The 72,089-nt window shown below is 32.4% G+C and overlaps 4 protein-coding genes across 4 annotated transcripts in view; 2 read left to right on the plus strand and 2 right to left on the minus strand.

The window, feature by feature from the left end:
• Positions 1-822: 822 nt before the first annotated feature.
• LOC132760180 (interferon-induced very large GTPase 1-like) lies at positions 823-8,480 on the plus strand (the record flags this gene model as incomplete). The annotated part of the gene is made up of 3 exons (XM_060752093.1): positions 823-1,050; positions 1,588-1,731; positions 3,508-8,480. Coding segments are annotated over 3 exons (5,345 nt in total), but the record flags the coding sequence as incomplete, so codon positions are not given.
• A 17,739-nt stretch (positions 8,481-26,219) lies between these two features.
• On the plus strand, positions 26,220-42,581 carry LOC132760181 (nidogen-1-like). Its single transcript, XM_060752095.1, has 7 exons — positions 26,220-26,366; positions 27,416-27,643; positions 33,897-34,163; positions 35,583-35,672; positions 36,166-36,319; positions 37,845-37,895; positions 42,440-42,581. Exons 2-7 carry the CDS (start codon positions 27,455-27,457, stop codon positions 42,481-42,483), a joined length of 795 nt encoding a protein of 264 aa, XP_060608078.1. The 5' UTR covers positions 26,220-26,366; positions 27,416-27,454; the 3' UTR covers positions 42,484-42,581.
• A 409-nt stretch (positions 42,582-42,990) lies between these two features.
• Positions 42,991-58,926, minus strand: LOC132760192 (solute carrier organic anion transporter family member 4A1-like). Its single transcript, XM_060752109.1, has 20 exons — positions 58,897-58,926; positions 57,835-57,903; positions 57,198-57,262; positions 55,443-55,567; positions 54,593-54,790; positions 53,531-53,627; positions 52,833-52,954; positions 52,093-52,205; positions 51,309-51,447; positions 50,643-50,795; positions 49,796-49,993; positions 48,734-48,830; positions 48,036-48,157; positions 47,296-47,408; positions 46,511-46,649; positions 45,935-46,133; positions 45,373-45,538; positions 44,402-44,589; positions 43,955-44,019; positions 42,991-43,034 (listed from the first exon to the last, which is right to left on the minus strand). Exons 1-20 carry the CDS (start codon positions 58,924-58,926, stop codon positions 42,991-42,993), a joined length of 2,442 nt encoding a protein of 813 aa, XP_060608092.1.
• Positions 58,927-60,637: 1,711 nt separating this feature from the next.
• LOC132760193 (uncharacterized) overlaps positions 60,638-72,089 on the minus strand; it is a 17,752-nt gene continuing 6,300 nt past the window's right edge. Inside the window, exons 3-13 of the mRNA XM_060752110.1 lie at positions 71,113-71,323; positions 69,670-69,885; positions 69,050-69,172; positions 68,460-68,666; positions 67,153-67,310; positions 65,550-65,680; positions 64,898-65,060; positions 63,780-63,984; positions 62,573-62,741; positions 61,900-62,092; positions 60,638-60,769 (exon numbers count right to left, since the gene is read on the minus strand). Of these exons, the coding sequence (XP_060608093.1) occupies positions 60,638-60,769; positions 61,900-62,092; positions 62,573-62,741; positions 63,780-63,984; positions 64,898-65,060; positions 65,550-65,680; positions 67,153-67,310; positions 68,460-68,666; positions 69,050-69,172; positions 69,670-69,885; positions 71,113-71,323 (1,908 nt within the window). The remainder of the gene's footprint in view (positions 60,770-61,899; positions 62,093-62,572; positions 62,742-63,779; positions 63,985-64,897; positions 65,061-65,549; positions 65,681-67,152; positions 67,311-68,459; positions 68,667-69,049; positions 69,173-69,669; positions 69,886-71,112; positions 71,324-72,089) is intronic.

Raw genomic sequence — 72,089 nt, forward strand, 5'->3', positions numbered from 1 at the left:
CTATTAAGATGAGAATGTATAGCGAGCAAACGGAATTTATTTAATTAAATATTTCTTCCTACCTTTCACTTTCAAATATATTTGAATGATTTCAAAGACAGGAAGCGAGAAACAAGCATAATTCAATGGAAAAAAATGACGAAATAGGACAGGCAATAAAATCGTTCGGCCATTGTACTCATTCAATTCAGTTCGACCATTGTACTAGTTTTTTAAAAGATGTAAAGCTTCGTTATGCAACTTAACAAAGGATGGAAATTGTTTATGACGGACAAACTTGCAATTGTGCAAAAGATGTCATTGCTAATTTTGCTCAAAATGCGTTTATTTTACTGAAAACATCGCATTTTAGTACCTTTTCGGCAATTGTACTCATCACCCGATACAACTTTTTCGACTTTCAGGCCTAAACAGAGAGAGCAACAAAGTAACCAATAACAGAACAATACGTGGTTTTTATACAGGGGTTCCGTGCGGCCTAGTTTTACATAAAAATCAACGTTAACTGTATGCTTACCTCAATTTCACTGCTTTTACCGAGCGTTTAAGCCGCCATTTTAGGAGCCCATTGTACGATTTGGGTCACGTGATCATCCGCAGTGTCTTTCTTATAATGTTTAAGATACACAATTATTAATGACTCAATTATATGTCGGGGATTCTGTGTTGGTGAATTTTGTTGGGACTGCGTTCTTTGGATGTCACTCTTCCTTCCGCAGCATTGCTTTTATAATTTTGCATTTTGTACCCATCTTTAGGTAGAGAGGTCTTAGTCCGTATTATTTTTCAGACTTTTATATCTTAAATATATTTCTATCTCAGCTGTTGAAAGGGTACTGAAGAAGAGGCCGATTAACATAAAGAAGAAAATCGTCGATATAGAGCCGTACCATACCCCGTATACTGTCGAGCTAAAAGGATCACCTCTGACTTGGACTTCGATAGACGAACCATCTAAATGTTTGGAAAAATCATATGGTGAAGTCTTATGCATTACATTCTCATCACAAGAAAGTGGTACCATGTTTGTTACATTCAAAGATGAGAAAGGTTTGATTTTTTTGTCCATACTACAAGTGACATTTCCCCATTTCCAGATTTTAATAAGTTGTTTATAAATGCATATCATATAATGTGATATATTGTAAAGACAATATTCAAATCTTACAAATATTGTCATACTTGTCCTGATAATTCTATAATTTGGGTAATAAATAGAGGATATTGAATGAGTGTAAGTTCAATACTGAATTTATTGCACGAGTTGAATAAAATTATATTATGTGAGCCTCTGGCGAGCATAATATTATTTTATTCAACGAGTGCAATAAATTCAGTAATGAACTTACACGAATTTAATATTCTATTTATCACATACCCAAAATAAAGACCATTTAAAGTGAAATAAGAGTCATTTTTCATTGACGCGCCTATAGTATAACGCTAACATTTAGCGCGTCTTTACACTATGTTTGTATAACGCTAATGACGTCACGTCAAAATATATGCACGGCCGTGCAATACCATATTTACGGAGTCGCAAAATCTGCACGGGTGTGTGATAAACACTTATTATTCATTTTTCAGTTGCAAATGAGGTCGTTCTTAAAGGTGAATTGATTGTAGATGAGGTTACATTTACAGCAGTTTTCCACAGTCCAGAAAGGAAAACTCAAGATGACGACAAATTCACGGATGTAGATTGTATAGATTCAGATGTAGACAATAAGGGTGAGCTTTTGAATTTTGCTTTTATAATGATAATCAAAACATATATAATAGCTAAACAAGAATATAATTACTAAATTAAAATTTCATCCAGTTGTATAACAAAGCGTTTATATGTTAAATGGGGTCAATTTGTTTTCTCATTCCTATTGTACGATATGTCGTTCTGGAAGCAATCAGAGCATGCTTAAGACAGTATCACAAAAGAACCTTCACAGACGGATATATTTAGAAAAGGAAATATGTTTGTCTGCAATGAAAACTCAATCAAACCAAGCCTGTAATATATTCAGTTGCGTCGTGTTTGGCTTAACTTAATGATTCTGTTTTTCTCCATTTGTTTTTTTCAATCAACGTTAAAATACTCTTTTGAAATGCATAGCTTATTCAGCTCTTCTTTACAATAATATCTTGGAAAGGCGCAAAGAAGCCTTTCAGCACGACATTATTGTTGTGCTTGTGGTATTTTTAGTTTCAACATTTCGGCATTTTCTAGTTGGGTGGTTCCAATATTCCTACTTGAATAATGTTGAATCACCCTTAGGATATGTTGCCTCCTTTTTAAATTTGTCTTTTGACGTCTTATCTGTGATACGGAGGCTTCATAACCTCTGATCCCCTTTCAAAATTCCATTTTATTTAGTTCCGTCCATTGTTTTCTCGTTTAGGGCACACGCTTTTTATTACTTGGGGACCATACGCCGCTTTTCATGGAATGGCACGGAAGTGTCACATTGAAGGTTCCATGATAACCGCCGTATGAACACACCTGCGGATGTTTCTAAATTCAAAATTTTACTATTTCATGTTTAAATGTTGAATTCTGCTTAAGCCGGTGCTAGGGGGCGTGGACGGTAACTTGCACTTTCCAGTACCGTCCATGAACAGGCTCAATCAAACCGAGCCTGCAACATTTTCAATTTTGCCGTGTTGGGCTTTCTTTAGGGTTTCCGTATTTATCTATTTTATGATCACATCCGTGTCATTTGTGCCGTGTGGCGGCTGTAAAAAGTCTCCCCGTACATTTAATCAATGATGTTATATTTTCGATCCTTGAAGATCGTTCAGCACGACATTATTGTTGTGCTTGTGGTATTTTTAGTTTCAACATTTCGGCATTTTCTAGTTGGGCGGTTCCAATATTCCTACTTGAATAATGTTGAATCACCCTTAGGATATGTTGCCTGCTTTTTAAATTTGTCTTTTGACGTCTTATCTGTGATACGCAGGCTTCATAACCTCTGATCCCCTTTCAAAATTCCATTTTATTTAGTTCCGTCCATTGTTTTCTCGTTTAGGGCACACGCTTTTTATTACTTGGGGACCATACGCCGCTTTTCATGGAATGGCACGGAAGTGTCACATTGCAGGTTCCATGATAACCGCCGTATGAACACACCTGCGGATGTTTCTAAATTCAAAATTTTACTATTTCATGTTTAAATGTTGAATTCTGCTTAAGCCGGTGCTAGGGGGCGTGGACGGTAACTTGCACTTTCCAGTACCGTCCATGAACAGGCTCAATCAAACCGAGCCTGCAACATTTTCAATTTTGCCGTGTTGGGCTTTCTTTAGGGTTTCTGTATTTATCTATTTTTTGCTAATATTTGGCTGATGCAGCGCACGTGTAATATTTACTAATCATTACCGATCATTAAGTTTATAATATATATCAACCAGAAGTGTTTTACATAAACACGCTCAGAATGAAGCGTTCCATATCCCCCCCCCCCTGTTTGTCTTTTAACATTTACAGTGTTTGTCTTTTAACATTTACAGATGATGTTCTGTTAATTGTGTACCAGACCATAATAATTGAATTAAATTTGCATTCACATTTAGATATGGACACCGGGCACGATGAAGATAGACTTTTTCCATACGCACAGTTCATTGAAACCTTAGGACTCATGGATTACTACCCTAACAAGATCGGCATTTCCTGTGTTATGACAATCGATATTGAAAATGGATCAATGTTTGATCAAGACCAGACAAAAATAGAAATGACCGAACTTCCATGGATACTTTTAAGAAGTCTTCTTGGGGTTGACTGTAAAGCAAGGGATCGGGTAGCATCATTAATTAAAGAAAGATCAGGAAGTCAAGAGCAATTAGAGCAATTAAAAAGCGATTGGTTATTTACAGAAAGTTATAAAGATACTGAGATAAACCCACTTGATCTTTTCATTACGGTTTACAAATGTTGTGATCCAATGTTAAAGCAACTTTTGTTTCAAAAGTGTTATTCTTGTAAACTCGCAGTCCCTTTTATACATGTACTTCATGACTTCTCATCACTGATTAGTAGATCGGTTGTCTCAATTTGGCCTTTAAGATGTCTTTTTATCCAAAATAGGTATGTAAATAATGAAGCAAAAAGAAATTTAAGCGTTGAAGAGGGCGTTTACGAGCACCAAACAAATCTTATAACATTTGCGCGTATCGGAAAATCAGATAATTCTAAATCAGAAATGCTAAACTGGCTATTATCAGAAAATAATTGCAAGACATTCTTTGATAAAAATTGCGCACCACAAATGACCATCCATAAATATAGTGAAGGGCTCGTTGAAATATTTTGGCTTCCAGTAGAAGGTAACTCAATGGATAGGTTTAACAATCCTGTCACATTTTTAAACTGTAGAGGCAGCTTACACCTGTTTCAGAAAGAAGCATTAGATTTTGTGTCTAAATTGACTGACATCTTAGTTGTACTGTTAGATATTGAATCTTTACATGAAACATCTAAGTGGCGTACAGATGACTATGTGTCAAAATTTTCATCGATGATAATTATCATTGATAATCCTATGATAAGAAGAAACGAACCGATTATTAACACATTCCGATCAAAAATACAATCGCAGGGAAATATCTGTGAATTCATTTCTACTTACAAAGGTGAAAGAAAACTAAATCCTTTTGAAATGACAGGCATCTTACAGCGGAAATTGCAAAATCTTCTCATGAAAATTGACACAGTGTCATTGAATACCCGCATTACATCTTGTCCTCAAAATATTGATTTGGATGAAAACAGCGGTTCGTGCAAAGTCGGGAAAAAACGTGCAGAGAGTATCATTGAAGAAATGAAAGATACAGGCAAGCCATGGAAGACAACTATTACCCCAGTTCAAACAACTATATCAAATCGTATAGCACCTTTGATAAAGCAGCAACAACGTTTACAATATGAAACTGAAATTAAGGATATTGATGAACAACTACTTTCATGGAGGCAAAGCTGCTTGGATAATGTGACATCTACAGTAAGGAAATTTGCATTTCATCTTTGCGAGACTCATACACGTGATCTTTCCCTCCAGTTTTTTCTTGGGTGGTTAAATATCATGCTGGCAAATATAAAGATGTCAACAGTCCACGAAATACAATCACAATGCAACTTAGACATCGACAGATTACAATCAAGAGCTTTATCGGCCATTATTGTTAAACAAAAAGTCGACCTCTTACAGAAGGCAGCAGAAGATGAAATAGAAAAATCTTCCTTTAGTACTGAGCATCTTTTCCGCGAAATAAATCATATTTATGATGTGCTTTTGATCTTAAAAAAAGATTCTTGCCTCCCCCCCGTTGAAAAAATGAAAGCTATTGCAGCTGAATTGTTATATATTGGATACACATTTGAACTTGTAGATGGTGACAATTTCTTTTTGCCTACTCATTGGGTAGCAGAAATATTGGAGTCCCTTTCACTTAAAATTGATCATAAAAGTGTTCTGACACTTTCGGTTCTAGGACTTCAGAGTTCTGGAAAATCGACATTGTTGAATACGATGTTTGGGTCGCATTTTGCTGCTTCATCTGGGCGATGTACAAAGGGCCTGAATTTGCAATTAATTCCTATATCCCAAAGAAATACCAAACGATGTAACATTAGATACGTTTTAGTTGTCGATACAGAAGGATTGAGAGCTACAGAACTTTATGATTATAACTTAATTCATGACAATGAATTGGCAACATTTGTTACTGGACTTGGTGATGTAACTATTATTAATGTCATGGGGGAAAACGTTTGTGAAATAAACGATATTCTTAATGTCACTGTTCATGCATTTATACGATTGCAAAAAGCTAATAAGTCCCTGGATATTCGGAAGTCGTGTTATTTTGTACACCAGAATGTAAGTGGAATATTAACTGCACATAAAACTAAGCCTGGGTTACGAAAATTAGTGCAAAAACTAAATGATGCAACTAAAGACGCTGCTCAATTGGAAAATGTGTCTAACATCAGTGAATTTAATGAAATTATAGAATTTGATATGGATTCACAAGTATTTTATATGCCATCACTTTGGCAGGGTATTAGTCCTATGACTTTTGTTAACAGTGAATATAGTCAGCATGTTAATCATGTAAAGAACATGATGTTTAAGGGGGCTTTTGCTAAAGAAAATAAGTCGTACAAAACGTTGAAAGATTTGGTAATCCATATGAAAGATTTATGGACAGGTGTTCTTACCGAAGATTTTGTCTTCTCATTTCGAAACAATATAGAAATCAAAGCTTACATACATTTAAACGAATATTTCAAAAAGAAACACTTCATAATCGAAAGCCAAATATATGAAAAATGTTGTATATCTGCTAAACAAACGTTTTCCAAATCTATTGATATCAAGCAATTAGACTATGACTTTGACCAAGCTAAATCTAATACCGACAAAGCGATAGACAATGAAGAAGAGGAATGGAAGCTAGACATGGATGCATTTTTGAGAAAAAGTAGTTATTCTGAACAACAAGTCCATTGGAAAGGTATGACAATGACCCGCATTTTCGCTACTTGCTTAGACCTAAAAAGCAATATAAAACTTGAAATTTCTACGTTTCATGATGATAGAGCTGTAGAGATTTTGACAACAATGGACAAAACAAATGAAGATGATCTTATCAAAAGATCATGGAATCTGGCCAAGGAGTTAAAAGGAAACTTTTCAGACGAAATAATAAACTCAAAATTTGAAAAAATCTGGACAGATATTGCTCCTCAATCACTTATTCGTAGCTTTATTGAATCTACATCAATTGATATCAAAAAGGTAATACACATTTACTTAAACAATCATTTTGACAAAGATAAGCCATCGTTGAAAAAAAGCCTAGATTCTCGCGATGAGAATACTGTAACAGATAAGTTACAGGGTTCTTTTGAACAATTATGCATAACAAAAAAATATTTACACAGAAAGGAAACAGAACATGCAGTATGGGATCATTTTAGAATGCGTCGTAACAAGAAAAACAAATTAGAATTCATTAAAAATAACATCGAGGATCTTTTCGAAATGGTTGATATCATCATTTTGCGGCAACTAAAAAGCAATGTAAAAATAACTGGTTCTGGTGTAAAATATTTCTTTGAGGAAGTAGAAAAGTATTATAAAGGTTTCGAAAAGTGCGTCACTAAGGAATTCTCATATGACATAGAACTTGAAATAAAAATATTCATACAGATTGCTGAATGTGCCCGAAATTTGTTCGAAAAGCATAATGTAAATTATGATAAACATAATGGTCCAGAAGCACGTCGCCAGCAGTACAAACAAAAAATGAAAAATATTTTTATGTCCTTCCTTCATGAACGTAAAGTTGACGAAACTGCTGCATCTGAGTTCAGTAACTCAGTCAAATCTTCAGTTCAAAAGACTGTTATACAATTACTTACGATGAATATCAAAACTGCATTATGTTCGCATATCGGTTCAATGAAATTTCATTTGATTTCAAACTTATTATCTGATTTACTAACAATGAATGATTATACATTATTCTCCAAATATAATCATAACCCAAAATTATTTGCTGCACAGTGGATCACAACACGGTGTAACAAGTTTCTGTTTTGTAAGCCTTCACAAAAGTATTACTATACGGCTCACAGCTACATTGTGGAATATTTTGAAGACGTGAAGGAGTCAGTCATTACAACTGCTGAAATATTTTCTAAAAGATCTCTATCTGATTGTGAAAGTGTGGAGATTAGTTCTGCATCGGATGACTGGATTGACACATTATCGTCCAAATTAAAAAAATGCACAATATCTGCTTCTCAGTTTAATCTTTTAAAGAACCTTCTACGACAGAAAGTTGACTTCGAGAATCTCAAAGAGCTTATAATTAGAAAGCTAGAAGAATCTGAAAAGGAACTTAAAAAACATTTTCAGAAGATTGATAGTACAACAGTAACTTGGAATATATCAGAAAAACTAGATCCCATAACAGAAGTAATAAAGGATACTTGGGGGTGTCCAGAAGAGTGTCCATTTTGCGGTGAACCATGTGCTAGAGATATTCACGATGCCGACAAAATACCTCACGTTTGTATACAGCATAAACCAAAAGGATGTAAAGGGGTTCATTTGTCAAGTTCAAAACAACTTAGTATTAGTACATGCAACTTTGCAGTTTCTTCAACAGATTTAACTCATGCATGTTGTGTGTTTGACTACGCTTGTAAATTGGGCACTGAGAAAAAGAATTGTCCACTTGAAAACCACAAATACCGTGATTATAAGCAGTTCATCAAAAATTGGGACATAGAACCAAATACAGATATGGATGCCGTTTGTAAGTTTTGGATGCTTTATTTAAGTAGGTTTGCAAAGGACATTACAAAGGACACTGACATAGAAATTTCCGATATCCCTGCGTCTTGGCAGAATATTTCAGATAAAGATGCGATTGAAAGTCTGAGAAAACTTGAAAATCGTCAAATATAGAAGTAACCAGCGAATGTAGAACAGTTGAATAAAAGTATAGTAGCCTATTATAATAGTAAATTGTAATATTTATGTTATGATTATTATTCTGATTGCCCACTTTTCAACGCATGTTCCTTCTTTATAAAGTTAATATTATCGGGTGGAATGACTTTAAAAAAGTAATATACAATTTGAAGGGAAAGTAAATATTTATCTTCATTTTATCTCATTATAATAACCTAAAAGTAGTTTATAATAGGTTTTTCTGTTTTGTTTCGTCTTATGACAATATATATTGGAAATTCGATCATGAACAGATTGCATGCACAAAAAAGATTTTTACGCGTTTATAAACATTCTTATACTCCTGAATATCAAATGGGTGAATATATAACGAAAGTCTTGAAAATGAACATAAATTATGCTCTTTGATTTGATTAATTAATATTATGAATATTTGAATATGTCACCTTATTATAGTAACATTATAGGAAAACCAAAACACGATATAAACCAAGAATTTTAGTATACTTCTTGGAATTTATTCACTAAACTGGAAGAAAACAACCTTTAATAATTTTATTGTGATAGTTCTCATCATGCTGCAAGTAGACCGCCTTAAAAATTGTATCAAAACATTGTTTGGGTGACCGCCATTAATAAGACTGAGCAGTTGCATTTTTCTGTCTAAAAAAGAATTACCATTATTTAGTAATTAGTTTGCACGTGTGGAAATCAAAGTGCCCTGGCTGATGAACAGATCATGAGATGTATATAAATTGAAAGATTTACCAAACCCATTACATGTGTCACTCAAATGGTCAAGAAATTGGGATAATTTGGAGTTTTTGAATAAGGCATACCACATATAAGTTAAGAATAAATTGTGTCCTAAAAGGGTGATCACTTTATAAGATATATTAAGTGTATATATTAGACAAGTATTATGATTTGTGACATTTAGGGGAAGATTGAACTTGTATTTAATTAAATATAGTAATAAAATGTTACTTATATACATGTTTGTCCTTATAGTTGTATGGATATAAATTGTATTTCATATTGTTTCTGTGTTATATCTATTGATACAATCCAGATAGTAATTGTAACTTGTTAAAATATTAGATATTACTGCAGTACATTAACTTTGCATTTTAACTAATTTCGGTATTGTAGTGTTTATTTGTTTGTTAAAATTATGTTGGTTTTATTTTAAAATGTAGGTTTCATGTAAGCTCTACATATGTAATCTCATACAACATCATAACAAATATGTGCTATAACAAACATTCTTGCACTTCGCACCCGAGTATTATAAACGCAGACGACAATATGCACCTGTAACATCCCGCATGACTGTTCTTGCACATTTACCATACGTGATTCAGTGCGCCGCACAGTGTCAGCTTTAGTCATTCCATTATGAAATGACACAACACTCGCGCATTAAAAGATATGCAAACCGGTCTCTTTGTGACGAAATGTGAAATTACCAGATCAAATGTTTACATGTATGCAAGAAACCTTTAATGGACCACATTTGCAGAAGAACTCGAACTTTATCAAATGTTTTATCCTATTGGCTGGAGCTTTACATACTTATCCGTGCATTTTCAGAGGTAAATGAATTAACACACATCTGCATTTTTTCAATCAATCATTTAAAATGTTGAAAATGCATGTCATACGTTGCAGATCATTCTAGTATAATGTATTAGTTTCTTTTTATTTATTTTGTTGATTTAATTATGCCTTACAACAGCCAGACTTTCTTTTCTTATAGCATTCTTAATTATAAATATTAGATTCTCTAACCATTTTCTGTTTTTGACCTAATGGAAAATAATTAATTTATAATATGTTCCAATGCAAATGACAGGGGAAAACCTGATGCAAGATATTGATATAATATGCCATAAGCAACATAAATTGTTGCTAGATATCTTTACAATTTCATTATTTTTCACTTCTTTTTACTATTTTGTTTTATAAATTTTTTATATATTTAATTTCTTATTTCGGAAATTAAACGTTTCAATTTCAGATTTTATATCTGAAAGTCATCTTTTTACAAACTGATGTTATTTCCTTTTTTTATTCATTTGTTGTGACATAATGCTTGACATTTAGAAACTTCTTGTATACCCCTCACGTTAGGGGATATACTGGTCTTAGGCTGACTGCCTGGCCTCTGTGTGCGTTCCTTTTGTTAAACCGTTCAATCGATTGTAATAACACTTGACAGGAAACAATGACATTGTCTACTTTTACATTCCGTTAGAATTTGATATTGAAATTCATGGGTAATATCTTAAATCTTGCTGACATTGGCTACTCTGTGGCAGAAATTTTAAAATGGATGTATTGTATTTATTCTTGGGCATAACAACCTTTAAAACATTACCTTGATGTAGGTTAAAATAAACTCGACATTGGCTTGCTATTGTATGACGTTGCATTTTTTTTAATAAAAATATTGAATTTTACTAATGTTTTTTATTATAAAATATTGAATTTTACTTATTTTTGCCATATATTTGTTTTTGTAGATGAAACTGACAAACAACACTAAACATTAAACACCATGTTGAGCAACTCAAGTTTGACCTTTATCCTAAAGGTCATACATTTGAATTTTGCTTAAATTGGCCATAATTTTGTAACTTTTTAATGTATTGTTTTCATTATTTAGGCAAAACAACCTTTTATATAAGTTTAACTGAATACGACTTTTACCATAAGCTTATTTAACCTAATCTAAAATGGTAAAACTATCGAATTTTTCTAGAACTGGCCATAACTTTCTCAATAAATGGACAGATTTGGCTAATTCTTGGACAAACTTACACTTATGTTGCGCAATTCTAGTATGATATTGACCTTAAAATGACATTGAATGTTAATTCAAAATCATTGCATTTTTGCTAAAATAACCATAATATTAATATAAATTGACTAATTAAATTTATGTTTAGTGTAACCACCACCAAGGATAAAATCGTCAGGTGGAGCAATTCATTTATGACCTTGACCTTTAAATGATATATCTATGAATGAAATAATTTGACTCATTTTCAATTTGTACACAACAACACTTTAAACAAAACATTTATGTGATGTAATTCAAATATGACCTTGACCTTCAATTGAAAATTGATATATATTCTGTAAAACTTAGTAATTTGTGCATATTTGACATAATGACATGATACACAAGGTCATATTACTGCCTGGATTGGATATGATTTAACTTTTAAAGATCTTGAAGGTCCCTTTTTTATCTTAATTACCTTTGCTACCACTTTGATTTTAATTGATGTGGGGGTGTACTTTGACAACTCAACAATCAGCACTCAACTTTATTTAAATTTTAAATTTACTATTTTTTACATGTATCAGACCATCACTATTAAATGTCCTTTCAATAATCTTCCTTAAGATTAGTTGTGTGGCCCGTTTGTGGTGGTTCTTGTTTAAGGCATAAAAGATATTGGAGAGGGGGATTTTGATTTTAGTAATAGTTCTAGTTTGATTGTGTATGGTTTTTGTTTTGTTTTCTTTTCTTTTTTGTTTGATTAATTTGTTTTCTTTCTTTCGTTTTTCTTTTGTATTTATATTGTTTATAATTTTTGTTAATATTGTTTTGATTTGTTTAATCTGTAAGCAAGTTACATGTATTTGTAATTTAAGTAGTACTTCTTTTACTTAATTGGTGTTATTTTATTTGTAACTTACAATAACATTTTTATGTTTTGATTAAGTAACTTTTATGACAGACTAAAGTACCTTTGTTAATCATTTTTAAATTAATCTGATTAAAGTTAGACCCATATTTTAAACTATTTTTCTGATGAAAAACGCATTTTGTCATGGTATTGAATTGTCAGTGTTTTAACAGACCTGTAGGTATTATTTACAGATTAGCAAGGGTATTTTAGCTTTTAACTATTGATATTTAGATTTATATAACAAAGTGGTGTGTTCAAATAAATTTCATATACATGTAGTTATATTTGGATTTATTCAGATGGTCATTGCACTGCTTTTTATGTATACATGTGTATTTATATTTGTCAATGTCGGGTAAACTTTGATAACATTGCTTTTTTCTGAACATTTCAACATCTTTTTCTCTAGAAGGCAGACAAGCACTGAATGGATTACACCGGCTTTGTGCAATCATTTAATAGATGAATTACAATTGTATGTTTATTTGCTTATGTTGCTAAACAAATAGCTCGTAAAAGACAACGAAAGTTCAAAGATGAACAAATTGGAAATGTAATTCCTTTGAAAAGTAAAACATTCTCACCTTTTGGCTATTCTGAGATTAATTCTGTAATTCTAGTTATAAAGACACAAAAGAAAAAAGTTCGGAAAAAATTCTTACATATCACATATATTGTTTTTTTTTTAATCTAACTAATTGTTTTTCATATTCCAGTAGGAATGGACAGCGTTTGTTTATAAGACTGATTTTTTCATTTTGCTTTGTAGTTTTTATTTAAAAATATTTATATTTATATTTATTTTTTAAAAAGCAATTTTACATATTACATAAGCTGAAAATACAAGCAAAATACAAATTTGAGCTTATTTCTGTCACATTGTTGTTAATGAGCTCGAGAATTTACATTTTGCTTCAACATTAATAACTTTCATTATATATCTATAATCGGACGATAAATGTCGTAAATATATACGTTATTTTTTTTAATTTTCAAACATTTGCTGATAAATGTTTAAAATGTGTTGACTGACACTGTAATTAGGTAAATGATTTTTGTTTAGATCTTAAATTTATCTATATATTTATATTCAGAAACATACATAATTTGACATATTTTTTAAATATTTTTAAGTTTCTGATAAGAGTAATTGTTGAATGGATAATGTCCCTTGAATATAGTATTAACATAATATTATGCTGATTCCATGTTACAGTAACGGTTTGTATTTAGAAATCAAAATGTGTAGCCTGTAATATAAAAGATTGGTTTATTTGTATGTAAACATAGATAAATTTAATAAGTTTTCAGAATTTGATTATATTGTTAATAAATTTCTTGCTAATTTGATGCTTATATCTTGTGATTTTCTTCTTTTAAACGTATTAGAATTCGTGTTTTAATCATAAATATGTTTCATATGCAGATTTGTACCAAAGTACGTGTAGTTTTGATTGTTTCCAATAAAGGTGTGATTTACATTTAGTGACTTTGAGTTTCTTTCGTAACGTTGCGTTTTGTAGATTTAAAAAATCAAGTTCGTTTTGAATCGTTCATTTACATTTGCGCCTAGCCTAACAAAAGCAAAATACCATCTTTGTAGAGCTGTTCTTTAAAGAAATAAACAAAAGAACAAACCCTCCGACATGTCCAGATTGTACAGATAAGACACACAATATTTTTTCTTAAACATTGTATATTATCATCACCGTCACCAAAGTCATCATCATAATCAGTACATCTTCATGTTTAACATAAGCAGCAGTATGCATATACATCATTTTCATCACCAGTAAGTGATGATAGATGTAGCTTTGAGGATGATCGACAATTTGATGATGACAGTCATTTTGGTGATGGATGAGATATTAATTATAATAACCTTATTAATTCAATGGTGAAAGTGCTGATGATGATAAAGTTGATTGAGGCTATAATCATTATCTCGGTGATGATGTATATGTAATGATCTGATGATGATAATGATAATAATGATGATGGTACAGGTGATGATACAGATAACCTTTATAATGATGATGCATTGAAAGATTATTTTCCATAATACTGATGCTGAATGCATTGAAAATTAGATTTTGATGCTTATGATGGAGGTGATGATAATTTTGACGATAAAGGATGTGATGATGACTTAGTGATGAAGATTCTGGAGTTGATTATAATCATCATTTAGAAGATGATCATAATTGTATTGATGATGATTATGATGAGACTAATAATGATTTTGATAATGATTAAGTGATCATTGTTTTAATAATGATGACGTCTAGGGTTGTATTGATTTTGATGATTATGGACGTGAGACTGATTTCAATAATGATGCCGATGCTGATGTAGGCGATAATCATTTTAATGTTGATGATTATTGTTTTTTGTCTCAAAATTATAATTTATATGATAATGATGATGGAGGACTTGAAAATTCTGATTTTGATGATGATGGGGATTAAGGTAATAATAATGCCAGTTAACATTGTTTTGGTGACAACGTTCATTACGGGGAGCTTTTTTCGTCAAGCGAGGCATCATGAATCGAGAAATCGATGTATGTTCTTGACGCCTATTCGTTTGTACTTAACGAATGCTCTTTGAGAGTTATATACATGCTTTTCAAAGCAACGAACGGAGAATTATATATGTCGAAAGCTAAATGCTTCGTAACAATGATTCCACTGTAGAAAAAAATTACAACGAAATGTTGTCTACATTTAAATTGACTATGCAAAAGTGTAACGTAAATAGTACAGTACATCTGCCTGTTTACCAAAATATCTTTTCAAAGGTGCCCAAAACATCCGCCCATCAATTGTTGATGTCCATAAGCATAATACCAATTTAAAATATAGCCTTTGTGCAGCACAATGTAAAATTGCGAAGTACGAAATGCTCTTCATATGCAAATCAAATGTGTAGAACAATACATTTTGAAGTTTAGCAAAATCAGTTATCTGTCATTTAGACCGGTGGTGACATTTTAACTTCTTGAATTCTCGCGTTTATGTTCACGAATTCACCATTCACGATTCAAACTTCACTAATTCACTGTTTCAACTTCACGAATTCAACTTTATGTATTCACGTTTTTAATTAAACGATTTCAACATCATGAATTCACGATTTCAACTTCTTTAATTCACGATATCAACTTCGTGAAGTTCAAAACATGAATTCACGAAGATGAAGTCATGCAGTTGAAATCGTGAATCCGTGAAGTTGAAATCGTGAATTCATGAACTTGAAGTCGTGAATTCCGCATGTTAAAATTGTGAATTTACGATGTTATAATTGTGAATTCACGGGGATGAAATCGGGAATTCATGAAGTTGAAATGCCCCAACCAGTATTTCGTACACCGGGTCCTCTTGTTAAACTTCCCGAATTGATGTAATGTTTTATATTAGGTTATTGAAGATTTCCTTTCGTTGTCCTGACAGGGGAGTATTAGCTCACCTGTGCACAAAGAGCAAAGAATGATATATTTCTGTTGCTTATCCGTTGTTAACAATCCTCGGCCTTTCTTGAAACTTTTGAAATGTATTTTCAAATGTGCATTGATAAAGGTATGTGCACCTAAGTCCAAAAGAAGTCGAAAATTAATGTTATGTCTTTAACGATTCAAGTTTTTTTATTGAAACAAATGCACGGGGTGGAACCCCATATGTATTACAAAAATGAGCATCGTGGGTTCTGGTGTGTCCAAAACATGCAATGTGAATGAAGGAAATGTCACTAAACGGATTCAAAAACCAAAGATTTTACGAAATCTCACTGCAGACCGATGCTTAACATTCAGACAAATCCTGATTTAAACATTTATTGAGATTTGACTACAAACGAAGGGAATCGCTGCTCAAAATTGCATTTGAGCTTCATATGTGCTGAAGAGATCCATAAGTGATGTTGAAAACCATCTGCAAAACTACGGACCACTTCCATATAATCATTAAATAGCCAATGTATAGAAACAATTTAGGTTTCGTAGCTTTGGCTGAAAGTTCAATTGTAACATAAGTGTGTTTGATCACCCCAATGACAGGGCTCACTAGCTTATGCTAGCATTAGAAATTCTAAAAGGCTCGAGTACATGAAAATGTTGACGAAGAGCGGATAGTACTCGTATGTCAAACAATTCACTAATAAAGGATATGCAACTTGGACAAACCAAACTGAAAGTATTGAACTTTGTGAAGCTATCGTGTCATATAAATAAATATGTTTCTATAATAATTTTTACATTCATAAAATATCTATCACTTTAATATTCCACAAGTTATAGTTATAGCGACAGAATGTTATGTGGAAATATCATGGCCTAGTGCGACATCGAAGGTTTTTCTTTACAGAATAAGGGCCGAGAACATTGTCTGTAAGGAAAACCCGAGATGCCGCCCCAGGTCATGATATTTTTTCATAATAGTCGAGTTGGATATATTATAACTGTTTATCGCATGATAAACAGAAATGAGAATTTTAGTAAACATGAAATTTCAATTTATAACTGGCTTCTCTTCATAAATTTAATTCCTCATTCGGAACGTCGGTATTTTTATGTAACATGTCGATGACCGATATTGTAAATCCCACATCATATGAGCCAATCAGAAGTATGTTGGGTGTTCCGATTGGTTGGATAACCAAAGACACAGAAAAAACATTGCTGTAAATTATTTGGACGCGCCAGTATTACTCTAACCGCCGTTTCATCAGCATTTTTAATGGCATGCCAAAAGATGGTGTTTTAAATTAATATCAGTTACAGAGCAGGCATAAAATAAGTCAAATAGGCATTGACCCATAATTGCGACTACAGGCATGAATTGAACCATGTAAATAGTATGCAAGGACGTTCCTTGTCGGGAAAATGAATATGCAAAGTTTCTTTGATCTTTTTCAAAAAGTTTATCACTAACTTTCGTACAGCGTCATAACAAATTCAAACACGCGTCACATTATCCCCCTATTAAGCAGACAGTGCAGTCGAGTGAATAATTAGTTAATAAATTAATGCATGACGGTATAAAAGGGAATGGAAGGCAACGGTGTTTATTAATTCACTAAAATTTGATAGCTTGTTTGTTTCAATATTTGATGTTTCTCTTTGCAAAGCTATAACACATTGCTCTAACATTTACAAAGCCAGCTGTCGATCTTGCCATTAAATCTTCAATGATTTACTATCACCATGCATCATCATCATCAGCAGCAGCAGCAGTAGCAACAGCATCAGCATCATAAATCGGCGGATAATATAATGTACGGATTAAAATTTAATTCACAGAGGGTAGGTTATTTTACACGGCTATCAGCACGTCTCAGACAGAAATGCACGTTGAGACATTATTAAACGTTATTTGATATGATAAGCAATATAAATACTGATTATAAGTCAGAGCAATTTACACAACTCTTAAACTGATAGTAAAAATGTAACATACTAGCCATATGTAATATTAACAAGACCTATTTACTTTTTAATAAAAGGGAAACTAACTTCGCTTAAAAACCAACATGAACTTCAGTATTATCTTTTTTGATTATAAGATACTATTCATACTCAAATATTCACTGTTATATAAACTGATCATGTTCGCATATAAACTGATCATGTTCGCAGGTTGGCTTTAAAAACCAAAGTCACAATCCGAAATTGATCACAGGGATGAAGGAAAAGTTGTTTGAAGACACGAATTTAAACCGCTCGGTCATAGGTGCTTTCTTTTACGTATTAAAACATATTCTCACATAATCATTTCGTAAAATAACAGACCTTTGTAAGAAAACATAGTGGTATGTGCTAAGTATCACTTTTTTGTGCACAGTAAAATATCGGGACATTTTTGACGGTATATGTATGTTTCAAATGCAAAATATTTGCAATACAAAGCGTTTGATCTGACGTTTGAAGAGCATATCACAAAATTTAACATTGTCTTGATCGGTCACATTGTCTTTCACGAATGTAAGAGTTTTAGGGATTCAATGATTTAATAATATTATGCTCAAATTTGAAATTTGTCAAAAACTGATAAGTACTTTACAGTGTCTTTTGAAATGTAAAATGAACATTTTAGATACACATAGAGAAAACATGTTACGTTTGAAATCCTACACACTCAAGTAATAACAGTATGTTAACATACTGCAGTATTGTCATAATAACTGGCAGAATAGACCACAATAATTTTACAAGTAATTTGGATTGCAGCTTCCAAAACATAGTTTATATAATTATCCACTTATTCAAATTAGACATATCCAGGAAGTTTACTAGATTTCAGTAAATTTCTGCAAAATGATGAGCATGGTATACATGCATCTTAAAATAGCATATATCTATGGTGGCTGTTTTGGAACACTTTTGTGCGTCGTGTTGTTGTATGTCGCTCGGCTCAAATCGAAGGATATATATAAGCGAAGCGACAGGGTGACATCGCGACAACGCGCTGCACGACAATGCGCCGATTGGCGTTCTTTGCTAGGACAAGACGATAACGATATAGGTTGTGTTGTCGCTACCGACAACGCAACGCGCAAAGTGTACCAAATCAGTCACCATATATATTTAATAATTTAATAAAGTTTTAGTTATGACATGCACTTACAGTTATCATTACCACTGTTGTGGATAGATGTTACAGTAATAAAGTTAACATGCGAATAAGTGTTACTTTCATATAGGAAATAAAATCTATTCTAGCACTGTACATAGCTATCAAATAGCTATTAGTAACACTCACTTTTTGAATAAATGTCACTCGGAAAATTAAACACCTACGCCTACGCCATAAAAACAACAATGCACTCATTGCATCGCATTTAATGTCGTTGAAATATGAAAGGGAATTTTCATTTTAAATGCACTCTCTGTGTCAAAAAAAATCAAATGTGTATTATATTTGAAATCTTTACAATGTGAACAAAATGGACAAAGACAAAATGACAGCGTATCCTTTCAGAATACAATTACAGTGTAACCTCTGTATAGCGACCCTCTGTAGAGCAGTTACCTTTTTACAACAACAGTATCAATGATGTCAAGGATGTTGTGCAGAGGTAACCCTTTCAATCGCGGTCTGTATAGGATAATTCCCCGATGTACGTCACATCCGGTAAGGGAAGTAACTCTTCCCCGACGCTTATCGTTTATACTCAACAAGTGTATCCCTGGTCTCCTTTTAGATGATAAATACTGGTAAAAATGAATTTGTAAGAACATGTTGGATAAGTTCTTTTGGAACAGCAACAATATCTTAAAAATAACGTTCTCTCGTCATTTAATAGAAAAATTTTGCTAAAAATAAATTCATGTATATTTCCTTTTTTATAAAAGTTTCAACAACAATTATGAACTTTAAGATTATTATAATCTAAGGAAGAAGAGACTTCTTGAATAATGAGTTTGATTATTAAAAACATTTTTTATATTAAAGCAGGTTTCGCTAAAAATTATTCAAACCATATTCTAAGCATGTATGGACCTGCTACTAAATTTTAAGTTAGTTGTACAACAGGGTACGGTTCACCAGACTATAAAGATTATGGAAGATCTAGGTTTAAAATTATATGGTCGTTAACAAGCATTTACATATTCGTGTTTTCCCCCTTCTACGGCCCCACCAGGTAATCAAGCGTACATGGCATAGACTTGCAACTACAAATTTACGGCGTACACTGCATAACAAAAATATAAAATATGGAATACGAACTCTTAAATATTTTGAAATGTATCATTTGTGACAAAACTTCAATGCACAGATAAAAATGAAAAGAAGTCATTATTTACGATGAAACATACTAATGGAAAGTATCTAATTTTTAATGAAACAGATTTTTGAACATATGTACTTCTAAATAACGCTGTTGAACAAAATGTTTGTATTTATAAGAAGCAAGAAGTCCAATAATAATAATAAAACAAAGACATAAAATAAGGACATATCTGCATTATTTCCTAACAAAACCTTAGAATGTCACATATGTATATTATTATAAATTGTAAATAAATCCATGCGATATGTTTTATTTTGTAGATAAAATTAATGATATATCCTGACATTGCTTACAACACAGTCTCCTTTGATTATTCATGTTATTTTTTAAATTAGATGACATCATAAAACGATATTTTGAAAATAATATGACATCATAAAATTATTTTCTCAAGTGCAATTAAATACTTGTATTTTTCATCTCTGGTGAAGAACAATAACAATAAAGCGAGACTTTGTTGTACAAAATTTGTACCTGTAAATGTACAAAAAAGAGTGTCGCTTCAAATGAGCTGTACACCTAAATTAATGCGACAGATAAAAAGTTAAAACGACAATGAACAATGCTACGACCACAAAAACCTGAACAAAAAACGTAATGTAATTTACTAGCTTTACTCAATTCACATATTAAGCTTTGGGAAGCCGGTGAGTTATTTCTTCTTACTTAGTCTTGAAATTGAGATTTTAATTTTTAAAAGCTTATGGTAAATTTAATACATAAATTGCTTGGATATACACAATGGTGTTTAAGGTTTGTTACTTTTAAATCAGTCGGATTTCGTAATAGTAAAATGAGCCGTGTCACGACAAAACCAACATAATGGGTTTGCGACCAGCATGGATCCAGACCAGTCTGCGCATCCGCGCAGTCTGATCAGGATCCATGCTGTTCGCTATCAGTTTCTCTACTTGTAATAGGGTTTGTAAGCGAACAGCATGGATCCTGATCAGACTTGCTGGTCGCAAACCCATTATGTTGGTTTTGTCGTGACACGGCTCAAATGGTTTCTAGCCAGACAAGCCTATGGGTCTACATAGTCCGATTATTAGTTTAACTCAAGAGAATTTTATACATTTTTGGCAAAACAATTTCTTCCGAAAGATACTTAATTCTGTATCATCTTTTAAAATGCTAATTTCAGAAACCAAGATGGCGCTCGTACTTAAGAGCTGTTTTCTTATTCACGTCTTATATATTCATGCACATTTAACATCCGGCGGAAAACCGATGATAGAATCAGCATTGTTTACCTGCGGATATGCTTTGTTTAATCATGATGAAATTGCGATGTTGTTCCCGCCTTCCGACATCAGCCTTGCCAATACGAATCTGACACTTGCCAATATACCTTACGTCACTTCCGCCGAGCGTCTTCACCGGAACGGGTTGAAATCATTCTGTGCACAGGTAGAAACTTACAGTGCGTGTGTGAGGAACAATTTATTCCACTTTCCTGTTGATGAGCTTGTTAAACGCTACATGGATTTGAATAACTTGGACATGTATTTTAAATTCTTTTGTAGAAACAGGAAACTTATTGCTGATCAATTTCTGTGTACTACGTTATCAGTTTTGGGACGACGTTGTCCGTTTGGTGGTGTTTACGGAATTATTGCGCAAGTGTCCAAAATGATCCGATTCCCAACAAGTAGGAAGGAGTTTTGTGCCATTATCCAACAAAACATGAATTGCAGAGTAAATCTGCAGCTTGCACCATGTCATAGACAATATGCAGATGTAATGGAATTTTTATACAGAGGACTTGTCAGCAACTACTGCCATTAACTAATTTGTCAACATCTATTGTCATTAACTTATCGGCATTTACTGCAATGAACATGTCAGCAGCTACTGTCATTAACTTGTTAGGAACTACTGCCATTAACTAATTTGTCAGCATCTATTGTCATTAACTTGTCAACAACTTCTGCCATTACCTTGTCAGCAGCTACTGATATTTACTTGTCAGGAACTATTGCCATTGATAGGTCAGCAATTAATGCGCTATTGACTTGTCAGCGGCGTCTGTTATTAACTAGTTAGGAACTACTTCCATTAATTTGTCAGCAACTTCTGCCATTGATAGGTCAACAATGGATGCACTTAACTTGTCAGCAACTTCTGTTATTAACTTGTTAGGAACTACAACTTGTCAGCAGCTATTTCCATTAATAGTCAGCCAATTACTGCCATCAACTTGTCAGCAACTACTGTTATTAACTTGCTAGGAACTACATCCTTAAAGTTGTCAGCCGCTACTGTTATAAACTTGTTCGGAACTACTTCCGTTAAATTGTCAGCAGCTACTGTTATAAACTTGTTCGGAACTACTTCCGTTAAATTGTCAGCAGCTACTGTTATAAACTTGTTCGGAACTACTTCCGTTAAATTGTCAGCAGCTACTGTTATAAACTTGTTCGGAACTACTTCCGTTTAATTGTCAGCAGCTACTTTTATTACCTTGTTAGGAACTACTTCTATTATCTTTTATTGTAAGCAACTATTGTTATTTACTTATGGGCGGCAACTATTACCATTAAAGACATGAAAAATACGCATGTAAAACATGCCAATTTTATAATATCGAGTGATTTTGTCATAATAAATATGATTCTATTCATCTTTTTAAAAGATTCCTGAGAATTATTTTTGAAATTATTTTTGTCACTTGGGAAGGCGCCTCCTCTGTGACCGTGCGTTATGTATTAAGATTTTTAGAAGCACGTCATCTGCCATCCATCGATATCGATAGGGGATGTGTATATCATATAAATAATATTTATTTTTACATTGATTTACAATAAACAACGCTTTCAACCATAGGCATAGTAGCATCAGTCTCTTTGTTATAACTAGTGCTATTTTTTAATATATTTTGCAGTTGTATTAACTTTATGTGTTCGTGTCACATACAAGGAGGTAATTCATGAACATTTGTGCGCTAATATTTCACTGACATGTCATATAACATGCTTGTTTTCCATGTAATATAACCAGTATGTATTTTTTTGTTACACACGTGTATTAATATAACATCGTCGAGCATTAGCAGCGCGTAGTCAAACGTCAAAACATGAATCTCGTGCGTTTGGTGGTGTGATAAAAAAAGAAATAATATCATAGTCAATGTCATATCATAATAAATATTTTATGAATTTTAGTAAAAGCTTGCAACAGGTCCGCTTAAATACAGTTTCCTAATCTTGTTTGATAAAATATTATATTATATTGATAAATCTAAGATCTACAATTAGATTATGTATGTTAGACATATGTAATAATGTGTAATAATATTGTTTTTAATTAAATTTTGAAGAAGAAAAAAAAACAACAATCCGTTCTTTATAAGGTTATCATTTCTAGTTTTATTTTTAAGATGATATATTTAATGCAGGCGGCAAAAATGTTGTAATGTTCTTTTGACATATTTTTCGTATTTTTACTTCCGACTAATTCGTTTTCTGTAGATCAAAATTAAAACGTTCAACATTTTCTCTGTGCTAAGGCTGTAATTATTGTTCACAATTTCATTTTAATGGTATTTTAACGTTAAATTTATTGAAATGTAAAATAAACATTAAAAACTAACCTACTTGACGTTTTTGTACTTAATAATCATTATATCTATGACACAAAATCTAAAATGCGAAATATTTCTAAAGGGTGTTCATTTCCAGTTTAACAGTATGACAATATTCAAAATTAAATATGTTTTCACTTGTCGTTGTGGGTTCGAATTGCACCAGGGACTATGAATTGGTTTATTATGTATTTTTAACTCCGCCAGTAAAGATGTAAAATCGTTATATGGCATTAAAAAGTGCCGAGAAGACATGAAACCTAACCAATTATGGGAGATCTGTGGTTTTACTCTGACACCCACTTGTAGTTGTAATAAGGCAGGTTAGAGAGGACTCCAACTCTTCCTAGCCTGGCATAAAAAAACAAGACGACATGTTCATCAAATTTACATCGCTGACTTGCTGCAAAACCTGAGTATCGCTCAAACCGGTGCTGGGGGGGGGGGGGGCTTGCTGGATGTTGCGCTTTTTCATTATCCCTCATGTACAGAATCAATCAAACCGAGTCTGAAATTTTCATGTAATTTTGTTGTGGTTATGCTTCTAAGGGATCACAACATATTCTCAAGATTTTTAGTATATACGTTTTTTTCAATGACATTGCCTGTTACACCAATCGCCATATTTAATATACAAAATGTTTTTAACATTGCTAGGATAAGATGATGTAAGTTTATTTAATTTGATGTAAGTTAAACACGTCCAAATTCTCCCGCAAAATCATCGATTACACACGATTCCTCACCCCACCCCCCCCCCCCCCCCCCCCCCCCTTGATATCGAGATGTCATTGTCTGGGATGGATGACGTTTGCGAGACAGAAATTTTAGTGTGAACAAGTCGCCTTATCTTACATACACAATCATCATATTATATTGATCACTAATTAAAATTAATGTTCGTGAAGTTGGCAGCCTAGCAGCCTAGCAGCCTAGCAGCCTGAAGTTGGCAGCCTAGCAGCCTAGCAGCCTGGCAGCCTGAAGTTGGCAGCCTAGCAGCCTAGCAGCCTAGCAGCCTGGCAGCCTAGCAGCCTAGCAGCCTAGCAGCCTAAATAAAACTAAGAATAGTACAAACATGAAAACCGTCGGAAATACATTAGCAGCACTTCTTTAGATCATTCCACGCCTTTTTCAATATCGTGATCTTTATTTTTTAAGATGTTGAACTTTATCGTAACATATTTTTTTCATTCTGACGCTTCGAAATTTGAAGTTAGCAGCCTAACCGCCTGGCAGCCTAGCAACCTAGCAGCCTGGCAGCCTAACAGCCTAAAGAAAAGTACGGATAATTCAAACATGAAAACCGACGGAAATGAGTCGGTAGCACATAGAATGAAAAAAATATGTTACGATAAAGTTCAACATCTTAAAAAATAAAGATCACGATATTGAAAAGGCGTGGAATGATCTAAAGAAGTGCTGCTAATGTATTTCCGACGGTTTTCATGTGTGTACTATTCTTAGTTTTATTTAGGCTGCCAGGCTGCTAGGCTGCTCAAATTTCGAAGAGTAAAATAAAAAAAAAAGGAAAGTTCAATATTTAAAAAAATTAAGTTGGCGATACTGAAAAAAGACGTGGAATAGTCTAAGTATGTGCTACCGACTCATTTCCGTCGGTTTTCATGTTTGTATTATCCGTAGTTTTCTTTAGGCTGCCAGGCTGCCAGGCTGCTAGGCTGCTAGGCTGCCAGGCTGCTAGGCTGCCAGGCTGCTAGGCTGCCAGGCTGCTAGGCTGATAGCTTCACAAATTTCGAAGAGTAAAGAAAAAAAGCAAAGTTCAATATTTTAAAAAAGATAGTTGGCGATACTGAAAAAAAAGACGTGGAATAGTCTAAGTATGTGCTACCGACTCATTTCCGTCGGTTTCATGTTTGAATTATCCGTACTTTTCTTTAGGCTGTTAGGCTGCCAGGCTGCTAGGCTGCTAGGCTGCTAGGCTGCCAGGCTGCTAGGCTGCTAGGCTGCCAACTTCAGGCTGCTAGGCTGCTAGGCTGCTAGGCTGCCAACTTCACGAACATTTAAAATTAATGTTTAATTTTTAACAAAAAATAGCCTACTTAACGTTCAAGCTATAATAAACAATTCAAATATCTAGTATTTATAAAGTCCACGAAGAAACGGTGGCTATCAAAATTGATTAAAGTGTTTGTTATAATTTATGGTGTCCGTAAATCATATATTTAAAATCTACAAAATCCTATGTTACCATCACAAAATGGGTCCATATTTTACAATAGCTGTCCGCCGAACAATACCTCTTTTATTCAAAACTACCTAACGTGGAAATAGAGATTGTCACATCTCATTTCTTCTTTACTTTCATCTTTTTTATCCATTTAATATTTTCGTCACGAGTCATTCATATTAATTTACGATTTGTTTAGATTGAAAACCTGATAATACCCTAATCATACATTCAAAACGAGGCTCGAATTCATGCGTTTCAAAATTCAATTTCTTTGTAATTTTTTTCTTATTGACAAGACTTACTGACGTTGATGTGTTTATTACAAGTATTGGGGGATTTTTTATATTTTTTTTTTAATTTAGAAAATCACCGAGGTATAATATACGATTAATGCATTTCGCCGCCGAACGGTTTTTCTTTTAACTTTATATATATTATAAATATCCATATTAAAGATAAATTTTACAGTTGAATTTCGGTAGTCATGCGAAGGAATTAGTAATATTTTTTTTTGAATTAGTTTAATGTTCTTGATGGCTCCTACTTTTTAGGACTTATTACCAATTCTAGAAAAGACGATTAATAACTTTGGATTTCCAAAGAAGTTTATTGTGCATGTAAGTTTGTTTCTCGCTCTTATATATTTCTTTAAAAAAACATGAAACATCAATAAAAGATCTGTTCTCCTGATTTAAACTCATAACAATATATATATATATAATAAATTAATAAATGTTATTATTATTTTCTTTTGTAAATGTTATTATTATTTTCTTTTGTGTGTATTTATATATTATATATATAAATACACAAAAAAATTAATAATAACATTTTTTTATCAAAACTGTGTACTCTTAAAAAAACTCTTTATATGTTTATCAAAAGAGAGAGAGTGTTTTGATTGGATTGGAAACTTGAAAACATTTGATAAAACTGAGAGAAATGTTTCATGTTTTTATACAAAAATTTGCGTTGCTTTATTGCATGTATTGTAATAGAACATTTATAAAAAGTTTGTATTTCACTTAAGTGTTTTTGACTTATCAGTTGTGAAGATATTAATACTTACTCTCTTTTTTTGTAAAAAATATAATTTTCTTTTATATTCATTTAATAATTTTATATTTATTGTTTTGTTGATTTATTTATTTATTTATTTATTTTTTATTTATTTATTTATTTATTTTTGTATTTATTTATCTATTTATTTATTTTTATTTATTTATTTATTTTTGTATTTATTTATTTATCTTTTTTCTATTTTAAGAACTATATATATATAGTGCTGAATCATTTGTTTCAAAAGTGTTCAAAAATGATTTGATTTTATTTCTTTGAATTTATTTCAAAAGATTCTTTACCCGTTTCTGATTGTATTTTTACATAAAACTAAATAAATAAGTGAACTAATCATTCAAATTTCGAACGCGGAAAGGTGCGTGGTAATAAGGAAAATTTGTTCTTGAATGGGAAACAAATACATTCATTTTCAGACGGGAAATGGGTCCCAATATAACAAAAAATAATGATATATAAAAAAATATAAAAAATAAATAAAATTCAAAAAAAGGAATACAAAAATAATAATAATAAAACATGAATCTGGAAGCATAAATATATTATTTTATTTGTTCTCATTTCAATAATTGCAAATTAACTGACATAGGATACGGTGTGGCTATATATAGACGAGGATTTGTTTACAATGACGCCTAATTTATCCGAGGCACTAGTTATCCTGGTGTTATTTTATGCTGTCACCGGAATAGACGCTGCAACGTTCTTCACCCATGACGGCGGCGCCACCTCTGTGACCATTGGCGACGATATATCGGAAAGGGTAACATTGAGCCCAGCGATAACTATCAAAGGGACGCAGTTTACAGAAATATTTGTAAGTCAAATGTATCTTTATTCCTAATGTTTTTGGCGGATAATTTTTGTTTGTGTTTGACCTTAGGATTCTAAAGACTTCCCTGTAGTTTTGTGTATGCCTGAATTTAGAAGAAAGTATTCAAGCATGTCACAAGAGAAAATGCGGAAAATGAAAATATGCATTTTATTTCATCGGTATATCTCAATATTTCATTTATAAGTATATAATAAATAGAGGATATATTGAATGAGTGTAGTTAATTTTTGTATGAATTTCAATTAAAATATCAAACAAACCCTACGATACACAGCATTTTAAATATCTTTAAAAGTTAAAATAAAAATAAATATAACTGATTCTAACTTGCATTTTGACTGAATAAATTAAATAAAACCAGGTGAAAAAATATGAATTTTTGAAAGTTTTTTTTTCTAACCTTTTTTATTAACTAATAGTCCTGAATGATAATGATACAAGCACGAAGAAAAATAAAACATTAGAATTAAACCTAATTTTGTAAACTGTTTCTTATTCAATGAAATTTTATGTTCCATCAGTGAAACATCAGGCTTTGATAGTCAGAAAATATATTTAAGAAAGTGTATTCATTGATTTTTCTCTGTTTTCATTTGCAAATTGGTTTATGTAAAAACACTAAATTTTATGCAGTATTTGTACTGATGAAAGTTAATGATATTTTGACGGTTATACGCATACATGTATATGATAGAGAGAGTTTAACTTAATACTTAAAGCTGTAAGTCTCCAGATGAGGCAAGAAAACTTGAAAATAATATATTAAGGGATAAGCTAAAATTATTTTTGATGGTTAATTATAAATTTATATGCTTTTCTATAGAATGGTATAAATGCTATCTTAGACACATGTACATGTATTTCAAAATTAAAAGTATGGTTTAGTCACCCTTTCAGCTGCTGGGCATTTAATCCTTACCCCAATTAATATTATAAAATTATGGACTTCAATTTAGGCAAAATCATTCAAAATCTTTTAGATTTCAAAATGTTTTAAAGGATAATTACTCTGGCTCTGATCTTTACTGGTTGCATGATAGAATGTGTGACACTATTAGCATGTTTAGAGTTTAAGCTGTAACATTTGAAAAATATTTGTTTGGAAATATGACAGTGACACCATAACAACTGTGAATACAAGGTCCTCATAATGTGTCTCGACTTAAAGCTACCGTCTCACTTTTCAGACATCCCGGCAGAGCCCCGGTAGACGTTCGGTGTGATCCGGGGCTCTACTGGGAACAATTGGGGTACATCTGTAACTCTGTTGGCAATGTTTGGTATGATCCAGGAACATCCGGGATTGACCCTGTGTGGAATAAAATATTTAATATCACCAGGGTGGTCTGGGATGATCCGGGAAGTATAGCTTTGCAGGCTTCATCCTAAGCTCTGCTAGGAACGACCAGGGTTACACTGGTGAAGCACCGTAGCTCTGCTGGCACAAAACAGGGATGATCCTGGGTATGGTATAGCCAGTAGAGCTACGGTAGAGCCCCGGTGATTGCTGGCAGAGCCCCGGTAAATGCTGGCAGAGCCCCGGTAAATGCCGGCAGAGCCCCGTAGGATGACGATGGAGCTACAGTTGATCCAAGTAGAGCCCTGGCAAAGCCTTGTTCATTTCAAAAGAATCACGACAATTTGCGATGATTGCACTTGTTTGTATTAAAACCCTTCCCATTTCTCTTCTATCCAGTATTGCATAAGAATTTTTCAGAAAATCATCATGAATTACTGTTCTGGAACAATAGATATTTTATTAAATAAAAATTATGTATCAATCAGTTATCATTTTCGCGCATGTTCAATCTACCAGGGGTCTGCCTGGATTGACCGGGAAAGTACCTGCATTAACTGAAGCTTCACGTGGGCTCTGCCTGGATGGTCCGGAACTCATCCTGGTTGGTTAGTTGGGAATTACTGTAGTGCTGCCAGGTTTAGCGTGACCGCAACAATAATTTCACCACTGATTGTCCCGGATCATCCATGTAACTTACCGGGTTGGTACTAGGCTCTGCCAGGAGTAAGTGAGACCACAGCTTAAAATTGATGGGTGCTGATAAATCAATTTCTACTTGTTATACCTTTCAATTTCAGTTATAATATCAATTACATGTACTTTGTCCTTCTAGGAAGTTCATAAAATCTTAGAATACCTTTAAATTACCTCAGCCCACTAACCAGTTCACATTAAATTTGCAGATTTTGGTTGGTAATATTGTCCAACAATATTGTCCTTGATCTTCATTAACTTTCATAAAGGTCATTGAATAAACACTTGTATCAAACAAATATATTGATATATTTGTTATCTTCACATGTCAGTAAGGTGAGGTATATTTGTATAGATGCCGAGCTACTGATCTGAAGGTCTCTGGTTTGATTCCTAACAAACACTGCGTTATGAAGTCACACTTCTTGTTTTTTGTTGTTTTTTTTACATAATTATTGCAAGAATTGAATTAATTTGAAATTCTTTTAATATATCTACTTTTATGATAACTTTTGAGTAGTGTGGTGTTCCTTTTGTTTAATCAAGATGTTTTTGTAAGTACTCAGACATACGGACGTTGGACAATCGCACGTTTTTCTCTAGAACGCGAATTTTTCAATGGTTTCATTATGGTGACATTATGCAAACATATATTGTTTAGCGCATACACACTACAGATGTAGTTAATATAAAAGTACACAGATAGTATACACAATAAAAATGATTTGCACGAATTATTAGAGATGGGCAATTTTAAAATTAAAAGAAACAAAAAGGGCTGAACCAGGATTCGAACCTACGAGTTTATAATGTCTATAATTATTGTCATAAGGCAATGTCTTAATTAATGGTTGCGCTATGAGGGATTCTTAATTAAGACCATTTAACAACTGGTTATATTATTAGTTATAAAAATTGTTGACAGGTTATATGGCCCTATATAAACCGCTATTTGTAAATTTAACCAGTGAGACGCTAGGCGAAGGTTATATTGCAAACAGCCATTTATATACTGCCATATTACCTGTCAACAATCTTTATAATGAATTTATAATACAGCAAGCATTATTTTTTAGAGAAAAAAGAACAGCAGCCATGTATATAAAACTATATAAACGTCACGATTATCCAATGAAAAGCGACGTTACAAACGTGCAGTATTATAAACATTCATAAAGATTTAAAAGTAGATCAAAAGTTTACCGAATTTACTGGCTATAGGGTCAAATGAAGAGTGCATGGTCAATATTGTTGGAAAAAAACATACCCCTGTCTGTCTGTTAGTGAACAATTTGTTTATAAAAATAAACTGCTGAATGTCTGTAATGGATTTGCCCTGCTTTGTATTTGGAAAAGTCAATCAAATCAATCAATCAATCAATATACAGGTACTAAAATTGAGCTGTCCACAGTACAGAACCTGAACTGAGTGCACAGGTGTTCAGGCTGGCCTGGATCTATACTTGTGGCAAGAACTGATCATTTTCTGTTCCAACATGTCAAGGGTTAAAGACTTCATAGATTGTCATAACAAACTAATTACGGAATTAAAACTGGATGTTTATAATATTTAAACATGGTCCTCTTCAAATTTGGTCTTACCCTGAATTTGTGATATAGAGTTTAATATGGACTTCTTTTAGGCAAATTCTACATTGTATGTGGAAAGAAGCTTTTAAAAGGCTTCATATTATAAACTCTTAAGCTATGTTTTTGCTATTTCCATGTTTCAAGGCAGTGTCATTCTATGGTTCCTTTTTAAGTATGTCATTTGCTTCAATGGTTTGTTTGGGGATTTTACAAATGGTCTTGGTTCCTGCCACTTTGTCCATTCCCTTCTCAGTTTTTCCTCATTGTATTTCAAAGTGTGTCTTTAGTCTGTACAGTTGGAGATTACACCTCCAACTCCCTCCCTTCATTTTGGTCCGATATCCCCTTCCGTACTTTTATCTTTAATTATACCTTTATGATATACTATAGTAGTTTTCTAAGCCATTCACAATAATAATATGGTTTTTGAGAATGTAAGATGCTTGTACCATGAAGAAAATGGTGACAAATGTAATATATTTTGTCATAAAAGTAGCAAAATGTAATCAAAGCACTGGCAGTATTAACTTCCACAAAGAATACTAATTCACTGTAACTGTACTAATCTTGCAATATGGCAAAAGATGAAAAAGATTGTTAAGGTAATTTGCAATGAGTTTCTTGATAAGAACACTAAAATTTTGAAGCTTTTGAGAAATAAAAATAAGAGCATTTCTGAAGCGTTATGGGTCTGAGCTAGGTGGCCTTGACATACTTTCCATGAACAGACTTTGTGCCTGCAACAATTAAAGTTTTGAAACGTGTCTGCCCGGTAAAAAATAAGTGTGGCGCTAATTTTCAATCCATAAGGGGCTAAATCTGTCCACCTTGTCATTTTATAAACTGTATGTGTTATTGGGGTAGGTGGGGGGGGGGGGGGGAATATGGACATTTGTCCTTCAATATCTGTACTGAATATCAAACATAATTGGTGATTGTGGCAGTGGATCTTTTTCATTTATTGGAATAAATTTATGAAATTGAACTATACTGTAATATACATTTATATATATATTATGAAGATAATAATTATGTGATAATATAAAATCACAATTTAGTTGGGTTTTTTACCAATATTTAAGGTTTATTTAGATATATCAAAACAAAAAATGTTCTCTGCTGTCTTTATATCCACCTTTTCATGTGATGATTCAAATAAGACAAACAGAATGCTAATTTACTTCCATTGCACTATCAGAATTTTCAGCGCAAAAAGGTTGTAACTTGAGATACAACCATTTTGCGCTGAAATTTAAGAGCAATTTGAGATACAACCTTTTGACAAATATTGATTTAACTTGTTAATTTTCAGAATCCATTTAAAATACTTACTGAGGATATGCATAACCACAAAATACATTGAAAATGTTAAAAATGTTATTTTGTGGAAAAAAGTGAGTTACAACCGTTTTGCGCTAAGCCCACGTAATGTTAGTACTTATAACAATTATAAAGATACATGTTATAATATAATAATAATAACAGTGTGTTAACAAAAATGATAATAGAATATAGATAATGCGAAATACTACATGTATAAAAAGATTGCATTGGTGAAGAAAAAAAAGATCAAATGTAATGTTAAAGTGACATTATGCCCATACAAGGGTATTTAGTGAGTTAAAGGGTAAAGATCTAAATAAGTTTTCATTTTGCCATAATTCCTTTCAATTTAATAATATAGATCGCATGAACAATAAATAACACACAGATCCAAATGAAATTTCTATAAATATCCATTATCATTAACCTATAACGCTTAGTTTATAAAAAGAGTGGGGCGGTCTTTTTAAATTTTAGGCAGATTTATAATTTTATGCTAAACATTTTCAAACATCAACTGTTGGTCAAACACCATTTTGACAGTCAATCTTTTGAAATATAAAGTCAATATAGCTCAACTTGACAATGAAAATATGAGCATTATGCCACTTTAAAATCTTAACAATTAATGATAAAATTAATACAATGTGGAACAAAGTGAAATCTAAACAAAGATAAATGAGAACAAAGTTAAAGGAACTCCATCGAGGTCCGAAAGCCTAAAAACAAAAAAAAAATATAGTTTCTTACATAGATCAACTGGGGTACTTAAAACAAAAAGATAATTAAGAAATATTCTCAGAATCAAATTGAAAGTCGTACTTCTTAGCCCAATTTAAGTGAAAAGCGTTGCAACACTTTTCAATTTTGGTCATTTTTCACAATTAAATAATTATTCTAGAAAAAACAAAGTGAGATAATGATCTGAAATTGTGTACACACTTTAATCGTCTTAACCTACATCATAATTATGGGAGATGAATCTATAAAAAATATTTCAAATCTAATCATTTAAAAAAAAAGGAAACACCGTAGCGGAGTCTCTTTAAATCATAACCATAATGTTGAAATGTGGGATACTAATTGTAATGTTATATAAGGTATGTTTAATATAAATGCTTTGTTGAAAATGTATGATAGTAAATGCAATGTTGAAAAGTTAGGATAAACTGTTTTGTTTTTGTTTTTGTTTTAGTTTTCTATGTGTGTTTGTTTTTTGTTTTTGTTTGTTGTTTTTTTTCCTGTTGTTTGTTTTTGTAAAAAGAGAAAATTAATGAAGTTGATTAAGTAGAAAAGACCTGATTCGCTGTCTGTATGTACGGATTGCAGATATCAGAAAATGGAATGGTAACAACGGAAGATGGATTTTATGGCGGTCTAAGTTTTCCTTATGCTAAACCCTGGATAGCACCGTTCGGCGCGGATATCATACCAGCTGGAGGCACTATGGAATACCAACAATTTACTAGCACTGATACAGCTCAGATGGAATATGCAACGCAACTAGTGAATGAGGTGTATAAAGATGCCGCATTTACAGCAGTTAATGCGCTGGTGGTCACATGGACCGATGTAAAAATTGATAGTGGAAGCAAGGTAGGTATATATCTTAAATATGTGTACCTGTTGTTGTTGTTGTTGTTGTTTTTATAGAAACGTGTACCAGATATAAGAATGAGCCAGTTTTTTTAACGTTATTATATGATCTTTTTAAACAATGTTTCATATGAGCAGTATATAAATAACACATGGGTCTGTGGGTAACAGTAAAAATATCATCCCAAGGAAAATACTGTTACCCGAGGCGTAGCCGAGGGTAACAGTATTTTACGAGGGATGATATTTTTACTGTTACTCACAAACCCATGTGTTATTTATTTTATTACCCCGAACAAAAATACTGCGATGATCTGAAATTTTCAACTAAATCTAACTGTAACAAAAATAAACCAAGAGTAACAATGATAACTAAACTGTCCTTACCTTTCAAGTTTTAAGTGTACTTTAGGCCTACTTGAGAAGTTTTCTTTTTCTTTTATTCTTTATGCAAGTGATGATATCTACAAATCATAAACATACAATAAGCTAGGTTTTATTTAGAAAACAAAACACTAACCCATTTACACGGTTATGATCTGTGAAATCTGATCCTTCTGTTTCCAGAATGTTCTTAGCATTGTTTTTGACAAAATAACGATGATATCCTATGTCTGTCCACCATCTCTGTAACGTTTCACTGATTAAAATTGTTAAATAATCCTTTGTTGCATGCTTAAATCGTCTGCATGTTCCAGTTTGACAATTAATTATTTACATTGCAAGTACTTCCGTTGAAAACGGATGTTCACTTTTTGACTATTCCACAAAAAGATATTTTATACACGAAAAGCACACCAGTGTGCGAACTACTAAATTTTATGGATGTCATAGATACTTCATAGAAGAAATTGATGTCCTATCGGGGTTTAACGACGAAAATAAGAATGAATCGAGAAAAAAATGGCGGCCATTTTATTTCATTTTATTTAGAAAATAGACCACGTGACCAGATTTTATTCTGTTAAAAATACTGTTACCTATGTAACAGTACAAAATTCTTAGTCACGTGGTACACTTGCATTAACAGTAAAAATAACTCCCAGAGGCCTATGGGAAATTAGCATTACGAAAAAAGTGAGGGGTAATAATATAATATATCTCTTACTGTCTATGCTAATGAACACATGCTAACGGGAGCGGTTGTCTTGTCGTAAAGGTGGCTTCCTCTCAACCCAGGGATCATGGGTTTGAGCCCTACTAGGGTCACAACCATGTTTCTTTATGTGATGATTGTTTTAGTTGGTTCCAGAAAGCGGACACTAAGGTTATTATTATAAGTTGCAACTTGTTTCCAGTCGAGCATAAATTAATATGTTTAAACTAACATGTTAATTTATGCCTTTGAACTTTTAAAAAATAAGACTTTTAAAAACACTTCGGTATGGTTTGATTAATATTGCATTTGTTTTATTACAGGCAAATACCTTCCAATTGGCATTAGTATCTGACGCGTCAAGGCTTTATGCTATTTTCTTATATGATAAACTCGAATTTCTACCAGAAAAGGTAATAACAACATGCATTTCCTATTTAACAGTTACATTGTATAGTTAAATGGAATAACTAGAATAACACGAATAACTATGTAAACGTTTTCGTGTTTTAGAGCGTATGAATTTTGTATTTACTCTGTAACTATTTCTCTCCACAACTCCAAGTAGTGTCCGTAATATCAGCTACTTTAATTATGTCTTCATTGTTGGAGTTTGACCCTTTTTGTTATGTAAACAGTTCAATTTCAAACGTTATACTGTTGACAGCTGATTAACGAGGTATGATCAAAAAGTTCTCGGCCCGAAATACTTCTAGCCAGAGGGCGATTATTTTGAAAAGTAAGGCCATTAGTTTGGTTCTCTGACTACCGGAAGTACATCGGGCCAAGAACTGTTGATCAATCCTCGTAATGTTAGACTATCTTGTAAATATATTCTCTTTAACGAACCTATAACGGAAATTCTATGAAATATTCCACAATTGTTTATTTTTCGTCAAAATAAAGATTGGTGCAAGTGCAGGGGACGACGCGACATTTTACACCGTCTGCTATTCTGACAAACAAAGTCATTTGCAGTTTCTGGACAGGATGTCGAACTCACAGTGTGGTACAGGAGGTATACTGGTATTCCAGTTGGATGGAAGTACATGGAACGGAGGTAATAAAATAGGATTAAAGATTATTGTTTGCTTCTTTCTGCTTTTTGCAAGCTCAGTATCATACTGTCGAGAGTATCTTGTATTAATTCTTTTATTATAATTATACAAATGCATGTATATTTAACTGTCTTATGACAAAAGTAGCCCCTGCAACGACAAAACGAATGATATACATATTTAACATTTTTTTGTTTTTTACTGTTTACCAACACAATTTAGGTCATAAAACGCCAAAAACCCCAGCACAGGAAAGATGATTTTGGCTAAACTCAGATGTTAGAAATTTAAAGCAACGCCATGGGCCAAACCATCTCACCTGCTGGATCTAAAAAAGATGCGTAGACTTCACTAGTTCGAACCCATTTAGTCGCTTCTTGTGATCATGCAGGGATAAACGGGGGCTGCAAATTTTACAATTCTAATGACTAAACCTTTTAAGGCAACCCCGGCCACAAGTGGCAAAACATTTATATAATTCAGACCTCATATCATTATCACTATTTTAGGACACATGCTTGTTAACCATTTGATAAGTTGTTTTAAAATCCAATCATTCAGTTTTTTCTTGTGCTTGCAAAAGACGAGTCATATATTATTTTGTTATTTGTTAATGTTATATATGTTAAGTGTTCTTACATCAAAGCTCAGCATTTTGCTAGTAAGTCAATTCCTTGAATATCGAATAAAGAAAGGCAAGATTTTAAGTGAGTTTTTTTTCTTTTATTCAAATATTTATTCACACAATTTTAGTTTTATGTTAAATAATTTAATTATTTTTCGTTTCAATCGAACAATGGATGAAAGGCAATATAAGTTTTCAATTTTCTCAATTCGCCAATAATCAACCAATCAAAATGACTTGCAATGGCGACAGTAATAAATCTTGTTTTACATTCGTTTTCAATGGTTTAAGATTAAAATCATAACTTTCGCAAACGCCGCGGTTCATTTACATTAATATTTTTCAGCCTTTGATACCATGTTTTGAAATCTCTAATTAGTTCAAATTTCACACGATAAGTAGAAAATGATATAATTAAGATAAAATGCATTGACAAGTGAGGAATGATGATCAATCTTTATGATTTTAGATATCTTTATTACATGAAAATTGCAATTTGCGAGGTATGCAATCAAAACGTCCTTTACAGATAGGAATTAGACGAAGTATCAAAATATCGTTGTCAGTGGAAGTAAAACAAAATGTTAATTTTTGTAAGAAAAAAAAAAGGGTTTGAAGTAATTTAAAACAAACAAAAAAAACCGAAAATAAAAAATTAAAATTTTAAGGGGGCAAAAATTTTTTTCCCAAAGTTTCCCTGCCAGCCCCATAGGGTTTCCCTAAAAAATCGTAAAAATAACCTACGTTTATTTTGGGTAAATTTAAAATTAAGGAAAATTGGGTCAAATCTCCCCAAAACCTTTAAAAAGGGGGAAGGTAACAAATTTTTTTTGGGAGTCGTCAAAATCTAATGGGGGAGCGTTAATGAAAAATTAAGAAATTTTTCCCTCCATTCTTTACAGCTGAATATGTCTGTAGTCACGTGTATACGCCAGCATGCAGAAACAGACCGGGTATGTTCATTATTTTAAAAATCTTGATCCATTCTAGATGGCATTTACATTGTTTAAAAGTGCCGACGTTTAAATCTTCACCACGCTAAAAAGCTTATAGATGGACAAGCCCATCTTTCAATATAGCAAAATCATTAAAAAATTTAGCGATTTTTTTTCAAAAATATTTACTGACTACATAGCAAGCTCAAACTCAGACCAAGCTCAGACGACATGGATGTGTCTGCAAATTTATTACATGCTTAAAGGTGGTTTATAGAAATATATCAGTGATATAAAACTGGTAATTTCACTGTTTGAAACAGTGAAATTACCACTTTGATAATTTCACCGTTTTGAATTTAAGCCCCTTACGGTGTTTCAGTGAAATACCAGCGTGCACATTACTGGGTACCAACTTAATGACGTGACGTCGTAAATGACGTCACGTTGTATTATTATTTGGCGCGCTTTTCATTCAGTATTAGGTGTAATGTCTTTTTAAAACGTTTCTTTGCATGTAATGAAAAGAAAATTTGTTTAGTTTAGTGTTAGATCGAAATATATTTCACCTTGTGAACACCAAAAGTTCATATTTCACTCGTGGCTGCGCCACTCGTGAAATATACCTTTTGGTGCTCACTCGGTGAAATATATTCCGATCTTACACTGAACTAAACAAATATCCTCTATATCTTCTGAACTGGTTGCATTGGTAAAATTTGTTGCAGCACGCAGGTAAGAGGTGTAAAATCTGTACGTTTTGTAACCGGTTCCCGAGCTTGTTGGTTTTATACACGGTATTCATGTTTCATCAACTCTGAGATTTGGAATATTATTACTGGAAAGTACATGTATATAGTCTACTTGCTCAAGCTGGTGCCAGGGGACGAAGAAAACCCTTTTCAAATTTACCCCGGCTTTTTTAAAAACCCTCAAAAAAAACCGCCGGGGTTTAAAAACCCGAAAGGGGGAATCCGTTTTTTTCCCTTTGAGCAAGAAAAAATAACATTTATTGTTTAGTTTTGGTTTGGTTCCGGGAAAACGGATTCAAGAGTGTTGAATAAGCTTATAGTTTCCAACAAAATCGAACTAAAATAAATTTTATAAACAAATAAACCGGGGGTTGAAATTTTTTCGGAAAATTTTGTGTTAATTTTCCGGGGAAATCACTTTTTAATTAAAAAGATTATTTACAATTTAAATAGTTTTTAAATTTTTATTATAAAAATTTTCCCTAGCGTTGCGATTTGGACGCCAAAAAGAAAGGAAAATTTAAATGCGATACGCTAACGTCAAAATTTAACTAGTTTTAACCCCTCGACTTTTTTAAAGAAATTATTATCATTATTACGATCTTGGTTTGTTCTGGCTAAAGCAGGCAAAAGGTTAAGAATTCGTTGTCTTGTGACATGTATCAAAGATAGCGTCTTATCGGTTGAACATTGATCCGTATATATATACAGTGGACTCTCGCCCTTTCCGAACCAATTTTTATACTTTTTGTTGTATTACGTCGATAAATATCTATTTAAAAACTGAAAAGAATATCTTAAAATATAGATAAATATGTCACGATTAAAAATAGCGCAAAAAGAATTTCCTTTAAATTGGATTTAATACTGGAATTTCCACGAAAATTTAGACTGGTACCTTTGCCTAAATCCGGGTCATACTCGCCTTTTCCGAATCACCGAGCAAAATTAACGAAATGGTCGGAAAATTATGTTTATTAATTCAGTTCATAGTGACATAATACCGTGAGTAAACCGACAAGTAATATTAAATCGTGATATATTCTAATAACATTCAAGGTAGGCCAGTTTTAAAATACAGTTTCTTTATATAGCATTCTTAAAAGTGCCTATCCTTTATCAAACCTTTCATTTATGAACTGCGTGTTCATTTTTTTACTAGAAGTGGCTTTGTCATTAATTAACGCGTTAGCATAAAAGCAGACATCTGCTGCTGCCAAATGAAAAACGCATAATTATATTACATCATTTGATTAATTTTATGCAAATTGCTAAAAGATTTATACGCTATTAACAAATTGTGAAAACTAAAATATGAATTTTGTTTTGAAAACTATCTAGAATGATAGAAAAATGTTCTAAGAAATAAATCCGAACACCAGTGATCTTTAATTCAGCCATTAACGCTGTACAGACGTTTTAAAGAGTTGTTAAACTAATGGTGATAACAAAATGAATATTGGAAGCAAACAGAATCTTAAAGCAGGTACCTGCACCCTGTAGGGTACTTAATATATATATCATGTGATAGTCTTTGTGACAATCACTTCTTTGGCTAAACTAAGAGGCCATGCCAGTTTTGTAAGGGAGTTGTGTTTTTTTCAGGATGGAAAAACAGGCTTTTTTTAATTATTTCATTTCAGCCAAAACTTACAGAAATGTTAATTAAAGATTATTTCAGCAAAACTTACCGAAATGTTAAATAAAGATTCAATTGACTGTGTACATATATGTGAAGAATAAAGATTTATTTCTTTTTTATACTTAAAGACTCGGAATGCTAAAGGGGGGGTTCGAGAGAACTGGTTTGTCCATGATGTAAGTAAAACATTAAAACATGTATATAATATGTATTTATATATTAAGCATATGTCCAGACTTGTAAAATCATAAGTACTAATAAAATCTGAACAAAACAGCCAATGGCGTCTGCCTCTGGCAATAAAAATGAAATATTCTGTATCATTGCATTCATATGAGCAGAAATCTGTGACTCAAATGTGGTAGACCCTAGAAATGTCACTCTCCCTTGAGATTTTGGTAATGTTAGCGCCCTTGCTTTCTTTGCTGGTTGAAGTTAGAGTAAATTTTTTTAACTTTCTAACATTTCTGGCAAGACACCTCAGCTTGGACTGTTGGCATTTTTCTAGGTTTAATCCATCTAAAAAAGATGTTAGAATATGGTAAAATGAATGAAAGATAAAACGAAATAAATGGAAAGTATTTAATGTAACTGAAAAAGTACCTGAAGGAAGGGAATTTTCATAGTATTCTCGGGAAAGGGGATTACATCCCATTTTGTAAAAAAAGTGGAAAAAATATGAAAAAAACGTTTTATTTTTTTGCAAAAATCTACATTAAAAAGGAAAGTTTAAGCCCCCTGCTTTGGAATGGGGGTTTAAATTTAAGCAAGACTGAAAACAAGACAGTGTCTTTTAATTAGTACAAGACAAAAAATATGAATGATAAAACATCTGTTTTAGATTAAAAAGTACTCAAAAAATTTTTTTTGTTTTTTTTCCTTTTTAAACCCCTTTTCCCTTAGTTTTTTTAGTCATATAGGGGGGTGTTTCCTAACCATTCGTTCCTGCAGAGTTACACCAGTACTAGATTACCTTCCTCAGTGCTAAACTTCAAAGTATCTCTCGGGGATAGAGGTAATAAAGTCATTAGACTCTTAACCCCTCGACCACGGAGGCGGTCCCAAATATATAACAATTTTCATATAGTGTACAAAATAAGTTCAAAATGGAAATACTTCTGAAAATACAAGAGCTACACATTCCTAATTAAATCTCATTAAATATTATATGTAAAATGTTTGATAAAACATATATTTTTGAAAGTTTACATTAAATTCCCGAAGAAATAAAGAAGTCACAAAAAAGGAAGAAAACTTTACGTAAGGGCCTAGAAAATCAATTAAATCCACGGAAATATAAGTTTTCTTGAAAATTTATCCCTATCATACATATATCTAAACAATGTTTCTATCAAATAATCGTGGTCAGTGTCAATACTGATGGTCAAAATAATAAATACATATTATGTATCCTTCAAACACTTATTTCACGCAGCAGCAGAAGACTATTATAATATTGCTATAAAACTTACAACCATCTTTAACTGCCCATTTTGGAATAAATGAAAGTTTATAGCAGGCTAAGTCATATTTATTTTATAAATATTTATTTATTTTCTAATTATAAATCATTATCTATATTTTATACAAACAAAAATAAATATTGCTATATTTGGGTATATTTAGGTGTATTTGGGTATTTCGTGCCGCCGAAAAAAAGGTGATTCGGAATACACAAAAAACATGATGTCATAATCAACAGCCTTTTCGTTTTAATTTTAAAATTATTTGGTAGTTGTGGATTATTATTGCGCTTGAAAGCACATAAAATTTGCTTTTTATCAATGTTCATTTGTTTCGTTTCGGGAATTAACTAAACAATGCAAGCGCCTTTTCATTTGAAAATTTTATTTTCATTCGACAGATTTACCCGCATACGGGAAAAATATGACACTTTAAAAAACAAAAAATATAGATAATGTAAGAATAATTTTTATGCCCTTACGTAACGTTTGAATTGATTGTATAGTGCTTCGATTAGTAAAACCTAAAACATAACTTACGATTTTTGTGGCCGTCATGCACGCTCTGCGACCTAAAAAAAAAAAGCTTGGAAATGATCCTCATTTTTGACTGGTTCGGAATGGGCGAGCTCACTGTATTTATATATAATTCTTGTTTTTATTGGCAAGACATATCGTAATTTGTTCATTTATTTTATCTTTCAGGGCCCCCAGAGGCAAATTATGACGTCAGATGTCCAACAGCATAACCTCATTCAATCTTTCATTTAAAAAAACATAAATGATAATTGATATAGATCTATATTAGGCCATTTATTAACCAAAGAAAAGACCGTTTGCTCAATTAATATTTAATAAATTTTTCCTTTCATATTATGTAAAAAAAGTAAAACACTGGGCGGTAATAATTTCCAGAAATTGATTCTGCCAATCCCCCATGAAAAACAAAAACACTGAAAAAAATTACATTAATCCATGAATAAATTTTCGCCCCAAAACGTCCTTTATTTGAAAATGAGTATTCCGTCATCACTGGAAAAAAAGTTTTGCTATCATGTGGAAGAGGGTTTTTAATTCTTGCCTTTGAGAGAAAGATATGTAATTATGCATAGGGAATAGTTTTTGCACAGAGCAATCCACACTGCAAAAGCAAATTCGCCCAGCATCATTTCAACACCTATAATAGTACCCAACATGAGCTCGGCTGCCAACGATAATACTTCCCTGACCATCCTCATGAAACCGGCGCAGTGGCGCTATCTAGTGACACTTCCGGTTAATACTGGGCCAGGTATAGTTCCTAGAAAACAAGATATTATTTACATTTTTTTAAATGAAATTCAAATTGATACTGTAGACAAAACAAACAATTCATAACTACATGTTATAATTTTTTCATTTTGACGTTACTTTGTAAATTACACTAGTTTATAGTAAAAAAAAAAGAAAAAAAGTAACAGAACAAGTAAAAAAAGAACAATAAAAATGAAATAAAATGGCCAGTCAAACTGTGCGTCTGCCGTTTTCCATTATTGGTTACCTGGTACGGCATAATGGTAGAAAAAGAATCTTAAATATATGTTACATAGACTTACATTACCATCTTACTCATTATTATATATAAAATTATTTTTAAGTTGAGAACCTTATTGTTAAGTCCTATTGTATTCTAAATTCGAGTTTTAAAGGCCCATTATGCCATAGAAATGTTTTTTATATATATTTATCAAAAGCTTTTTAATTTTGTTGTACTTTTATAGTAAACTACTCAAAGAGCTACTCATTGGTCAATTACCTGAACGATTTTTTTCAACTGTTGCTTTTTTTGGCGGAATAAGTAAATTTATAGTGAATAAGTATCTTGTATGGAACAGGTGGATGGGGTGTAATTTACGTGAATTATTAGAGCCTTTTGCAATGTAAATAAGCTTTTTTGTTCACTTCTCAAGATTTTTTACATTTTAAAAAAGTTCATGAAAATTAGCATAAATCTGGAGGCATGCTATTTTAAACAATAGTTAGGCCAAATTATATAACCAGTACATTCCGGACAGTTGGGTTTCATTTTATATGATGATGATTATTATTTTTATTATCATTATTATTGTTTATTATTTACTTTGTCATTTGTAAAGTTGGGTGTTAAATTTAAATAAAGTCTAAAATAGATTTACTTATGTTGGGTTTATATGATTCATAAAATTTATTTCAAAAACATACCCAGGAGTCGAAGACACACCCACTGTAGCCCTAAACCAAGAGCTCTCAGATCATCTGGTACACATCTGTGAATTTAAATGAATGAATGAATGAATGAATGAATGAATGAATGAATGAATGAATGAATGAATGAATGAATGAATGAATGAACGAACGAACGAACGAACGAACAAACGAACGAATGGACTAATTACTTAATTACTTAATTAATTAATTCATTAATAATCTGTATCTGTAATTTAATATTTTAATCATACTTTTGACTGTATAATTATCTTTTTGTTGTTTTTTTTTGTTAAAATTGCACATATAAATGTGGCCTTTAATATTAATTTCAGTGACGTTTTTCCTTGATTGCGTTTTTGTGATCAATAGCATGGCCTTAATGGTTATTTCTTTTTATATATGTATGTCTATAACACTTTGTAACTGACGTGTAAGTATTACCGTAAAATGGCCATTGAAGCAGGAGTCACTGTTGTGAACGTCATTAGCATGGCGACGAACAAAAGCAATATAAACAGGTACATGACGTCACAGGAAGTTGCGCATTTCCCAGTCTGAGCAGTTCCTGTCAAAGCGGAAGTGCTAAGTTGTTGAATGTTCTCCGTAACGCAGGTGCAGTTATTATAAATCTAGATGATAAAGAAAATGTTTTTGTGTTTGTTGTTGTTGTTGTTGTTTTATCACATTACCCTTTAAGTTTTATACGTATTTTATATAAATTGTATACACTACTACTGTTAATTTATAAAGTAATTATTTTATTTTTTTCTCTGATAAAAGATTTTTGTGTTTTATAATTTCGTTATAGAGATTCTCGACGGGTTATATGCACCCCTACTAAACGATGGCACTTTCAAATCTTTGTGATGGGCTTAAATGAGAGCCCTCGACACTTCCGTTGTGTAGCCCTTGACCAAATAAAGGCTGAAAATGTCAACACAGTTTCTAATAATACCCTGGAATTTTCTTAAATGGGCTTGCTCACCTTCCATTTTTGGAATAATCCATAATGAATTTTGGGGATATCAAAATAGAAAATATATATAAAATGGCTTAGTTAACCGTACAGATCCTGGCCAAACTACTCCGAGGAGCAGACTGACCAAGCTCTCTATACTGCTTGCAAAAGCTTATTACTTCTGATTCTAGCAGGGATATTATAATATGAGCCGCGTCACGACAAAACCAACATAGTGCATTTGCGACCAGCATGGATCCGGACCAGCCAGCGCATCCGCGCAGTCTGATCAGGATCCATGTTTGCTATCAGTTTCTCTACTTGTAATAGAGTTGGTAAGCGAACAGCATGGATCCTGATCAGACTGCGCGGATGCGCAGGCTGATCTGGATCCATGCCGGTCGCAAACGCACTATGTTGGTTTTGTCTTGACGCGGCTGAATTATATACATACCTTTGTGAGATGTTTCGGGTCAATGACGTAATCATAGCTACATCCGGCATGACAAGGTGTAAAATAAAGTATACTGTCACTACCACACACAGGCTCAAACTTCTGTGTATCGCACGCACATCCGGTATTGCAAGAGGCATCTAGATTTGTTGATTCAATCACTTTGCTGCAAAAGAAAATGAACTTGTTATATGTTTTTTTTTATATTTTTCCACCACTCAGGTGAATATTGTTTGAAATGTTGAAGTAGATATTGTTTTTGAATTATTAGTTTCATTTTGACTATTGTATTCAACTATCTTTGTTGGTGTTCTTTTACTCACACATCGAAATACAAATGTACTGGCCTGGGTTTAAATGTATATTTCACTTTTATTTGTTTGCTATAGGCAACTATTAGGTTTAAGCTTCGTTTTCTCACAGAAACTGATACTTCTTCATTTGTAAGTCGTCACAATTTTTAAGACTGCATCTAATGTTAAAAGAATTTCTTTTTTTAACGTTATATTTTTTTAAATTGGTAATAAAATGTATGTTTAATTAGGATATGAAATACATGACTCACTTCGTGCCATAAGCTGTTGTGACGCCAGCAAACTCTATTTCTGGACAACCAATGAAAAATCCTCCTCCAATAACAATAGCTAAAAGCGACATAAGAACGCAGAGTCGTACCATGCCAACCACGCCAAACCTAAAACGCCTGATCAGTACCCCACCCAGCACCATACCGCCCGCACCGCCGAGCAAAGTGACAGCCCCTATTTGTGATACATATAACAAAATAATGACGCAGAATTAAATCAAAGCAAACTTTCTGTTTTGTTTCTTTTTTATTTTTATTTTAACTTTTGTTAAATAAATTAAAAAGTGTTTTAATATAACTATTCATTATGTCGCATGTTATCAAGCTAATTAGGGCTACGTGAAATATATCAATTGAAAGATATTTCCATTTTGTTGACTGATAATTACGAGACGATCATCTTAGTAAAACACATTTTTGAAATGAAAGTAATAAAAGCTAAAAAGAAAGAATAAAGAGTAAGAAACAAACAAAAAGCAAACAAACAGACAAACAAACAATGTCGAACAGAAAGATAGTAACAAACAAACAAAAAACAAGAAGCAAAAATACCCATAATAAAGCCGGAATCCGAAGGAAGGATATCGAACTTTTCTTCAAGAATTTTAGGAGCAAAAGCAGCAAGACCGCCGATTATTAATGTTTCAGCGCATGCGCCGAGGACAACCAGCGTGTATGTTGGTATACAAATCTGAAACACAAAGCATAATATCAAATGAACTTGGCGGTGTCATTTTCCATAGATGTTACATGTAACATGCATCAGATTGCGTGAGCAAAGTTTTGATAGATTTGTAATTATATTGCAAGATTTAGGAGTAATTCACAACGTTGGGTTAAAGTGGCATTATGCCCAGTCAAAGGTATATGAAAGTCAAACTAATTTTACATTTCGCAATAATTCCTTTAAATTTTATAATTTACTTCACATGAACGATTAATAATTCACATTACCCAAAGACATTTCTGTAAATATCCATCAGTAATTATTTGATTCGTTCAATTTAAAAAAAGAGTGTCAATTTAAAAAAAAAAAAAAAGAATGGCTTGTCTTTTTTTATATTTTATGCTTATTTATATTTTATCCTAAACATTTTCCAATAGCAACTGTTGGTCACATCACAATTATTATCATCAATCGTTTGGAATATATAGCCAATTCAGCTCAATTTGACAATGAAAAAAATGATCATTGATAATGTTATCCACATATGGACGGAATAAAAAGTATCTATCACTTTAATCGTAGTCGACTTTTATTTAATTCAGCCTGTTTCTCTAAGAACTTAGGGACACATCTCACATATGATATGACCCGCTGCTGTTTATATAAATACCAATTTAAAGATGGCTTTAGGGAACTCAATTAGCTTTTCCGTGATTGTACGATCGTCCTCTTTAGGTTGTTCGTCTGCGTCGGAATCTCTGGATGCACGTATCTCAGCTGACCCTAAAACATTATAAAAATATCCAAATTCATCAACTTTTATATATAGTTAATTGTGTCTTGAATACTTTGCAGGCAAACGATCCACATTTTAGAATTTTAATTGTTTGTTTTCCAAACTTTATTTGGTTATTGTTTTTATGTTTGTTATTATTAATACTATCACTGCTGATGGCGGTGTTGGTTTTATTCTTGTTGTTGTTGTTGTTGACAACAAATCATTGATCTATAAACATGTTTAATTTCATGCAGATTAAAACTTCAAGCTCCCAGGTTCAATGCCAAAAGGACAAATAAAGATAACTTTTGACAGTCTTCTAGACATTATGAAGCAAAATATGAAAAGACCATATTCCGTTAGTAACGGAAAATAAGATATGGAAATTAAGCATGCAAAACTTTAAAGTTTAATGAAAGTATGTAATCATTTCTTTATACACTTCATATATCTGTCTTATTATTATTTTCTCTTAGAAAATAAGTTAATTAATCGGGACGTTTACTGCCTTTATTTCTTATATAATTATCCAGAATAATTTGTCATTCTGTCTTTAATTGAAAAGAAAACATACAGGCGTATAGTTCGGCCGATATTCAGAGGTATTGTCCAATCTAAAAATGAAAATTTACCTGGTAGATTTCTCGGATATCCAGCTAATGGAATGGTGAAGATGAAAAAGCAGATTGCTGTGACAATGAATCCTACCCACCATGCCCCAACCCAGCGAGGATCAGCAGGGGTCAAATCAACACTAAAATTGGGTTATAATTATAATACATTAAATGATGGAAAGATCAGTAATAAAAGCAAACAGTATTAGTTAGTCCTTTCTTTTTTCTATTTCCTTCCTTACCCCTTCCTTCCTTCCTTTTCTTCGTTCCTTCCTTCCTTCCTTCCTTTTTTTCCTTCCTCCCTTCTTTACTTCCTTCTTTCCTTCCTTCTTTCATTCATTCATGCCTTCATTCATTCATGCTTTCTTTCGTTCAAATGAATTTATTCGTTCGTTCCTTTTTCATTCATTCATTCATTCATTCGTTCATTCATTCATTATTCAAATTCATTGATTCACTGATTCGTTCGTTCGTTCGTTTGTTCATTCATTCATTCATTCATTCATTCATTCATTCATTCATTCATTCATTCATTCAAAATCATTCATTCATTTATTGTTTCATTCAAATTCATTCATTTATTGCAAGAAAAAATGTCGCAGAAATATTTCAATATTTCAAGACTTTACAAAGTAAAACAAAACCAGAAATATGACATAAAGAGAGAAATATATTCATTAAAAAATATACATGATTTATTATGTAAAACAACTAACTTGCCGACGGTGTTGAAGTCTACATAAAGAGTGAGAAACTGTCCACCGCCAATATAACCTCCGCCTACACCCAACGCCGTGATTGCATATATGATACCTGTTTAAAATGGTTTAAAAACAATTCATTTTAAAGGTGAATACCTCCAGATGAGCCAAAGTATTTCAAGAAAATCTACCTTGAGAAAAATATACTTAGATTTTAAAGACAAGTAAAAGATTCAATATTCAAGAAACAATTTACACGTTATATGCAATTGCTGACTGAGTTCGTAGTATTTTCCATCATATTTCTAATGCGTGACTAACGCAGTAACGGCTTTTTGCAAATTCTGACCTATTTTTCATTTTTGGTATTTTTTGTAGATTTCAAGAGTCGGTTGCGATGTGTAAAATAATACTTTATTTCTTCACTTGACAATATATTACTTTTAAATACATTTTTTAAATATTCATAAAAAAATTAGCGTGAATCTGGAGGCATGCTCCTTTTACATCTGTAAAAGCGTTGTTACACCGCACAAGAATATAAAACTAGTTCTTATAAAACTTACTCGTTTGCTTTACACGTCAGCTATTATAATGTTAAGTTGTCATGACATACACGTTCATTATGAAAAACTAAATTGAATGTTTCTAAATTAAATTAAATTTGTGTAACATAAAAGCATTTAATATATATACATATATGAAATATTAAAAATATTGATGAAATAAAATATGAATTTCAATTTTCCGCATTTTCACTGTCAAACTTTTATTTTTCACTGCAGTGAAAAAGTCCGTATTTTTAATGGTATCTTGCCGGAATATTGTCTTCTAAATTCAGCCGTTAGACAAAATTAAAGGGCGTAATGTCAAGAAATAGAAAAAGAAAATTACAGAGAAAATTGATTTTTTTCTGTGAATACGGGATTTATTTTATCTCATGGTATGAAAATTATCATATTTCATTCGTGGATACTACCACTTATAGCCTCTATATATCTTTTATAAAACGTTTAGTTGTCTACCACCATTCACATCAAAAAGATAAATTGCAAATCAGATAAAAGGGAGACAAACCTAAATATACTGCCGTAGATTCTGACTTAGAGTTGTCGTCCACGTAAGCCGTCCCCAGTGTAAACATTGGTGTAAACCCTATACCATGTACAGCTTGACCGAGCATGAATATGTACAAATAAAATGACGATGACAAATCTTTTAAGCACGTGCTTTCACGTGCAGGGTCACATACATAACTTATATTTGATGTTTCGCCTGCAAAAAAAAATAACAATGTACAATTCAATGAAAAACAAGTACGTTTTATATATCATTCAAATCTGTGATCGTTCTAGTTTTCTTAACCTTATCACCAAGCTCATGTCAGTCTAGTTTAACTTTAAAATCTCTTTCAGCAACTAGTTGGATGTTAAAAATTTAAAATTAATCAAATTAAGCGAGATATGGAAAAAGATTATAGTTTCACGTGTCTATTATTTTTAAAGACAATATCAATTCTAATCAAACCCTCCCTGTTTAATGTTTTTCCTGTATTGTCACCGTAACAGACAAGACGAAATTTTGTACTTGAAAGAAATAGTCATTATCAATATAATAATTAGGGGACAATAAATTGCGACGTTATGTAAAAAGTTTTTGGGTGAGTTTTAAAGCCCAACTGACATTGTGAACGCCAGTGGCGACTATCAAGCTTCATGGACAGGAAGATCTCAGGTGCTCCGCCATGCACCCTTTCAAAGTTGGAGCGGACACCTGAGTAGTACCTGCGACTTAACGTAAACTTAACTGGTACTGTGACTCCAGGATTTAAAGTCGGGATTCGAACACATAGAGGTGACTCGAAATTAACAACAAAAAATTTACCTCTATCACTCAGCCACAGAGGGCCCTAACTATACCTTACCTACAGCTCGATAGTCATATTGGTCAGCTATGAAATGTGGCAACAGGAATATCACGGACCCAGCACCCATAATGGCACACCCAACAGCAATCCACTTTGGTCGATTTCCTTTGCTGCCAGCATAACTTACAAACAGTACAAACATAATAGCGCCTGCAAATAATAATGTTTCTAAAATGTAACGTTGTGTTCAGTTTGATTTGCAAATAAACTCATCGTCGGATACCCTCGGCCGTATCATATGTTACATGTTTATCAACCGTGGGTACCTGACGATGAGTGAAAGTAACAGTCAATAAATAAAATTTATTCAAAAAACGCAGAATTAAATCAAAGCAAACTTTCTGTTTTGTTTCTTTTTTATTTTTATTTTAACTTTTGTTAAATAAATTAAAAAGTGTTTTAATATAACTATTCATTATGTCGCATGTTATCAAGCTAATTAGGGCTACGTGAAATATATCAATTGAAAGATATTTCCATTTTGTTGACTGATAATTACGAGACGATCATCTTAGTAAAACACATTTTTGAAATGAAAGTAATAAAAGCTAAAAAGAAAGAATAAAGAGTAAGAAACAAACAAAAAAGCAAACAAACAGACAAACAAACAATGTCGAACAGAAAGATAGTAACAAACAAACAAAAAACAAGAAGCAAAAATACCCATAATAAAGCCGGAATCCGAAGGAAGGATATCGAACTTTTCTTCAAGAATTTTAGGAGCAAAAGCAGCAAGACCGCCGATTATTAATGTTTCAGCGCATGCGCCGAGGACAACCAGCGTGTATGTTGGTATACAAATCTGAAACACAAAGCATAATATCAAATGAACTTGGCGGTGTCATTTTCCATAGATGTTACGTATAACATGCATCAGATTGCGTGAGCAAATTTTTGATAGATTTGTAATTATATTGCAAGATTTAGGAGTAATTCACAACGTTGGGTTAAAGTGGCATTATGCCCAGTCAAAGGTATATGAAAGTCAAACTAATTTTACATTTCGCAATAATTCCTTTCAATTTTATAATTTACTTCACATGAACGATTAATAATTCACATTACCCAAAGACATTTCTGTAAATATCCATCAGTAATTATTTGATTCGTTCAATTTAAAAAAAGAGTGTCAATTTAAAAAAAAAAAAAAGAATGGCTTGTCTTTTTTTATATTTTATGCTTATTTATATTTTATCCTAAACATTTTCCAATAGCAACTGTTGGTCACATCACAATTATTATCATCAATCGTTTGGAATATATAGCCAATTCAGCTCAATTTGACAATGAAAAAAATGATCATTGATAATGTTATCCACATATGGACGGAATAAAAAGTATCTATCACTTTAATCGTAGTCGACTTTTATTTAATTCAGCCTGTTTCTCTAAGAACTTAGGGACACATCTCACATATGATATGACCCGCTGCTGTTTATATAAATACCAATTTAAAGATGGCTTTAGGGAACTCAATTAGCTTTTCCGTGATTGTACGATCGTCCTCTTTAGGTTGTTCGTCTGCGTCGGAATCTCTGGATGCACGTATCTCAGCTGACCCTAAAACATTATAAAAATATCCAAATTCATCAACTTTTATATATAGTTAATTGTGTCTTGAATACTTTGCAGGCAAACGATCCACATTTTAGAATTTTAATTGTTTGTTTTCCAAACTTTATTTGGTTATTGTTTTTATGTTTGTTATTATTAATACTATCACTGCTGATGGCGGTGTTGGTTTTATTCTTGTTGTTGTTGTTGTTGACAACAAATCATTGATCTATAAACATGTTTAATTTCATGCAGATTAAAACTTCAAGCTCCCAGGTTCAATGCCAAAAGGACAAATAAAGATAACTTTTGACAGTCTTCTAGACATTATGAAGCAAAATATGAAAAGACCATATTCCGTTAGTAACGGAAAATAAGATATGGAAATTAAGCATGCAAAACTTTAAAGTTTAATGAAAGTATGTAATCATTTCTTTATACACTTCATATATCTGTCTTATTATTATTTTCTCTTAGAAAATAAGTTTATTCATCTGGACGTTTACTGCCTTTATTTCTTATATAATTATTCACAATAATTTGTCATTCTGTCTTTAATTAAAAAGAAAACATACAGGCGTATAGTTCGGCCGATATTCAGAGGCATTGTCCAATCTAAAAATGAAAATTTACCTGGTAGATTTCTCGGATATCCAGCTAATGGAATGGTGAAGATGAAAAAGCAGATTGCTGTGACAATGAATCCTACCCACCATGCCCCAACCCAGCGAGGATCAGCAGGGGTCAAATCAACACTAAAATTGGGTTATAATTATAATACATTAAATGATGGAAAGATCAGTACTAAAAGCAAACAGTATTAGTTATTCCTTTCTTTTTTTTCTACTTCCTTCCTTACCCCTTCCTTCCTTCCTTTTCTTCGTTCCTTCCTTCCTTCCTTTTTCCTTCCTCCCTTCTTTACTTCCTTCTTTCCTTCCTTCTTTCATTCATTCATGCCTTCATTCATTCATGCTTTCTTTCGTTCAAATGAATTTATTCGTTCGTTCCTTTTTCATTCATTCATTCATTCGTTCATTCATTCATTATTCAAATTCATTGATTCACTGATTCGTTCGCTCGTTCGTTCGTTTGTTCATTCATTCATTCATTCATTCATTCATTCATTCATTCATTCATTCATTCATTCATTCAAAATCATTCACTTATTTATTGTTTCATTCAAATTCATTCATTTATTGCAAGAAAAAATGTCGCAGAAATATTTCAATATTTCAAGACTTTACAAAGTAAAACAAAACCAGAAATATGACATAAAGAGAGAAATATATTCATTAAAAAATATACATGATTTATTATGTAAAACAACTAACTTGCCGACGGTGTTAAAGTCTACATAAAGAGTGAGAAACTGTCCACCGCCAATATAACCTCCGCCTACACCCAACGCCGTGATTGCATATATGATACCTGTTTAAAATGGTTTAAAAACAATTCATTTTAAAGGTGAATACCTCCAGATGAGCCAAAGTATTTCAAGAAAATCTACCTTGAGAAAAATATACTTAGATTTTAAAGACAAGTAAAAGATTCAATATTCAAGAAACAATTTACACGTTATATGCAATTGCTGACTGAGTTCGTAGTATTTTCCATCATATTTCTAATGCGTGACTAACGCAGTAACGGCTTTTTGCAAATTCTGACCTATTTTTCATTTTTGGTATTTTTTGTAGATTTCAAGAGTCGGTTGCGATGTGTAAAATAATACTTTATTTCTTCACTTGACAATATATTACTTTTAAATACATTTTTTAAATATTCATAAAAAAATTAGCGTGAATCTGGAGGCATGCTCCTTTTACATCTGTAAAAGCGTTGTTACACCGCACAAGAATATAAAACTAGTTCTTATAAAACTTACTCGTTTGCTTTACACGTCAGCTATTATAATGTTAAGTTGTCATGACATACACGTTCATTATGAAAAACTAAATTGAATGTTTCTAAATTAAATTAAATTTGTGTAACATAAAAGCATTTAATATATATACATATATGAAATATTAAAAATATTGATGAAATAAAATATGAATTTCAATTTTCCGCATTTTCACTGTCAAACTTTTATTTTTCACTGCAGTGAAAAAGTCCGTATTTTTAATGGTATCTTGCCGGAATATTGTCTTCTAAATTCAGCCGTTAGACAAAATTAAAGGGCGTAATGTCAAGAAATAGAAAAAGAAAATTACAGAGAAAATTGATTTTTTTCTGTGAATACGGGATTTATTTTATCTCATGGTATGAAAATTATCATATTTCATTCGTGGATACTACCACTTATAGCCTCTATATATCTTTTATAAAACGTTTAGTTGTCTACCACCATTCACATCAAAAAGATAAATTGCAAATCAGATAAAAGGGAGACAAACCTAAATATACTGCCGTAGATTCTGACTTAGAGTTGTCGTCCACGTAAGCCGTCCCCAGTGTAAACATTGGTGTAAACCCTATACCATGTACAGCTTGACCGAGCATGAATATGTACAAATAAAATGACGATGACAAATCTTTTAAGCACGTGCTTTCACGTGCAGGGTCACATACATAACTTATATTTGATGTTTCGCCTGCAAAAAAAAATAACAATGTACAATTCAATGAAAAACAAGTTCGTTTTATATATCATTCAAATCTGTGATCGTTCTAGTTTTCTTAACCTTATCACCAAGCTCATGTCAGTCTAGTTTAACTTTAAAATCTCTTTCAGCAACTAGTTGGATGTTAAAAATTTAAAATTAATCAAATTAAGCGAGATATGGAAAAAGATTATAGTTTCACGTGTCTATTATTTTTAAAGACAATATCAATTCTAATCAAACCCTCCCTGTTTAATGTTTTTCCTGTATTGTCACCGTAACAGACAAGACGAAATTTTGTACTTGAAAGAAATAGTCATTATCAATATAATAATTAGGGGACAATAAATTGCGACGTTATGTAAAAAGTTTTTGGGTGAGTTTTAAAGCCCAACTGACATTGTGAACGCCAGTGGCGACTATCAAGCTTCATGGACAGGAAGATCTCAGGTGCTCCGCCATGCACCCTTTCAAAGTTGGAGCGGACACCTGAGTAGTACCTGCGACTTAACGTAAACTTAACTGGTACTGTGACTCCAGGATTTAAAGTCGGGATTCGAACACATAGAGGTGACTCGAAATTAACAACAACAAAAAATTCACCTCTATCACTCAGCCACAGAGGGCCCTAACTATACCTTACCTACAGCTCGATAGTCATATTGGTCAGCTATGAAATGTGGCAACAGGAATATCACGGACCCAGCACCCATAATGGCACACCCAACAGCAATCCACTTTGGTCGATTTCCTTTGCTGCCAGCATAACTTACAAACAGTACAAACATAATAGCGCCTGCAAATAATAATGTTTCTAAAATGTAACGTTGTGTTCAGTTTGATTTGCAAATAAACTCATCGTCGGATACCCTCGGCCGAATCATATGTTACATGTTAATCAACCGTGGGTACCCGACGATGAGTGAAAGTAACATTCAATAAATAAAATTCATTCAAAAGTTGATATTATCGCAGTAAAATGAATGTCTTTGTCTTTTACATTGTTACAGTATATTTAAATTTAAGTTAAAATACGTATAAGTATACATTACTATTATAAATAGTCAAAATTTTCTGTATAACAATTTTTAGTATTTTTTCTAAACCATTTTTTATTTGTTTCTTAAAAACTTTCGAGTTTTGTACTGATAACTAAATTGTAAGGGGAAATTTTATTAAAAAACCACCATTTTCAAGTTAACAAAACCCCATTCTGTACGTAAAAAATAAAACCCCGATGAAACTTGGGAGACCCAACCCCTTTCCCCTGTTGTCAACGTATTCCGAGAGGTTTACGCGGCCCTCAGGGGCCCCCCGCCAACCCAGCGACAAACCACCGTATTTCATCGCTGCCAAACATTTTTATAGAAACAAAAAACTATAATATCATTTAAATGAAACTATTACTTACCATGATCATAATCGTTTTAAAGGCTACACTTGTCAAGAAGTATATTAAAAAGTTTGTTAAAGCATATCGTGTTAATGCAGTAAAAAAGCGTTTAAATCATTCGCATGGCCTCATGGGGAGTCCATGAACAAACGCCGGCGCCCGGCAGCGGTCAAGATCAGTCAATTTTGTAATAATGTCCTCATTTAATTTGCAGAATTTTGGAGTGATGTGATGACTCACAACCCTAAGTAAAGATGGCAATTTAATCCACGTTACAATTGAAAATGTGAGTGTAGTGTGTGTTAGAAGGTGAAAGTGCATCATGTGTAAACATTCCAGCTCTGTAATAAACTTTTATAGAGTCAGAAGGACATAAAATCAGACAAATGGCGCACTTCAGTTGTAAACTATTTAATGATTAAAGATATATTATACTCAAATTTGATATTTGTAAATATTGAATATTGCTACACTGTCTCTTTGTCAATATAAAATCAACATGTTTCGACTTTACACAAAGTAGATATGTTATGTTTTTAATTATACACACTATAGGAAGCCACACTATTAATATATTGTGTCATTAAAAAACTGAGAGGTTTTTTTTTTTAGAAAGAACCAACTTTACCCGACCCGTTAGATGGAATGCACCTTCCCATACATTGTATGTACATTCTTTTATTCTAAATAAGACATATTCAGTAAGAATTTCATAGATTTCAATAAATGTCTGCGATAAAATTCTTTAAATCAAAGATGAGTACAGTATATCTTTAATGATATATGCAATTAAAGTAATGTATTATACATTAGTAAGCAATAACTGAATAGGTATAATATAAAATTAATTTTCGAAATACTTTTATAACAATGTTTTGTTAAAGATAATAACTCTCATTCTTTAAACTCATTTTAATACATGTACAGCGCTGTGCAAATTATTTAATTGGGCTTACCACTAGTTTTGATTGATGAACGAGTATAAAGTTATGTATATAAACATACCTTGGGGTCACAGGCCCCCATCCAAACAGTTGTTGTTGTTCTTCTTCTTCTTCCTCTTGTTTGACCTAAATTATTTCATGTTAAAATATAAGGAATAATAAAATGAAATTTCAGAATGACTAGCTATTATAAACGCACTCGAAAATAACATTTGTTTCATTTGCCATCAAGTTAAACTATGCTACCACAAGGGTCACGAACTCACGAAACACATGCACATGCCTTCTCTCTACCTAAATTGTAAGACTTGTCATCACGCCGCTAAGGTCACGAACACACGAAAAATGTGCACAGTTTCCTTCTCTACCAAAACTTTAACACTTGCAATCCAGTAAAACTATACCGTCACTAAGGTCACAAACGCACGAAAGATGTGTACATGCTTTCTTCCGAACAAAATCATCGCGTATTTTGTTATTGTACAATTAAAAAAAACAACAAACAACAAACAAAACAAAAGCAAACGATACTCAACTTATTTCTGGCACATAGACTTACAATTGTATCCTTAAACAGATCGCGATTAAGAAGGAATATAAACATTCTTCTTTTTTCGGACAGGGTTAATATCTACCATTAAATTCTCTTACACACATGTATTTCTTATTTCTCGTTATATCATGATCTAGCTACTTACCCTGTGTACTCCATTCATTTTCCCTTCTGTCAGAGACGATCTTGTGTTTGTTTTATCCCTTTCATTCACCTTAAATAATTTTCAAAATATTCTTGCTTTGTATAATATTTGTAAATCTAGTATGAATTTTGTAAAAAGCCTCGAACATTATACATGCAGCGCTAACATCTTGGAGCGTATTATTATTGTTTGGCGACATTCAACCGACTATTTCATGTGCTAATAGTGTTTGGGCAGTAAAAGTAATGGTCATTTTGCTCATATGAATGCTACTTTAAAAGCAATAAAATTATGACATATAAATATTATTATCCTTATTTGGTTGTTGAGGTTTAAATAAATGTGTCTTTATCTTAAAAGAAAGTTTTGTTCTAGATTTCTAACTTTAGTAGACGGGAATATTTGATAGGTTTTTTAATTGTGGCGGATTTAATGTTGCTTCACGGCAGTGAAATAGAGTAAATCAAGGGACTCGAACAAAAGTTTATTTCATGACGTAAGTGCTACTCGTACATATAAGATACTGAATGACTTGTAAAGCAATCGTCTTGCGATAAAATGGTTATAAAATCTGTTTGTAACATTTCTAAGTTAGTCGAAATTGTCGCAAGAACTGTTTGTTATATTAGGAAATTTAAGATTGAGCTTGCTATAGCAGAACACTTTTTATTTCAATATATAATTATATCTAATGACTACGCATTACATTTACAACCACGTCAACTTTTGTTATACTAACGAACAAGAATGCCCCCTCCTCCCCTTGTAGGTCATAATTTTATGCATTTTGTGAAAAATATATCCACTCTTTTACTTTCTAGGATTAAACATTGATATTTCTTAAACCACCAACATTAATTTCACCCATTTACAGAATCGCCCGTACAGCCCATAACCCAACCGACAAAAAAAGTTTTATTTCATGATCTTTCCGGCCACGACTTTCAGACAAATACTTAAAACAGAACTAACAGAACTATTTCTGTTATTTATAACAATACAAAAATACTGTAATTGTAATTCTAAGTATTTTGTTGACATGATTTGAAATAAAAAACTTACTATTTCTGGGAAGATCTTAGTACTAGACATATCTCCTAAACTTCTCCCTACGTATTTCACACCTTACTCATTAGAATCACAGACTTTAAGTTGTCCAACAAGTTTTAATATCATCTATCAACATGTAAATTAAATTATAAAATTGCAATAGTTATATAACTCTCTTGGTGATAAGTGTATTTATGGAGTATTGCCTACAATATAGAAATAAAACAATTTAATGAATTTATATTTATAAAGAAAGCGAGTTGGTCGAAACTGATAACGTGAACATCAGTTATGATTTTATGGTCATTATTTACCAACCATGCTGAATTTCTTATATATTCTTCAAGATTTTAAAGCGTGTTAACAAGTTGAGTCATTGATAATTGTGACGTCATTTTTTATGAGCTAATATAAATTTACTTTATTTTCCTTTTCATTATTGCAAAATTAAATCTTTCCGATTATCTGATTGCGTGTGGTTGAAATTCTCAGATGCATAAAAGTTTTAAAATTTATGGGAATTGATACCGCAGTGTCAATAGATTGGAAATAATACAATCAACTCAAGACATCCTAACATATTTGCGACATATCAGTCAGCCAATATACCAGATATCCACGGACAGAATAAGGCCTACTTTTAAATTGTATGAGAATAGATACCGCAGTGTGAATAAATTGGAAATACTATAATCAACTGAGGGCATTCTAACATTTTTGCGACAGACCAGTCAGCCAATATACCAGCTTACCATGGACAATAAGACCTATTGCTTGTTTTTATCTCCTGGACCAATGATTATAGTCAGGATCAGCTGATTTAAATTGCCGTAAAGGGAATAATCTCAGCTATCAAAAGAGCCATCATTCAACAAAATCGGACCATTTAGTTAGTCTCCAAGGTGACAATGAAGGTAACAATCATTTTAAATATACACCCATTCCTGCTTACTTAATCTGCTTGTAGATCATTTATACAAGAAAGGTGCAACTACCTGCAGAAGCAAAGATTCCAATTCAAGCACGCAGGGATTAAAAATTGCACGAGATATTCCCTGCAAGGTCGCTCTGCAAATTGATCATTCTTGCAGGGCATTTTTGGACTCCATTGCTAAGTAGATCTGCATTGTATTCCTGTACGGCATTTATTTTCCATTTTTATTACGGAATTTACAATGCCAGAAGATCCGCTGGCAGAAGATTTCAGAATCATTATGTTTTTACGAGTAAGACTATGTGTAATGCTTATTCCTTTAGTATAAATCCTTGCTCACGTATTTTTCCTGCATATGTTAACATAAATGATAAAAACACAGTCAATCATATAGCTTATCAAACAACAAATAAGTAATTCAACAGCAAATATATTTTATCATAAATATTATAATTGTACAAATAATTTAGTCATAAGACTGACGAAATTGTTACTCATAAATTGTGTTAATAATGTGCATTATTCTAGAATAAAAAAAGAATCAAACAAAATTATATTGAAAAAAAAATCGAAAAAAAGTTATATTTAATATACAAATTTAAGTCATTATATCAAATAGGTGTATCCACTTCTGTTGGCCATCTTTTCTCGTCTGCGGTAAAGTTATTGCGTTTTATTGCGTTTTCCTTCTGCATCAAGCTATACGAACATTTTCGATCTTTACCACTTTCCCTTCTACGTATGAATATTGCGTAATTTTCCTATCGTTAACATTCCATCTTACATGGATCTTTTTCACCATGTGGTTAAGTTTTGGAACTAATTATTTCTATTATTTTCACCATTGTTATTTGCACGGAATGCTTGGTATATGTCATATAGTTCATTCACAAAAGGAGCAATAATTATGAAAATCGCGGCAAGAAAGGCCCACACTTTAGAAACTCCAACCTGAAATACATAATTATATAATATACAAATTGCTCCTAGTATCAAAAACAGTATAATATTATTGTTAATTTACCGAAAAAAAGGTTTTATACATCATTTTATAAATATGTATTAATAAATATAATTATGTTTCTTTGGGAATTATACTTGTAGATATGAAATAACGATATACCAAAATACTGAAATAAGTAGAATCATGTGTCAAAGATTGTGGATTCGGGAACAAGAAGATCAGGTTTCTTAAGAATTGTGCAAATTAGCATTAGATAAGCTATAAACTGAACCAAAATAAATATGTTTTTACTAAACTAAACTACAGAGCTCTGAATTTTATCATGGAATGTTCTTACAAGTGCAAAATTGCCGTATGCACAATTAAATTTTAACTTAAAACTATAAATTATTTCCAATAGAATTAAAGTTATAATAGATGTTTTTGCATGGTTTTATTTCTTTAACCCTTTGAGTAATATGAGTTTGCATGACTGTATATGCCTTCAGTTAATTACCTTGTCATTATGCATTACGGGCATTTTAATAGTTAAATGGTATTTATTTGATACTAAAATCCCCCTAATTCTGAATTCAAAGCAGGTCAAAGCCACTTTATATAGTATTACATATATTTAGCTGAATAACGCGCATACAAAATTCCTAGTTAAACATTAAGTTAACTTTTTTTACAAGATAATTTTTATCATGAGTCAGTACCTACTTTGTAAAATGTTAAAAAAAGACATACAGTTTCATCTCAATTTCAAGATACCTTTCACTTAATGGTACCGTCATTGTATATACGTATCTTTATTGGCACTAAACAGGTATATGTTTTGGCCGAACAAAATATTGAATAAAATTGAATTATAAATACGATTTAAGCATATAAATTATAAAAATCTGAAGAAAAAGTGTTCCCTCGGAAGCATTAATTACAAAAGAATTACATGAAAATTGCAAACTCGGTTCAATTGAGTCTGTACATGAGAGATAATGAAAAAGTGCAACATCCCTCACACCCTCTAGCACCGGCTTAAGCGGTACTTAATTTTCAACGCTTACAAGTGCTGTAAACAATGATTCCGAAGGACCAGAAAAATATGTAACACCACTGAAGTGAAGAACAACCATACCCATGTGTTAAACGAATCAAAATCCAAGACAGGTATGCCGTAAATCATTATCAATGGCCAAATCACAATCAGTATAACTGTTAATGCTATTGACCCAATAAAACCAGCAATCTTGGTAACTTTGAAGGCTTCTTGAACTTCTACCAATGATGGCCTATTATCTAATCGATATGCTCCAATTAAGTGTAAGTCTCTGTATAGAATATAAAAAAGATGAATTGTATTAATAGCTTTTTAGATATATTGGATTTTACGAAATATGCTAGTAAAATGTTTTGCAATACTGGCTGAATAGGGACATGTAAAGTAAATCACTTAACCAGTAGAAAGTACTTTTGCATTTTCAATTCACGCATTTAAGAATTATTCTGTCTAAGATGCAAATGCAAAGTTTATGACATGTGTTCTTACCGCAAGATGAACAATTAAATGTGACATTAATCTGCAATAGAAGATGTTACTGGTAAAGAAGATATAATTGAACAAATATAATGGGCTGCCTAGAATAAGTTTACTCAATTTGAAAGGCCAACGAATTGGTTGTCACTTTGGTAGCGTGTATTACAAGTAAGTAAATTCTCCTTGATCGGTTCTTAGAACATGCTTGTCTCCTGTAATTAATGGCGAAACAAACATATTTTTCGAGCATCCGAATAACAAAGGCATAGCTTACTTCTCATAAAGTTCTGTCCATGGACTGAGGGGGTTGTCTATATCCCTTGTTTTCTCCCATATTTCAGAACCTTCCTCGCTTCGTCCTGACACCAAACTTACACTAATGGATATAACAGCCCCGGCAACCAAAGACATAAGGTTTCCAGATAGCATCGGGTATTCTTTTGCTGCAAATCAATATGAGTTATTCTGACCAAAGTAATTTTAATCGATTTTAATAATTTCAATATCATTCATCAGTAAATTTCAATGTAAGTCTAAGCTTGGAAATTGTGAAACAAGTGCTGAGACTTGGATTGTATGGCACAAATATGCTTTTTCCTAAGTGACAGGTGCAATTTCGTACCTAGTATCACACGTCAGATTGCATCATCAGGTACATCGTCATTTTAATGAATTCTTTTTTATTGATAAAACTCTGTGATGAAACGTAATTCTCTCCTGGGAATTATATAATATTAGAAATAGTGTCAATATTCAATAGTAACAATAGTAACAATATTCAATCTGTTAATAACTTGGGTTCATATAGAAAGCCTAGATTTTGAATAAAAACGCTGTCAATTCGTTCTGTTAAGAACTAACTTTTTATCATATGAAAAACTTACATACTAAGTTAGAACTGTGCCCATACTGATCCGTTATAATTATGAAAACATAGATATTTTTATATCCAACTAACGGTTCAAAAGGTACACCAATTTTAAGTAAAGGCGAGTGTTAAGGTTGTATAAAGGCATATAGCAGAATGAAAAATGCATATTAAAAGAGTTTATTTAAACTTCACGTAGCTTGAAATATGATAACAGAAACATATCAAGAAAAAATACATGGGTATTTGTTTCACCAATATTTTTCTCACTTAATAATTTTTATTTATGCAAAATTTAGATTAATTTTGTTTATCAGCCATATGTCAAGCATACGCCTTTCAGGACAAGCTTTTTATTCTAATAATTTATAATAAAGAGAATAAACAGTTATATATAAAACAAAACAAAAATAACATTACGAATTTGCGGCTAATAACGGTATATTATTTCAGAAAATAAATTATTTATTCCTTGTCAAGATAATGTACAAAATGTATAAGTTTTACATAGATACAGTATATCAAATTTACATTTATATCAGTCTTGGAAACGGAAACGAAACCCAAACACGAAACCCCGACATACAAATTATGCGAATATGACAGTGCTCACCCGCATTATGTTTGAAATTTGAAATTCCCCCTGGATGTAAGGCAGTTACAATAATCCAAGTCGTTAGCGCTAGCACTGTTCCTCCTATACTTCCGGCAATCATCGCAAACCCTGTCAGACGCTCCCAGAACATTGACAACACTATTGGGACTACTGCAGAGTTGATCGTTACACCCATGAACAAGTAAACGGTGGAAAGATTGATCTGGAACATTCACCGAGCATTAAATTATGTTAGGTTATGTTAAAATACAATTCCCTTAGCTAAGCACAGTGTTAATGTTGACCTGAAACGTAAATAATGTGTTATGTAATAAAAGAACATATTCCCTGAACGAATCGTCTGCCGTATTATCTGCAATTGATGATTAAATTGCATTACACCTTATGGCAATACGTGTTCCCAAAGGTCTGCTTAAATCAAAATTTTATTGGGAGTAGTCGAGAAGCGGTATGAATATATTTCATATCGTTTCACGATAATTTTACAAAATTAATATTTCAGACACCATCATTTCCATAATGATGTAAAATTTATCAATATTTCGCTACGTCCAGCATGTGAACTATATGAAATATCATCATTTTAAAGAGATGATGAAGCTGCTTTTATTTCATAACGTTATTAAATTGTCAACTTTGATATCAAAGTGTCGCACCATGTTTTACCCTTAGCCTTGTTTAATGCGTCAAAACCTTTTAGCTATTCTGTTTATGTTTGAAATAAAATAATAAAGTATCTTTCCCAAAAGAACAGTTAAATTCGTACAACTTAGTACAAAAGTGCAGACACACTCTTAAAATACATCATCAGACAGTTTTCTTTCAACAGACATAATATTTTTACTAGGCGTGTACATGAACGAGATGATGCTTTTAAAATTCGTGTATTTCATCTACCTGTAATACATATAAATTCGGCCAGCATCGTCACTGTTTATGTGTTTTTTATTCATTTGAAAATGTAAGTTTAAAAGACTCCATGGTTTGACAATACGGACGTTTATTCATCATTATATTACACGGAGGATGGCGAAATATACCGAGCTTTCCGATGATGCATTATTAAACTTATCTTGCGCTGCGGAAAATAGATATATAACTGTTAAAACACATACTTGCAAGGTGTGGAGGAGTAAGGTAAGAGGCAATATTGCAATGGTTGTCCAAAATAAACCTTTGTTCTTTAAACGGGATAAATAATCCGTGTATTCTCGGTACGCCCCGTGGGTCCGGCATGTATAGGAAGGCAAAGGAACCCGCTGCGACTCGCTACGTTTCCTGTATAAATTGAAATCATTAATTAAAATCATGTTTGGCTTTTTTGAAGATCAAAAATAGAAATGAATTACTAAAATATAAAAAATTAAAAAATTAAAAAAACTAACCATTTTAATGATCTTCTTAATAACAGAAACCCGCCAAAACACGTAAACAAAAACATGTCACAAATAAAATAATAAATAATTATAAGAAATGATAACGTAAATTTAATTTAGTTTTAAAGATTCCACAATGTCATTTTAGTTGACAATAAGCTGTCGATGCATCATATTAAATAAATTTATGTTCAGAAACAAACAGCAATAAACTTCGAATATGTTTTTTTTTTCCTTATTTTACTTCCTGGCCCTTATTTTTAGAAGATAACAACCCGCTTCATTGGTGCAACAATACATTTAGTTTGAGGTGTTTTCGGGTATTCAAAATTCACATAAAAATGAAATATATGATAAAAAAATGTTGCAATATGTAAAGGAAAATACTTGCTTGTTGTCTTTGTCGCAATGTGCACACACTGTCATACTTTCACATGTACACATATCTCGAACACATGACTTACGACCCCGACCTTTCCCGCATAAAATGCAGCTGTTTGCATCAAGTACTCGTCTGTATGGCTATAAATAGATCTTTTTGTTCATGAATAGAATGGTTTCTTATAATATGATATATTTAGGAAATAGATATCAATTCTGAGTGCATTGTTGTAGAATAATGCACGGTTTGAGTTCAAATGCGTAGTAATATAATCACGAAGGCCGATAGGCCTGAGTGATTAATTACAACGAATTTTAACGAAAAACGTGCATTATTATACAATAATGCACGAAGAATTAATATCTATTTCCATTCTAATACGTCAAGAAAAAGTATAATTATTATTATAAAGTTGGACTTTATGTTTGGTGGTTAAATTTGTTTTCGCCTCAGAGTTTCCAATAGAAACGTTCTTTAAAGGCTGTTCCAGTGGGTTGAAAAAAAACTGTCGTTAAATCTACTGTGTGAAGAAACATTTTGAGAATAACGAATTTTGAAAACGTTGATAAAACTTTGTTTGTTCATTTTATTTCACTCCATAATTTTTCAAGCAAAATACAAATTATTAAAAGTGAAACAAATGTTAAACCTAACTTGTCTGCGATATTAAAATAACGTACTTGATTTGATTGTTTTGCACGTGCTGTTTGGCGCTACATTGTGACGTCACGTAAACAACACTTTAAACGTCTGTACAGCGTTAACGACTGAATTAAAGATATTGGTGTTCGGATTCACTTTCTTAGTTAGACCGTTTTCTATCATTCTAGATAGTTTTCACAACAAAATTCGACAAAAAATTGTTTTTATTTATCAGATTTTTAAACAAAATGGCGCCCTCAATGTGAAAATATACAGGGAGATAATAAGAACGGCGAGTGCATTGTTGTAGAATAATGCACGCTTCCGGCCTTCTTTGTCTATATAGGAAAATTTCCGATAGTGTTAGAATGAATGGTCATCACCAGAAAGAAGTACCAATGAATATCTCTCCTTTGTCATAAAAGAAGCAAAATATTAACGTGATGACTTCTATGCAAAATACGAAATCGCTTTAACTGAATTATTTAAGTGAATTACGTACTCGCCAAAAGCAAGCAAGAGGTGGTTCAGATATATGGCCAACGAATAATTTTTGGAAACTATAATATGACGTCAAATATGAAGAAACAAATATTTCAGGGATTCATTCGGCTTCTTATATCCTAATTATTTGTCAGCCAGCGCTTTAAAAAGTGGAACATGTGTAATAAAAGAGAAAAATACTTGGTGTTGGCAATGAATTTAAAACCCCATTAATACTAGATACAAATTTGAGGATATTTCATGAAGTTTATTACCTTTTGGCTCATCACCGGTTACCCACATAGTACACGATAGATAATGTAGTATGCTTGTATACCGTATGCAGTACGTATGGAATATATACCGTGGGTAACAGATTATACTCCTTGCTAAGTTGACATATCATTCAATCAAAGAACTAAATGGATCATATCGGGAAATCAATTTACTATACATGCAATTATGTTGAGAAGAAAGAAAATAATACCTTTAGATACAGCTGATAAATATCATAAACAACTATTGATGTAGCAGCGAGAACTTCGGCAGAGCCCGTAGATACAACAGCCATTAGAACCATCACTATCACCATCATTTCACCAGCCTTACCAAACATTCGCTGTGCTACCACTGGTAGTACCAATCCTGAATTTCGTCATTAGTACTAGATTATTTATGTTTAGTTCAAATATGACGTAAGTTCAAATTTGGAAAAATAAATCATATAATCATTAGACCATTGAATTTATAGTTTGCCCTTCACCGTGTCTGGTATAGATGCAATGCATGCATGTGCCAGTGTCGTGAAGATTGAGTAAAAGCTTTCTTAATGATTGATACTTAGAAAATAAACAACCGCTTTGTGTTAATCATAGTCAATTGATAAATATGGGTGTTTGTGTTTGTAAGGCATAAAACTTGTTTTAAGTCTTTATAACAATATTATGACTCTGTATATTTGTGACGGCGATTTTCAGTAGACAATTGTAAAGACTAGATTTTTTTAAAAATTATTTTGATACAAATAAAATCTTTAAAAATCTATAATCAGTCCAAGATTCAGGGTACACGCTTTTTTAAAATAAAAATGGGACCATACGCTGCTTTTCGTTGATAGGCACTAACGTTTCATATTGATGGAGGTTCATTCAAAATTTCACCATGATTAAATGTTGAATTCTGTATAAACCAATGCTAAAGGACGTTGACGATAACTTCATGATAAATGACCTCTTTTATTTGTTTCATATATAAAATAAAATTGTTTCATTGCTGAACATAATAAAGAAATCATTATCTGATCCTAGTTGGAAAAAATCTGCAAAAAATGATTAAAGATTATAGCTGCCATTTACCTCGAACAATAGTATATATAATAACCATTTCAAAAATAATTACTACATCAAGAGAAAAGTTAGTTGCCTTTAATATAAAAGATTTAATAGTAAATTGAATACGTCAATCAATAGACTTAATTCTCCTTTCAATTTATACCGTGCCTTATAAGTCATACCGGAATATGCGATACATAAGTACATTAAGGTGACTTAATATTGCTAGTACAGAAGTACTTGAAATGTAATGCCTTGCTTTATTTCTGGTAAAGGAGTAAATGCAATGGTACACTTGATTTATTTCTGGTTGAAAAATACATCATGGATCAGGCAGCATATATTTTTTTGTTCTTGCACGAACGACCATATTGGTAGACCACAAGACTAAAAGACATTCTCTGACAATACATTTAATAAATGACCTAGAGATCATTGAATAAAAATATAAAAGTGATTTAACCTGTGTCAACATCTATGTCTGAAAGTAGTGGTTGACCCTGTTGAGCCCCAAGTGCAATATAAGCCAGACCCATTGTAGTTGCTAGCGCAAAAGGTATAGAAAACCATACGAGGCCTCCAGCTAGAAACCCCAACACCCCTTGTCTAGGCTTTGCAGCAACGCTACTCTGCCAGTAAGATTGGTCCACGTATGTCGTTCCAAAACAGCCTGTATTACAAATATTTTCTGACAAATTTAAACAAATTGATATTTTATAAACTTCAATTCATTATTCTCACTTACACTCTTACTTGTACTTTAAATATTTATAAAGAATCTTAGCCAGAATGTCCTTAGCATTTGTTGTTGAGTTGTTCCTTTTTCTTGTTTATGCTTATTTGCACAATGAAGGTTTACATAGATATTTGTTAAACAATTAGACATAAGATGTAAACACCGACAAATGATTGTGAAGGAGTTAGAGGGAAAATTATTTACTTACAACAGTTTTTAAGCTTCATTTGTAAGAACCAACATGTTGTCGCTTAGATTTGATTATTTCAGACTTATGATAACACAGTTGTTAAGTACATTTTAAGTACATATTTTACCCGCAACGTTAATCAAGCCAAACACAAGACCAGAGTTAGAAACAAGCGTAAGGTAACTGTGATCTTCGTTGCCATCTGGACCTTCACTGCAGGACAGATATTTGTACACATTTTCTTCTGTACCTATTAAGAGAATTTACATAAAAACATTAATACCAGCTTCTATCTTATTTCAGTATAGTTTATAGTGATACAGCTGACAAAGTTATACATATAACGATTAACACAATCAGTTCAAACATATATACATTGTACACTATAGTTTCAACGAACCGACAGTGACAAGCATGTGCCGCTGATATACAGCCGAGCTAGCTTGAACTACCAATGCACTAAAGTACAATCTGACCAGGCTGACAAACTAATGATTTTCATCTAGATATCCCCCTAAAAATAAAGACGAGGTCTTTTTAGAAATATAGCAGGTTTATAAAGGGTTAATAAACAGTATCTGTAAAAAATTAATAGGCTCTTCAATAAAATACCTCTTATTGTTACATATCATTAAAATAATAATAATAATCATTAATAAATAAAATACAGAATATGCCTAAATAAGTTAATAAATAACATTTAGATGGATTGGTGAACATTATCTTAATGTGGTCTTTGTATTATACCTAATGGATTTGTGTCATTATGCCCACTGTCGTCATACACACGTATAACAAATACCAACATCATTATCATGATCATTGCTGTGTTGAAAAATGAGACATAAAATGTGGCACCCAGTCCACCTATACACGTGTATGTACCAATAACAGCCGTCATCAACATTGCTGCGTACTCTATACCCATATCCTTTGTCAATCCAGACAAAACAGCTGAACCACCTGAAGTATTTATAAAATTATTTTCAAGAGCATACCTCAACTGTTCAATCACCTGCATTTTCATTTAGAAACCCACTGACCCTATTGTTAGATATACAAGTGTCTTTAAATACAAAGATAAAGTTGTTGAACATCCTTAAATAGTAAAAACAGTCATTTTTACTAATATAGAGTTTCAAAACCTCCCGAAATCTTACAAAATGTCTCTTTCTAAATATTGATAACTCTAAGTTTAAAGAAAACAGAATTGCTAAAGAAAATCCAACACGGCAATATTGAAAATATTACAGACATTTTATTACTGTGACATGTTACAACTGTGTACTCAGTGTTGTAAACGCCTCATTGTACCCCCTAGCCCGTCTCACTACTTAAATATTGTCTATGTGTCTATGTTTGCTTACAAAGCGAGAGCTACAAGGCCTTCTGTTTTTTTTTAATTTTTGTATCTTTGTTTATACAAAGACAAAACTACAAGACCGTATAATTGAAAATAAGTCTTTTTTGTCCACAGAGGAAGAATTAATGTGCACCTGTAATATTCAAAATGAATTCTTATTTCAAATGTTAATTTTGTCCTAAACGAAGGTTTAACAATGTTTATTTGTATGCAAATCATTTTATACCATCCGATTTCAGAGAAACAAATAATTTTATGCAAAAATTCATACAATTTATAAAGTGGAGGAATCATAATTTGCTTCTCATGCAAAGCTACATGCTAACATAAACAGTTTACATATTTTCAATAATTCTTGTGTTAAGGAAAGAGAAGCATTCACAGGAAAGAATGACAAGGGACAAGCTTACTCTAGTATACCCCGTTCAAACCATAAGATAGAGTGAAATAGACTCCCTTAAGAAAGCCCAAAACTGCAAAATTGAAATATTTGCAGGTTCGGTAGTGTGATTGAGCCATAAACCTTTAATAATACTGAAAACAATAACTAAACACCGACTTTGTCTTGGTTATAAGACAAGATATAGAAAAAATATATAAATTTGGTTTTCTCTTTTTAATCTAGAAAAAAAGGTAAAATTGACGAAATAGGATATTAGTACTATTTGATTGAACACGTGTCGTGTCGCTTCCTACTGGATTAGCTTTGACAAATACAATATGATTACATGAGATATGAGAGCCAATTTAGAGTTATGAACAGATCCTGGCAACATGAAACATAAAACGTTAATGAAAAGAAAAATCGATGCCCATACTGAACTCACCTGTCATTGAGTTAGCTGTGACAATGATATTTGTAAGCAGTGCGTAGCCTACAAACACCTTGTGTGTATTGGCCCCATACCGAGCTTTTATCACTTGCAGGAACGTTTTTGCGCCAGGGGCTCGAATCTTTAGCTGGACGGACACCATGGCAAACAAGAGTATCTGTATGGTTGCGCCTGCAGCATACCAGAATGGACCACTGATTCCATACTAAAACAAATAAAAGAAAAACAAACGAGTGAAAACAGATTTTAAACAATAATTGAAATAAAGAAGTGTTTCTGCCTTTCTTTTCTTTTACTTAATCAGAAAAAAATTTGGTTATGCTTTGTGATGCGTTGATATATTTTGTTGGAATTTTCCACCAAAAGAATGTTGTAATTTTAAGGCTCAGTTATTGTGCACTTATCGATTCAGTACAGCTTGTGTCAACATCTCTGAACTTGGTGTCTGATTCAAGTGCGTGACCTCCTTAAGAACTGACCGACGGATAAAGATTTCAACCATTGCCATTGTGATTAAGGATTTTTAATATAATTATATCACTCAACGTTAACTAAGCGTCATTATTATCTCAAAATTTTATCAAAGGTATAAACATGTTGTTTTTTACATCGGTCCATTTTACATGGCACACGCTATGATAAGACGGCATTTAAGTTAAGAAGAGTTGTGGAGGCAGGTTTGCAGGGATGGTATAGCTGGGGGAAACAGACTGTAAGCCTTGGAAATGTACCAGCAGTATAGTTCATCCGTCAGGATGTATTGTGAAGGCAGGCAACGGGTGACAACAACAGCTCAAGACTGATTCTAGATCATTCTGGCGGACTGATCTTGTTGTGTTAAATTTTGGAACTCTATGCTAGGGCAGTTGGGGATCAGTTCATTATGGATGATAATGCGCGCTCCGGTATGGCCGTTGTCCAGAACTACCTGCAGTGTGAGGGTATTGAGCGCCTTGACTGGTCATCTCGAT

This window comes from Ruditapes philippinarum, unplaced genomic scaffold, assembly GCF_026571515.1.
Source record: "Ruditapes philippinarum isolate M1 unplaced genomic scaffold, ASM2657151v2 ctg1790_1_1_1_1, whole genome shotgun sequence".
In the NCBI taxonomy this organism is placed as follows: domain Eukaryota; kingdom Metazoa; phylum Mollusca; class Bivalvia; order Venerida; family Veneridae; genus Ruditapes; species Ruditapes philippinarum.

What these genes read in the sequence shown, in the direction of transcription:
- LOC132760192 (XM_060752109.1), bottom strand. Translation starts at nt 58,926, where the DNA reads ATGTCTAGTACTAAGATCTTCCCAGAAATA. An exon ending in ATATGACTATCGAGCTGTAG is followed by an intron (nt 54,791 to 55,442) that starts GTAAGGTATAGT and finishes TTTTTTTTGCAG; the next exon opens with GCGAAACATCAAATATAAGT. An exon ending in ATCTACGGCAGTATATTTAG is followed by an intron (nt 53,628 to 54,592) that starts GTTTGTCTCCCT and finishes CATTTTAAACAG; the next exon opens with GTATCATATATGCAATCACG.
- LOC132760181 (XM_060752095.1), top strand. Translation starts at nt 27,455, where the DNA reads ATGACGCCTAATTTATCCGAGGCACTAGTTATCCTGGTGTTATTTTAT. An exon ending in CGCAGTTTACAGAAATATTT is followed by an intron (nt 27,644 to 33,896) that starts GTAAGTCAAATG and finishes TACGGATTGCAG; the next exon opens with ATATCAGAAAATGGAATGGT. An exon ending in AAATTGATAGTGGAAGCAAG is followed by an intron (nt 34,164 to 35,582) that starts GTAGGTATATAT and finishes GTTTTATTACAG; the next exon opens with GCAAATACCTTCCAATTGGC.